Genomic DNA, 72,089 nt, shown 5'->3' with positions numbered 1-72,089 from the left:
AGGATATATTGAACTTTTCTGTCCATAAGATTACTGTTAGATCCTGATAGCAGCTAACAGCTGAATAAAGCCACTTACTAAATAATCTTGCATATGATGTGAGAAGGCAACCAAACTGTTTTTCAGAGGGAAAGTGATTTGAGCTTAATGTTAGCTTATATTAAGCTGTTGTTGCTTCGCCAGCTCTTGTTAGCTGTCTGGAGATGGGGAGTTTGCATGTGTGATCTGCTGACCAAAGGTAACTGTGACAATATCACGAATGAATGAGCATGTTTATGCAAGTTGTAGTGTGTCAGAGCCATAACTTCAGCTCAGAAGATGAGGCTTGATGTGAGGAGGGAGGGGATGTGATTTAGCCACTTCACATTAAAATTTTTTGGTGAAGGGGACTCCTTCTTCCACAATCCTTCATATACTGAGTCTGAAGGAGCCGACAGGAATTGAAATTTCCCTCTGTGACATCCGAAACCATATGGCTTCTGGCCAGTCTTTAGCCACATATGTAAAATGTGACTAGCTGGAAGGGAGATGTCCTTCCTGGCTACTGTACTCCAATATGGTGGACACGGCAGGTTTCACATCTGCAAATGTGCTCCTATGTATTTTTGATAAATTAATTTTAAGTTTAGAATGCATCAATTTTTTTGGAAGACATATTTACAAACTAAGGTTTATATATTTATGAGTACTCTACAATTTTTTTTTTTTCTGTTGAATAACCTCAAAATCTCACTGACTTTACTTTTAACATGCTAACTGAGGTCTGTAGTCTCTTTCACATGAGTAGCTCTTGGGTCAGCCAAAATTATGCCAGCTCATAGTTTAAAAGTATTTGTCATGGCATGGGGGACATCAGTGCAGCTCTGTGAAGGCACTATTAATGCTGAAGGATATAGACAGACATGCAAAAAGTAAATAATCATGAGGTGTACTTTCTTTTTCACATGACTGTGACTCGCAGGCCTCGCCTTATTTAATGAGATGCTCCAGTTTCAGCTGTTTTCCAAACACTGTTAAACAAAACAAAAGAAAAAGCCTTCAAGGCCTTAAAAAACTTTCTCTTAAACAGAGTGGAACACAAGGGTCGTCTTACAGCCACCGATGTGTAGTAGATGTTGAGCTAATGACCTTTAGTCGCTCACACAGAGGTTTCTAGTTATTTAAACTCAGACATTAAAACTTCAGCAGTGATATTCAAATCATGAAATTCTATATGTCAGGAAACCCGCTCGATAATGTCAAAGCAGCAATTTCCTGTAATTGACAGTCAAACTACTACAGAAAAAATGGCTGAGACAAAAGGCTATAAAACCATTGAGATGGCTACTTATTTTTTTCTTTACTTATTGTATATGTTTGATGTGAGAGTGTCGTGTTAATGCGCCAAAGTTTGAAGATGCAACCAGCTTAAAGGGATGTAACTGTGAAATGATTTCTTGTCTTGGTTTAATTCTGAACATGAGTAAGGTAGCCGCTGCAGAGGGGCTGACTCAGCAGTTGACAATGACAACGTTTTGAGTTCAGTATTGTGTCACTGTGGGGGTGGAAATCTCACTGTGGCTTCTGCTGATGGTCCAGATGTCTTTGTGGGAGTTTCCACTGACAGGTGAGGGGAGGGATCGTGACTCAGAGCTGCTTTCAGGTCGTTTTTTTCTTTAATCCTTCCATTAATTCAAATGAAATTCCAGCCTCGAAATCCAAATCCCGTTTTAACGTATTTCCCTTTAATTTCATTTATTTTTATGTATTCTTCTTGTATTTGGTTTATAAAGTTACCGATGGACCATAAAACAGGGATTATAAACTGTCAAACCTCATGTTTCTAGACAGGTTAGAAGGTGTTAGCTGCAACATAATAGTAGCTAAACTGGTCTACAGCCGTTATGCCGCCGAATAAGTGTGGTCAAATGTCACTAACTTTGGGTCTGAAAAGAAGTCATTAAAACATGTTTCAATTCCTGAATCTTGGCACCAAACAAAAGTGCCAAATGTGGGAAGCTGCTAACTCTCAGATGACCATCTTTCCAAAAGTATTGACTATGTGCACGAGAAAATGCTAACTTCCTGGTTTGAGACCGGATGTGGGGTTGTGCATTTCCGGTAGCTTTACTTTGCGGTCAATCACTACTGCGAAGATATACTCCAAAATCATGTCCAAAACTCAAAAACGGAAAGATCGCGTTAAGTTACAAAGAGCAGAAGGTGGGAACACTCGCCACTATTGTGTCATAAAAAATCTAATGATCAATTTTGACGTTTAAAGCGTTTAGATCGATCAGTTGTTTACATCACTCAACACAAGCAGAACTGCATCACTGCAGCAGAAGACACATCGTCCACATTCAGAAGCACATCTCTGTATAGTGACTGGTCTCATGATCTAAACAGGCAAATGTTCAGTATTCAAACTACAGGTGAAGAATAGTCAAACCAGATGTTTCCCCGTTACGTCTCTATCAGCTAGTCAAGTACACACCTACACAGCATGTTAACAAACCGTGAAAAAAGCCTCACAAAAAATGAATGATTGCTGGTAACGGTTTCTATACATTAGTATTTACCAAGGGTATGTTGTGACTTACCTTCAAAATTACAGCGGCCCCTAGCTATAACGCGGTTCACCTTTCACCTCGCTGTTTCGCGGACTTTTTAGTGCAAGTTTGCATGCTTTTTTTTTTTTACGTCACATTGTGTCCTGCGTCCTGATCGCTGCAGACGATCTCCTCCGTGACGTCTCTCCTGTACAGTACAGAATTGCTGCATCGATTGCTAGCAGTGTGACTCTGAAGTGCAGTACTGTATGTCCACGATGTCCACCAAACGTTTTGCACCTTCAAAAAATAAATTTGGCTACTTGATTTCACCTATCGCTGGTTATTTTTAGAACATAACACCCGCGATAAACGAGGGACAGCTGAGAAATATAACATTTGAATCCCTTTTCTCTTTTGCTCTGAGGCGCGGAGGAAAAATATCGGTCGATGAACATCATTTACAGATATATTGGGTAAATACCCAAGACATCTATAGAAATGTAAATCGCCGCTTGATTCATTCATTTGCTTAACTTGTTTTGGACCGTAAACCAGGCGCGAATAGGACACCGGAAACAAAGCTCCCAACAGGAGTTTCCGGACCGGAAGTAGCATATGCTAATGTGCACATAGTCAATTGACCCAGTTTTGTTGAAGCTGGACTAAATTAGCTGGGAAGGTATCGAATATGAATGCGAAGCTTGTGATAGTATCTCTTTTTGACCAGCTGACCTTCCTTGTAGCAGTAAAACTGCAGTAGGTGGCAGTAGCTCAGGAGGTCGAGCAGATCAGCTACTAATTGAAAGGTTGGTGGTTCGACCTGGCTGCTTCTGTCTGGATGCCAAGGTATCCTTAAGCATTGAATGTGACATGTTGTGAAAAGCACTGCATGCTTTAACATGTTTGTGTAGGTCCTCAGTCATTCACGCCATGGTGTTCTTAAGAGATTGAAAAAAAGCAACTGGAAGATATTCACCTCTAATTCAACCCTCTTCAGTTCTAAAACCAACTGCTGGAGAGCCCCAGGTGTTTAAACCCTGGTGGCAGTTGTGCTTTGAGAGGGTCGTTGATCCACTATTTATCATGTAACTCGTCACATGACTTTGTAAAACAAGGTGTGGGTCATTACCTCCAGAGGTTTCAAGTGAAACCACCATGAGACCTCGCCCAACCCTATCATGTAACCTACTGAGGTCACCTGACACGAGATGTGAGCAGGAGTGGAGGTGCCTGGGCAGGGATCTCAAAACTGCATTGTAGGTGGCTGAGTGTTGGTGTCATAAGCCAGCTCCTTTGTTCAGCAGCCAACCAGGCCGTACTCTTCCTCAACGAGGATTTGGATTTTGTCATTCCTGACACGACCCTCACATTTATCTAGGCTAGGCACTGACACTGAGTTTGTCTCCTCGCAGTCTCAAATGGGGTCTTTGGTGTGTTGGGTGAACATGCTAACCACCACCCACAACAGCCAATCAGCACGATCACTCCAAGTAGAATCTCTAACTCTGTCTTCAGGGGGAAATTTTCTGGACTCGCAGACATTATAGACGAAATCACAGGGGACAGGGTCTGTTTCCTGTCCACAGACCCACAATGTCTGGGTCAGTCATCATCAGACTGCACACAGGTGAGTGATCACTGAACTCTGAAACACACACAGAGGAGAGAGAGGCAGGTCAGCACAGGAGGATAAGGAGATCCTGACAGCTTTGGATTATTTTTTGTTCTCTGAAGCAGAGAAAGATCCATCATGCTGCTAAGCCCCTTCTTCCTGAAACCTTCCCAGTCCTCCTGTTCAAACCCACTCGCTGCAGACACTTGATTAACGGCAGCTGCCCTCTAACAGTCCTCACATGCTGGATGTTTGAATGTCGCTGTTAACAGAGTGTTAATCAGTTATTTGTTGAGTTTTGGTAAATGGACTGTTTCTTATATGGCACTTTTCTACATTCACACCAGTGTTGGTCAAGTTACTTGAAAAAAGTAATCAGTAACTAATTACTGATTACTTCCCCAAAAAAGTAATCCCGTTACTTTACTGATTACTTATTTTCAAAAGTAATTATTTACTTAGTTACTTAGTTACTTTTTAAAAACACGATTTACAACCTGAAGAGGTGATAAAGTGATAGATCTTTCAGCCCAATTCTACTTTTTCTGCATAATCTATCATATAAAATGTAATCAAATGGAAAAGTATCTTTTTTTAACTTGTTTTATCAGTTTTAATCTTTTAACTTTATGCATCAAGCAAAAATAAAATTATATGCACCATTCTCTGACTTGAATAAATTCGTTTAACATTTAAACCTATTTTCTGCACATTCCAGCACATAAAATAACATGTTTTTTGTGTTTACACTCACTCTTTCAAATAGATGCAAGTAAAACACAGCAGAAAATAAATAAAATCAAAAACTAGAGGTCCTGTTGCTCTATTTTCACCTGTAAAGCAGGACTCGGGTAGGCAGAGGTTTACCCTGGTGCAGGTGTGCTGCGGTCAGTTGAAGAATCCGCGAGTTTCTCTGTGAATTTCCCATTACGTCATTGCGCACTCGGTACTTGTTTAGGGGTTTTTTTCGCTGTAAAAATACGTTTTCTTCCCACGCACAGCGGACACTAATGTTTTTGTCACTTTTTATGGAATCAAACTCAAAGGTCAGTACTTCCACGCTTTAAACGCTGCACGCTCATACTCTCTCCCGCACTCGATATGTTATCCATTGTTGATCTGCACACAGCTGTTGTCACGAACATCGCACTCGCTTATGTCACTGTCATGAGACATTCTCGCAAAAAAATCACGGTTTTAGTAACGCAGTAACGCAGTGTTCCTACGGGGAAAGTAACGGTAATCTAATTACCGTTTTTGCAATAGTAATCCCTTACTTTACTAGTTACTTGAAAAAAGTAATCAGATTACAGTAACGCGTTACAAGTAACGCCTTACTGCCCATCTCTGATTCACACACATTCATACTCCCATGAACGCATCGGAGAGCAACTTGGGCGTAGTATCTTGCCCAAGGATATTTGGCATGCAGACTGGGGGAGCCAGGGATCGAACCACCAACCTTCCGATCAGCAGATCCTGAGCTACAGCCAGCCACTGATCTCCCAGTGAGTGGACTTTGAGTTTGTTTAAACTCTTTAAAATAATCATTTGAGAGATATTTGTGCCAGCTTTGTGCTTACAGGAGAGGGTGTAAAAACATTAGTGGGGCAGTTAACCTTTCTAATTAACCCTCTTCTTTCCTTCCATGTTTTCTTGTCTTCCTCCAGGTGTTTGATTGGTTCCCCTCCTTTATGATTGGCTCGCCCTCATTATTTTCACCTGTGTCTGTGCACAGTCGATTCGCCTCCCGTCTGGTTATTGCTGTGACATCCACTTCCTCTGGACTTTGTTACCTTCCTGATTTCTCTCAGTTGGAGAATCATGATGTGCGTTCAGTGATTTTAGGGGTTTGAGTTCGGGGTTGAAGTTCGTGTAGTTGCTTCCTCCTTGGTGGTGCAGCTCTGAGGTGTCCTGCTTTAGTGTTAGCTAAACGCTGACAACAAACACAGGCCGTTGATTCAGGATACGTCTTCTGTGCACCAATTTTTGCAGCAAACTGAAGACACTGAGCGAGAAGCTGAGCAGTAGCACTCTGTGCATTGTGGTACAGTTGTAGCCACAGCTGCCCTGATCGTGCCATCGACCCCTCTGGCCATCACCAATAGGCGGTAGGTGAAGTTCTTGCCCAAGGACACAACGGCCAAGATAGACAGAGCTGGGGATCGAACCGGCAACCTTGAGGTTACAAGATGAGCTTCCCAACACCCTGAACCACGGTCGCCCCAGTATAAGCTCATCTCTCAGATAATTCATAATGTTTTTCTCGAATTTTAGGCTGAAATCATTCATAAAGAGCAATTTTTCTATGAATGTCAACAAAGGAGAACAGTCTTCACTCCCAGGCTCTGCAGACTGTTGTTGTTTCAAATCCAGGCCAGCAGAGGGAGATAAAGCTCTGTGAACTCTCAGGAACTCTGAGAAACAGACTAGTCACCAGTGATTAAGATAAAAACTAATTTATTTCTCTAAAAATATAACAAATTCATATACATAAAGTTAAAATATAAAAATATCCTATTTTATTCTTCTGTCAGGTTGATATAATAAAGCTTCAAGTATTTTTAATCCTTCAGATTCTTCAGTAGGTCCTCAAATACAATAAATTATCCAAAATAACTTATATTGTACATAATGTTTCATCACACATGTAAAATATTCTCAATACTTTAAATTATTCACAATCTTTTAAGAGGCTCCCAGCAACACAGCTTATATTTTTACTAGTTTTACCTCATTTTCCTTGTTTTAAAAATCAAAATTTTCAAACATTTGTAAAGCAAATTTGAGGTTCTGCTGGACGTTCTTCTGTTAAAGAAGATCCACTTACACAAACCTTAGTCCATCACTTCAGTCCATCAGTGCGTCGGGTCAAAAAGAAAACTCAGAGCCGAGTTGCTGGTTCTTCTCAGTCGTACTTGTATTTGATTTTCTGGCGCGCTTGTGCCAGAAAATCAAATACATCCAAAACTTCAGTTTAAAAGAATAAATAAAAACATTAATAACAAGCTCTTTGCTACATAAAGTGATCCTCAAAAAATAATCCTCAGTGATGATGCTGATGATGGTGGTGGTGGAGGTTGGGGTGGTTGTAATAATACAAATACTGATGACGATGATGATGAAGCAGCTCTACGGCATGTGGTGGTGTGTCAGCTCATTGATCCACCTGAGGATGTAGGTGAACTCTCTGATGGCCTTCAGTGCTCCATCGTCTCCCTCATCTCCTTCGCCATTCCTCCTCTGCAGACAATCGGGCACATCCGGTTCAGTTAGAGTGAATATCTCAAGTGATATAAATACATTTATGAGTATGCTGCTGCTAGTTGCAGCAGAAGCAGCACAATACTTCAAAGCAAGGTTACTATGAAGGATTAGAAAAGACAGTAGTTGTAGTGGTAACAGCAGTAGTACTGGTGGGGCTGTAGGGTGTGTACATTTTTACCTTGTTAATTCTTTTCTCCAGCTTCTTCATGATCTTGGAATATTTTGAAGATTCAGAGGAGGAAACCTGAACAAGAAGCACACGGAATAAAGTGGTCATTTTTTGTGTGTTACAGGACCACATTGCGCTTGTATGTGTGTTACTGTTGTGTACTCACGCAGTGCCGCAGTGTGTGCTGCAGTCCGTACATCAGGTCGTTGTAATGTGGGTGGAGGAGCTTCTGGATCACCTCGCTGCTGAACACGCTCCTCTGGTAGATATTGATCAGCTCTCTGATCTCCAGCCAGCCAATCGCGTGCTGAGGAGACAAGAGCAGCACAATGACACACTGCGCATCATCAGGTACCAAACCATCGTCATACACCCGTGACAGAGAGGTGAAGACGTTACAGGATGACTGAAACTTTTACATTTGTACACATTCAGCTGCACTCGAAGATCTCATCTTCTGCTTCACTGAAGCTGTAACCCAGTTTTTATTTCACATAAACACTGAATTTTCACTTCATGTGATTTTTCAGAGTTTCAGCAACATCACGGCCTTTCTGTCCACCTCACAAAATTCCATATAACCACATGCTGCACCGTGACTTTCCCCCACATCTGTATGTGGAAGCTCACTCATGAAACTCTGTGGGGTAAGAATACGTCACTAATTCTGTCGAAGAAAATGCTCAACTGAACAGGAATGTCACCTGCGAGAAGTTTGGATGTGTGTGTGTGTGTGTGTGTGTGTGTGTGAGAGAGAGACAGAGCAGGTGGAGCGCAGACGTTATTGTTTCTGTGTGAACATAACAAGCAACACTCAGCTCAGGACTGGTGAAGTATTACAGAGGGGAGTGGAGGCTGTGGTTGAGGTAAACCAGGCGGACACCATGATGCCTGAAAGGTGAAACCTCAGAAAAAACCGCTACCAGGTCTACAGCACCAAACTCCATTCAGAAAACATCACATTCTCAGCTGTAGACGAGTTGAAACTACTGACCTCCTGACATTTGACACAGAAGTTGGGCAGAAGTCTGAACCTCCGGGAGAAATGGTTTTCTGTCTGTAAGTGAAAGTGTGAAATTCATTATTACATAACAAAAGGTTTTGGTAGTTTATTTTTAATTTACATGACACATTTTCTTCTTTCAAAATAAAGCATAAAAGCTTTAAACACGCAAAACCAAAACACCCAAGCTTGTTTCAAGTATGTGTTATAAGTTATTAAAAGCCTTGTCAGTGAGTCAAAGTAGTGCCTTAAACATTTAAAGCATTATCAGTGCGAGCTCCCGTTTCTTTCAGATGTGATTTCATGTCTTTGATCTGGTTTAAAAACAGCAGCTTTTCAGACTTTCACTTTGTGGAAACAAGGAGCTTCGTTTTTACTCATACGATTGACGACTCATACTACTCCTACTCATATCAGTGCTCACAGTCCTCTGTGAATAAGATCAGATTTATTTTTTTTTAACAAAGCATATCACTCAGTGACAGACTTTTACTTTGAAAACTCACCCCCATTGTTGGTCCCCATGTTTGGTTGATAGCACAAAACCTCACAAAATGCCAAAATTTAGAAGTTATTGATGATGCATGCATGTTAAATGAATGTTTGCTAATCAATAATTTGCATTTATGATTTGATTGAATAGAAATCGTGATTATAAATTGTAAATTTTAGAATGTTATTGACCCCTCAAAGTGTTTATACTCCCCTTACCCCAGTCATTATATTTATTCTTATTCCGACTCTTAACTATATTTATTGTTGTTCTTTTGCACTGAATGGAACTGGAGCCTCGTTGTCTCATCTCTGCTATATACTGTAATGTATATAGCAGAGATGACAATAAAGTTTACTTTGACTTTAAAAAGTGTAACGTTATGACTGAGAGACTAATCAATATATTGCAATTCTGACGTTAATAAAAGCCAATTAGTATGAAACAGACAATCAATATTTTAAAATAAGTAATTTTAAAAGAATTATGGTAAATGGACTGGTTCTTATATAGCGCTTTTCTACTCTTCTGAGCACTCAAAGCGCTTTACACAACTTGTACATTCACCCATTCACACAAGCACATTGTTCTAAGTGCTTTCTAAGTAACATTCACACACATTCATACTCTGATGGATGCATCGGAGAGCATTTTGGGGTTAATATCTTGCCCAAGGATATTTGGCATGCAGACTAGGGGAAGCCAGGAATCAAACCACCAACCTTCCGATCAGTAGATGACCTGCTCTACCGCCTGAGCTACAGCCACCCCAGTACTGATTACTGATCATTAATTCAGCTAAACTGATTTGCTGGGCAAATTCATGCTGCAGTCTTTATTGATAATAAATTCACATATTGATCGATAGAACATCGATCCTGTTACTGAAATGAAATTAAGTACTAATCAATAACTGTAATTAACCATAAATAATCTTAACTAATGTCTTGATGTTAAAAATGTATCAAGATTGGCTTCATCTGCAGACTCATCAGTAAATGAAAATTGATATTGATCAGCAAACAAATCAGTAAAAGTGTTACAAACTGAAATACTGAGTAGCTGTAGCTGATCAGACTGATGATGCACTGAATGACTGGTGGGAGCTTAACTCTAAAGCAGTATTAAGCAGTTATTGAACTTACCGGCAGCCTATTGATCAGCAGCCTGGTGTGCTTCCACAGGTCCCTCATCAGCCCCGTGTGGATGTCCTGGGGGCAGGTGAGGCGCTGCTGGGCGGAGACGAGGCTGACGAGGAGCACGACAGCAGAGAGTCTGATGAGCAGAAGAGGCATCTTTGACTGTGGCGGGTTCACTCGCCCCTGCTGTATTTATATCTCCTCCCCATCATCTTCCTCCCCCCTCTCTACCCCCTCGCTCTCGTCACCTCCCTCAATTTCAAAACATCACTGAGTCACACTGCAAATTTCCAAGGAGTCTCCCAGCCAATGGCTCCTCCCCTTTTCTCCTCGCTACTGCATTCTTTTCTTTCTCCCCCTTTCCCCCTTTACTCCACTGTCTCCTCACCATCACACTCTGCCCCCCCCCCCTTACTTTTTTCCTTTTTAGGTTTTCCAGCCTAGTTTTTTTTTTTTCCAATAACTCCACCTTTTTCCTCTTAACTTTTATTTCTCCTCATTTTAAAAACATTTGTTTACTTCACTCTCCTCCAAACCTTCCCTCCTTTTCATCATCGTGGGCTTTCCTATTTCTCCTTTTCTCCTCAATTTCCACCTATATCCTTCCCTCCTCTGTGCTCCCCTTATCCTCCTCTCTGTCTCTTTTTTCCTGCTGAGTCAGTTGATCCCACAGTGGTAATGATGATGATGTCACTTCCTTCCTGAGAAGATGGGCACTTTCATGGGGTAAAACCTGGGTTTTGATGTTCAGATGTACGGTCAGATAAAACTAGGTTGTGCCCTTGATCGAGGCAGCCAAAGAACCCTTGACTAGATGGGTTTCATAAATCGACCCAGTTTATCAAAAATGTCAGCGCGCCGGCACTGCAGGAGAAGAGTAGAAGAAAAGGAAAAAAAGCAGAAGACAAAGCTGAGTAGCTTCTGTGTCAGGAGAAAACACTGAGTTGTTCCTGGAAGTCAGAGCAGTAACCAGGTCAGGCTGCCACAAAGACAGCGAGGCTCAGTAAATCCACCTACTGTGGCGGTTTGAAGGTGCACGGCGGATTGAGAGCTTATGTCAAGTCATGATTCACACACACTTTGATATTTGATATGAATTATAATCATATGACTCATCAAAATTAACCAGAGCCTCCCCATAAGTAAATCAATGTTTGATTTGGTTTTGGCTTTAAAGTTGTTTGGGAAGGAATATGTGGGCGATTCATCATCGAGGAAGGATTTTCAGGATTTTCCTAGATTATTAAAAGTTTCAGTCATGACTAAAGTCTCTGCCCACGAGGCTGCAAACTAATGCTGAATGTTGGTGCTTTTAGGTTCCTCTCCTCAAGCCCAGAACTCAGAAACAGCCCTGAAAGTCATCAGAGAGCATGGATGTCTCTGCATCCAACAATAAAAGTTCAAATTCCAATTAAAGACCCGATCCAGAAAGACTCCCGGTGTCTCTGGAGCTCATTTAAGAAGGTTCAAGGTCGAGTGGAAGGACGAGTCTGTCCATGTGCACAAACAGGTCTGTGCACATAATGAAGAACTGTGGCCACAATGAGACCTCCAGCATCAGCATCTGTAGTCTACGGTTCAGTTTTCGCTACTGAGCCATGCCGGTTTCTATCATATTCAATGGATATATATAGCGAGGTTTGGTGGGACATGAAGTTTGGCTTATTTCAGCAAAATAATGCCAAACAAATAGGATGTAAAGTAGTAAAACTAAAAATGCAACCCAAACTGCTAAGCAGCTTAAATCTTGAGTTAGGGTGTTAAACAAAATGTATCCCTGTCACAGTTTTTTTTGTTTTCCTGAAGGCTCTGCCTCCCATTCTCCAAGTGTCTTTGGAACCACAAGAAAGCCCTCAGTCTATTGGAGGGAAAAGTGATCATTGTGTTCCTTTGAAAGGAAGAAGGAAGTAACACAAGCACTTTATCTCCCGGTGAAAATTGCCTAAGTTCCGCCCCTCTGTTGTACAGGCGTTGCTCCCGCTGCTGGGCCTGGAGCAAATTCTCCCGTGAGAGCCTCCCAGTGTGTGCAGCTTTGCTCACAGGTCCAGCACGTACTGAATTTCACTTTTCGCAGGGCTCGGACCTTCCTCCCAGTTTTCCTTAATCAGGTCGAGCACCCCCCCGTGGCTTCCTGCCGTATAACAGCTCGAAGGGAGAAAATCCCATGGAGGCCTGGGGCACCTCCCGCACTGCAAACAACAGAGGGTCTAACCAGCGATCCCAATTGCGTTCATCTTCGCGAATGAACTTACGAATCATGGATTTTAAAGTCTTATTCGGCCCCTCCACCAGCCCATCAGTCTGAGGGTGGTAGACGCTGGTCCGAATAGATTTAATACCCAGTAATTCGTACAGTTCCCGCAATGTGCGTGACATGAATGACGTGCCCTGGTCAGTCAGTATTTCTTTCGGAATACCGACTCGGGAGATGACCTGAAACAGTGCCTGCGCCACGCTCTTCGCTGAAATGGTGCGCAGCGGCACTGCTTCTGGGTACCGCGTTGCATAGTCCACCAGGACCAGCACAAAGCGATAGCCGTGTGCACTCCGGTGCAATGGCCCGATGAGATTCATGCCAATACGCTCAAACGGGATCTCCATCAGTGGTAATGGGCGCAACGGCGCCTTTGGCACGGCCGGCTGGTTAACCAGCTGGCATTCTGGGCACGACGCACACCAGCAGCGCACATCGGCCCAAATGCCCGGCCAATAGAATCGGGCCATTATGCGCTCCAGAGTTTTCTCACCACCCAAATGCCCTGCCATGGGGTTCGAATGAGCCGCCTGGAAAATCGTTTCCCGACGGCTTTGCGGCACCAACAACTGTGTGCGGATCTCATTAGTGTGAGTGTCGCGACTCACTCGATAAAGCCAATCGTTCCGCAATTGGAAATGAGGGTATTTTCGCGCAGCGTCAGGGCGCACCAAGTGACCATCAATATCCATCACTTGGTCATAGGCTGAGCGTAGGGTGTCGTCCCGAGACTGCTCTAGTGGAAAATCTTCCGTGGGGTGCACAACGGGTCGACCCCGCGTCACCGCTGAGCGCCGCGCAAACGTTACACAAATTTATAGACCGCGATCGCATCCCCGCGTACTGCCCCAGTAAGCTGTGGAACCCCACCAATTCGTACCCAAAATAAGGGGATGCGACAGGCGCGGGCTAACCGCCGCCTTCACTCTATGCGTTTTGCCCCTGAATTTCAGCAACAGTGACACTACCGGGTACTTGTGAATATCCCCGTGCACACATTTAACCTCCACCCAGTCAGCCTCCAACAATGCCCCGGGGCGAACCAAACTTTGGTGGACCAGAGTCTGCGTGCAGCCCGTGTCCATCAAAGCATGGCGAATATCCCCTTGACACCTTACCGGCACGCGGTACGTCCCTCCTGGACCGGGGGCGGCCGCTGAAGCACCGGCAACACGGAACACCTGCCCCACCTCCATGAGCGGACATTCTCGGCGCAGGTTCCCCCGGCCGCCCACACTTCCAACAGTCCGGCCCCGGCGTCTGTGCGGCTCCCCGTGGCTCCGGGGCAACCTCGGCGGCCACCGGGGTTCCGGCGGGTAGCAGTGGCCGGAACGGGTTCCTGGGGTTCCACCCCGCTGCCTGCTCTGTTCCCGCAGGGCCGCCGTCCCTCCGCTGTGACGCCGCCGCCGGTGGCCTGGGCGGCGGAACACGGGCGCTCCGCCGCGGCTCCTTGGACCCAAGAAACACTAGCCGGAGCGACTTTGACAATAGCAGAACTTTTATTAAACACTGTGGGTTTGTACAGGGACACAGACACTCCCGCTCGCTCGCTCGCTCTCTCTCTCTGCTGTCACGTCCGTCCTCCCCCTCCGACTGTCACTGCCAACATATAAAGAGACACAATCACTGTCAGATCCCAACACACCTGTTCACCCCGCCCCTGCGCCGCCCCAGGAGCTCACTGCGTCACCCCTCCTCTGCAGCTGGCCAGAGACCACACCCACGCCACATTCAGTTTTTGGTGATTGAAACGCCGTTTACATGTGGACAAAAGGTCCAAACACATAGAAACAGCTGCGTTTTCAAAAATACCCGTGTAGGTATGGACATAGCGTAAAAGAGTTAGTAGTTTATTTTCTTACTACCTGTAATTTATTTCAGATTACTTGTATCTAGTTAATTGTTTACTAAATGTTTGAGGTGTGAAATAAACCAAAATATGGGTGTGTGTGGTTAAAGGATGTGCTTGCACGTGCATGTGCTTGCACATGCGGGGGGCGGCATTTTTCTTGTAAAAAAAAAAAAAAGGGGGGCCTGGCAAAAAAAGTTTGGGAACCACTGCTTTACCTAATCACATGAGCCAAGGTGTGAAAACAGGTGTGGGTCACAATCAGCCAGGGTTTCGGGTGAGCTCATTGTGAAATCTTGCCCCACCCCACAATCATGACAGGGTGGGGCCAGGTTTCACAATGAGGCCTGTGATGTTCTCCTTTATCTTATAGTGGACAGAAATTATTTTTTGGAGTGGCACAAATAATTTCTGTGGCATCTTATTTGATGCAGACATCTGATTGTTCTGTAAATAGATTGAAATGGTTATATAAAAAAAATATAGCCTTGGCTGCATTTTAAGGTAAATAGCTACAAATAATTTGTTGTTTGCAAAACTTGTGCATAGGTTTTTAAAATGTACAAAATGTACAGTTTATACTATGGACATTTTGAAACCAAAGCGCTTTACACTACATGGGGGCGACCGTGGCTCAGGGGGTTTGAAAGCGCATCTGTAACCGGAAGGTCGCCGGTTTGATCACAACGACCTGGTCGTTGTGTCCTTGGGCAAGACACTTTACCCTACCACCTACTGGTGTTGGCCAGAGGGGCCAATGGTGCGATATGGCAGCCTCGCTTCTGTCAGTCTGCCCCAGGGCAGCTGTGGCTACAACCGTAGCTTGCCTCCACCAGTGTGTGAATGCGAGAGTGAATGAATAGTGGCATTGTAAAGCGCTTTGGGTGTCTTGAAAAGCGCTATATAAATCCAATCCATCATTATATTTGCATTTAAAAATGATTTTTTTAAACATGTTTGTGGTTGTTACAGTAAGCTCCTTAGACTATTTATCTTGCCTTGTTTGGTATCATGTTTTTCAGCACAACCTCACATGTCCGAATTTACAGTTAGTTTTTCGTGGGGGTGGCTGTAGCTCAGGTGGCAGAGCAGGTCAGCCACTAATCAGAAGGTCGGTGGTTCGATCACAGGCTGCCTCCTGGCTGCATGCCAAATATCCTTGGGCAAGATACTAACCCCATGTTTGCCTACTGGTGGTGGTCAGAGGGCCCGGTGGCGCCAGTGTCCGGCAGCCTCGCCTCTGTCAGTGTGCCCCAGGGTAGCTGTGGCTACAATGTAGCTTGCTATCGCCAGTGTGTGAATGACTGAATGTAGTGTAAAGCGCTTTGGGGTCCTTAAGGACTAGAAAAGTGCTATACAAATGCAGGCAATTTACCAGTTTTTCATTTTGGCATATTTTATTAACACAATTGATCTAAAATGAGACAAAAAACATAAAATCAGAGTAGGAAACAGTTATTTTTACTGTAACAAGTTTACAAAATCATTTTTGAAATGCAAATATAAATTGTACATTTTAAAAACCTGTGCACAAGTTTTGCAAACAACAAATTATTTGTAGCTATTTACCTAAAAATGCAACCAAGGCTATTTTTTTTATATAACCATTTCAATCTACAGGGTGGGCCATTTATATGGATACACCGTAATAACATGGGAATGGTTGGTGATATTAAAGTCCTGTTTATGGCACATATATGTGAGGGGGCAAACTCCTCAAGATGGGTGGTGACCATGGTGGCCATTTAGAAGTCGGCCATCTTGGATACAACTTTTGTTTTTTCAATAGGAATAGGGCCATGTGACACATCACACTTATTGGTAATGTCACAAGAAAAACAATGGTGTGCTTGGTTTCAACGTAACTTTATTCTTTCATGAGTTATTTACAAGTTTCTGACCACTTATAACATGTGTTCAATGTGCTGCCCATTGTGTTGGATTGTCAATGCAACCCTCTTCTCCCACTCTTCACACACTGATAGCAACACCGCAGGAGAAATGCCAGCACAGACATCCAGTATCCATAGTTTCAGGTGCTGCACATCTCGTATCTTGACACCATAGACAATTGCCTTCAGATGACCCCAAAGATAAAAGTCTAAGGGTGTCAGATCGGGAGACCTTGGGGCCATTCAATTGGCCCACGACGACCAATCCACTTTCCAGGAAACTGTACATCTAGGAATGCTCGGACCTGGCACCCAGAATGTGGTGGTGCACCATCTTGCTGGGAAAACTCAGGGAACGTGCCAGCTTCAGTGCATAAAGAGGGAAACACATCATCATGTAGCAATTTCAAATATCCAGTGGCCTTGAGGTTTCCATTGATGAAGAATGGACCCACTATCGTTGTAGCCCATATACCACACCAAACCATCACTTTTGTTGTTCCAACAGTCTTGGAAAACTTCACCATTCACATAAAAGTTTGCCTCATCACTGAACAAAATCTTCTTTGTGAACTGAGGGTCCTGTTCCAATTTTTGTTTTGCCCATTCTGCAAATTCTGTGTGCCGATCTGGGTCATCCTCGTTGAGATGCTGCAGTAGCTGGAGTTTGTAAGGGTGTCATTAGTGAGTAGCTAATATCCGCCGAAGGGATGTTCGACTAATGCCACTCTCCAGTGACATGCGGCGAGTGCTACGCTGTGGGCTCTTGCTGAATGAAGCTAGGACAGCCACTGATGTTTCTTCATTAGTGACAGTTTTCTTACAGCCACATTTTGGCAAATCCAACACTGAACCAGTTTCACGAAACTTAGCAAGCAGTTTGCTAACTGTAGCATGGGAGATGGGTGGTCTCGTAGGGTGTCTTGCATTGAAATCTGCTGCAATGACCCGGTTACTGCGTTCACCAGATATCAACACAATTTCAATCCGCTCCTCATGTGTTAACCTCTTCGACATGTCAATGGCTGTGAACAAAGAGAAACTTGTAAATAACTCATGAAAGAATAAAGTTACGTTGAAACCAAGCACACCATTGTTTTCTTGTGACATTACCAATAAGTTTGATGTGTCACATGGCCCTCTTCCTATTGAAAAAACAAAAGTTGTATCCAAGATGGCCGACTTCTAAATGGCCACCATGGTCACCACCCATCTTGAGGAGTTTGCCCCCCTCACATATACTAATGTGCCACAAACAGGACTTTAATATCACCAACCATTCCCATGTTATTACGGTGTATCAATATACAGTGGGGCAAAAAAGTATTTAGTCAGCCACCGATTGTGCAAGTTCCCCCACCTAAAATGATGACAGAGGTCAGTAATTTGCACCAGAGGTACACTTCAACTGTGAGAGACACAATGTGAAAAAAAAATCCATGAATCCACATGGTAGGATTTGTAAAGAATTTATTCGTAAATCAGGGTGGAAAATAAGTATTTGGTCAATAACAAAAATACAACTCAATACTTTGTAACATAACCTTTGTTGGCAATAACAGAGGTCAAACGTTTACTATAGGTCTTTACCAGGTTTGCACACACAGTAGCTGGTATTTTGGCCCATTCCTCCATGCAGATCTTCTCGAGAGCAGTGATGTTTTGGGGCTGTCGCCGAGCAACACGGACTTTCAACTCCCGCCACAGATTTTCTATGGGGTTGAGGTCTGGAGACTGGCTAGGCCACTCCAGGACTTTCAAATGCTTCTTACGGAGCCACTCCTTTGTTGCCCGGGCGGTGTGTTTTGGATCATTGTCATGTTGGAAGACCCAGCCTTGTTTCATCTTCAAAGTTCTCACTGATGGAAGGAGGTTTTGGCTCAAAATCTCACGATACATGGCCCCATTCATTCTGTCCTTAACACGGATCAGTCGTCCTGTCCCCTTGGCAGAAAAACAGCCCCATAGCATGATGTTTCCACCCCCATGCTTCACAGTAGGTATGGTGTTCTTGGGATGCAACTCAGTATTCTTCTTCCTCCAATCACGACGAGTTGAGTTTATACCAAAAAGTTCTACTTTGGTTTCATCCGACCACATGACATTCTCCCAATCCTCTGCTGTATCATCCATGTGCTCTCTGGCAAACTTCAGACGGGCCTGGACATGCACTGGCTTCAGCAGCGGAACACGTCTGGCACTGCGGGATTTGATTCCCTGCCGTTGTAGTGTGTTACTGATGGTGACCTTTGTTACTTTGGTCCCAGCTCTCTGCAGGTCATTCACCAGGTCCCCCCGTGTGGTTCTGGGATCTTTGCTCACCGTTCTCGTGATCATTTTGACCCCACGGGATGAGATCTTGCGTGGAGCCCCAGATCGAGGGAGATTATCAGTGGTCTTGTATGTCTTCCATTTTCTGATGATTGCTCCCACAGTTGATTTTTTCACACCAAGCTGCTTGCCTATTGTAGATTCACTCTTCCCAGTCTGGTGCAGGTCTACAATACTTTTCCTGGTATCCTTTGAAAGCTCTTTGGTCTTGGCCATGGCGGCGTTTGGAGTCTGACTGTTTGAGGCTGTGGACAGGTGTCTTTTATACAGATGATGAGTTCAAACAGGTGCCATTCATACAGGTAACGAGTGGGGGACAGAAAAGCTTCTTACAGAAGACGTTACAGGTCTGTGAGAGCCAGAGATTTTCCTTGTTTGAGGTGACCAAATACTTATTTTCCACCCTAATTTACGAATAAATTCTTTACAAATCCTACCATGTGAATTCATGGATTTTTTTTTCACATTCTGTCTCTCACAGTTGAAGTGTACCTCTGGTGCAAATTACTGACCTCTGTCATCATTTTAAGTGGGGGAACTTGCACAATCGGTGGCTGACTAAATACTTTTTTGCCCCACTGTATATCAGTACATTTGCCCGTAGTACATCTGTATATATGCTCTCTACATCTGTATATTTGCTTAACTTATCTGTATATAATCTGCTCTAATTGCACTTACTAAATTCAAATTTTATTTGTCATACACACAACCATACACAGTACGATATGTGGTGAAATGCTTATTGCTGTGCAATGCCCTCAACGCTCTCGTACTACACTTGCACTTCTGATTAGATGCAAACTGTATTTTGTTGCCCTGTATTTATATATATATGTAATGACAATAAAGTTGATTCCTATCCTAATCTCTTCTTTTTGTACTGAAAATCCTCCATACTCAGAATCAGAATTGTGTTTATTGGCCAAGTATATGCGCAAACATATACAAGGAATTTCGTTCCAGTAGAAGCTTGTCTCTCAAGCACAACAATGATGTATATCACAACAATATGTAAAGGACACATTGTATACACACACACACACACACATGGATAGATAGATAGATAGATAGATAGATAGATAGATAGATAGATAGATATCGCTAAATTCAGCGATTACTTTCCATTCTGCTCCCTCTGTTTGTTTGTTTGTTGTTCTTTGCTGATCATTTTGCAGTCAATGTTCAGTTTATACACTCTGCCCAGAAAGAAACTTTAATAATTCTCTCCTCTGTGTGACACCTCAGTAATTAGACACTTTTTTAAGCCATCAGTTAGGACAGAACCAGCTGAGATTAATTTGCACAAAGTGTCAGGATTGATTTCTAATAACTGATAGATTTCACCTGGTGCCATGGCTTTCCATGGCTTTTCCGCCTCCCTTTCTTCATGTGTTCAATACTTTTCCTTGTGTCCATCCATCCATCCATCTTCTTCTACTTATCCAGGGCCGGGTCGCAGGGGCAACAGCCCAAGCAGAGAAGCCGAGTCCTCCCTCTCCCCGGCCATCTCCTTCAGCTTGTCCAGGGGAACACCAAGGCGTTCCCAGGCAGCTGAGAGATATAATCTCTCCAGCGTGTCCTGGGTCTGCCCCAGGGCCTCCTCCCGGTGGGACAAGCCTGGAACTCCTCACCCATGAGGCGCCCAGGAGGCATCCTTGTCAGATGCCCGAACCACCTCAACTGGCTCCTTTTCTACTCTGAGCCCCTCCCAGATGGCTAAACTTCTTATCCTACCTCTAAAGGAGAGGCCAGCCACCCTTCAAAGGAATGCCGCTTGTATCTGCAATTTCTTTCTTTCGGTCACTACCCACAGCTTGTGACCATAGGTGAGGCTATGGATGTAGATCGACCAGTAAATTGAGAGCTTCACTTTTATACTCAGCTCTCTCTTCATCACAACAGACTGGTACAGCGTCCGCATCGCTGCCGCCGCAGCACCAATCCGTCTGTTGATCTCCCCCTCCCTTCTCCCGTCACTCGTGAACAAGACCCCGAGATACTTGAACTCCTCCACTTGGGGCAAGAACTTGTCCCTGACCCAGAGTGGGCACTCCACCTTTTTCTGGCTAGGGATCATGGCCTCAGACTTCGAGGTGCTGATTCTCATTCCCGCCACTTCACACTCAGCTGTGAACCGTTCCAAGGCAAGCTGAAGGCCACCACCTGACGAAGCCAACAGAACCACATCATCTGCGAAAAGCAGAGATGAGCTTCTGAGACCACCCAAGTGAAAGCCTACCGCCACTTGACTACACCTAGAAATTCTGTCCATAAAATTTGTAAACAGAATCGGTGGCAAAGGACAGCCCTGGCGGAGCACATCACCCACCAGGAATGAGTCAGACTTATTGCTGGCTTCCTCCCCCCCTCCGCGAATCGCTACATTAATGTGGTGGAGGGGTTTGTGTGTCCCAGGGATCCCAGGGGCTATGTCTTCTGGGGGCTGTTTTGCCAATAGGCAGGGTCTCCCATGGAAAATTGGTCCTAGGTGAGGGACCAGACAAAGAGCAATTCAGAAGACCCCTATGACAAGACCATCAAGGGAACAGTTTACCCTGCCCTGGATAGGGTTATCAGGGCTCCACCCTGGAGCCAGGCCCGGGGAGGGTGCCCAAGGGCGAGCATCTGGTGGCCAGGCCTTAGTCCATAGGAGCCAGCCAGGCACAGCCCAAAAAAGGGACGTGGGCCCATCTTCCTGCAGGCCCACCACCCGCAGGAGGCAGCGTAGGGGTCGGGTGCATTGTGAGCTGGGCGGTGGCCAGAAGCGGAGGTCCAGGAGGACTGATCGGCTACCAAGGCTTTTCCTTGTATCAGTTCTCAGTATTACACATAATTTATGGACATCTATGGTTTATTTCAGCTGATATATACTTGATGACTGGTACTTGCTTTGTGCTTTGACTAGTTTTTGAGTTGTATAAACTGATTTTAGATGATTTGGTTCTTTGGACCTTGGTTTGAAGTGATTTTTCGCAGATTGGTTTGAAGGGGTTTGACACCAGTTTCAAATTCATTTTGGTTTGGCTTTGGATCATTTTAGATTTGGTTTTGAATAATTGTGGACTGAGTTGACTTGCTTTTTCAGCTGAATTTTAGATGCAGTATTGGCTGATGTAGGGTCATTTTTGGACATTGCTTCAAATTTATCCTTTGTAAATCTGTTTGGACTAACTTTAAACTGGTTTAAACATTTGCTTAGTTGTTGGTTTTGGAGTAGTTTTAGACTGCTTTTGGACTGAGTTTCAGATTGGTCTTTCGGGTATTGTAATGTTTTAGACACTTTTCTGACGTGCTTTTTTTTCAATATACTTAATTCTGTCCTTCTTACATTGGTTTCGATTGACTTTTTTTCTAGTTTCACACTATTCTTGACTGGTTTTAAAGTGTTTTACCTTTGGCTTTAAAGAGGTTTTAGACTGATATCAGACTTGATTGAGGGCTGGCTGTATTCTGGTTTCAGACTTTGTTTCTGGTTGTTGTATTTAACCCAGTTAGAAATATTTTGGAGTGATGACTCTTCTGTGGATTTAAACTTTTCTGTTTTATCACGTAATCCCAGACCGAATGGTTGAAGCTAAACTGTTACTGTTGTAATTATGGATCAGAAGTTGTTCTTCTGGCCTTTGTACTTTTGTAACATCAGCTCCATTAATGCCTCCTTGTGGACTGAGCTTGCTTTGCATATGACGGTGAAACAGGTTCTTATCTGATTTCCGATCTGACTGAGACACATTTAAACAGGGGTCTGAGTGAAAATGAAAGTCTTATCTGCATTAAACCCAGACACATCAACAAAGCAGCAGTGTAGATGTAGATGAATGTGGCAGCAGAGCAAACGGTTAAATTCAGTTTTATTTATATAGCACTAAATCACAACAACCGTCGCCTCAAGTCATCACGCCCTTCTATTACTGGTCATTGAGACACTATGTGCACTATTTACCTTAGACATTTACCTCGAAGTTATATAAATAACCACAGCGCACTGAGTCATCATTGTTTGAAATCCATGGCTTTCTTTCAGCGTCTCTTTCAATGGCTAAATTCAGTTCTCACACACATTGGGGGGAAAGTTTGCTAAGTTTCCTGCATTACCTGGTGACATGTGTAGGAAATCCCCTGTGATGACATCACACAGGTAGAGCAATGCTGACCCCTCCCCCTCACTGAGAGGTAAATAACTGGGAAGAGTGTTTCTACCTTTGTGAGGATCAGCTGTAGCTCTCCAGTGTGAAGTAAGAACAGTCCTCATTTCTAATAAAGCTCAAGGTGCTCCTTTAATAGGGATGATTAATAGGTTATTTTAATTTTACGAACTTACACTAAGGACACTTTCAAAGGGAAAGATATTTGTTTTGAGATGCAGCCTAATAAGTGATGTTAAAGGAACTACGGGCTTTGATTTACGGCTGGTTTTCATGTAAAAAACAAAACAAAAGTTAAAAATTATAAGATGTTTATCTTTATCAGACCGAGATGCCTTTTTACTGCTTCAAGAAGAGATGACATGAAACCAAGAGTAACAGCAAATCCACGAGCTGGAGAACCTCCAACCAAGTTATATCTGCAGATTTGTTTTTCAGATCAACACACTGACCCCCCTCCCCCAACCCCCCGACACACACGCACAAACGCGCACACACACACGCACTCGCACACCTCATACCAAGTATCTGCATATACGAATTAGCAGAGAGCTGAAACTAAGCCTGCAGCTCTGATAGTAGGTTAGTAGGTCTGCAAGGTCTGTGTGCAGTCTCTGCACATGTTGCACCAGTTAAAGTGGCTGTGTCACCCTGAGAATAAGAGGCCATCATTTTATATTTAATCTAATCTCATAAAAAAAGTCAGTTATGAAACGAAATTTTGATTTCATGTAAAGTATGTCAAATTAGTAGACCTGCAGCTTGCAGTGTGTCGTAAAGAGCTTTGAAATAAGATCCAACCACAGGGCTTTTTTTTTTTTCAGCCCTAATGTCAGTTTTGGGTAATTTTTCAGGATTGTTCTCGTCACTCGTCACTGGTTGTTTTGGATTTTTTTCTGTGGTTTAATTTTTTTTGTGGCATTTTTATTCTCTGCAGTTTTTAGCACTGTGTATTGTTTTTTGTGTAGTTCTTTGGCACTATTACCTGTTGTGTAGCAGTTTAGCACTGTTTATTTGTTTTTTGGGGTAAGATTTATGTCATTTCTATTGGTTGTAGAGTAAAGGTCGTTGGTTTTCAGCGCTTTCTTATTCTTTCACTTCATCTTTTTTGTTTGTTTGTTTGTTTGTTCTTTTAAGTTTTGGGTGTATAATTAGCTCTGTGTATTAGTTTTGTCCCTCTTTTTTGGTCATTTAGGTGGTTTGTTTTTTGTGTGTTTCAGCATTGTTGTTTATTCATCGTCCACAGCTCTTTAGCTCTTTGTTTGGTGTTTAGCAGTAAATACTTACATTGTTACTGCTGGGTTTTGTTTATCAGTTGGTTGCTGTTTTTCTGGAATTGTTCTTTGGTAGTTTTGTGTTGTAGGCTTTTTTTTCTGGTCATGTGTTTGTTTGTTTTTAGGATTTTATTAAGAAATTGTCAATTTTCACCCATTTTAAGGCCCAAATCTTTTTGCCAGAAGGCCTGAGTCTGCTCAGGTGTTGCTGCTTTACCTGTGGTGGAGAAAGTACATGAATATCTAAATGTATTTCACCAGACAACCCACCAGTCTTTGATTTAATGTCAACATTTTGATGTTAAAGGGCTTTGTACATTGACACAGCGTATGAGTCAAGTCACAAACACCCACTCTTTTTGTTCGCTTAGGTCGCGGTGTTGCATGTTGGCAGCGCTTCGATGCACCAGAACACGTCAGAATTCTCCACTGTCCTATTTTCCAAGCGCCAATGCTACAATAAGCTTTAACCACTGCTCACCCTGCCTGTGACTGTTACCCGTAACCTCTCAACACTTAAGAGGCCAAATACGTGCCAAGAGAGTTGCGTAATTCTGTTCAAAATGGCGTTGATTCAGTCTGGGTCAGATTTGATTGGCTGTCGCAAAGATTCAGATCAGTGTGACGCATTTTAATATGCCTATACCATGAAAGCTAATAGACACACAGAGGTGATGTAGGTTTTAACATTTTATTAGCTTTTATTTTGTTTAATTTCATTTTCATTTCAGTGACTGTCAACGTCTGAGGTGACCCATAAACTCAATAAACCAATGTGCTAATGCGTGCCAAATGATTTTTCTGTTTTTGTGACTCTTTATGCTTGTTTTTTGGTTTTTTTTTGGTTTTTTTGGGGGGTTTTTTTGGGGGGGGGGGGGGGGTACTGTTGTTGTTTTAGCATTTGTTGGTTCTGCGTATTTTTAAAATAAATGGGTGTACACTGCATGACAGCGATGTTGTCCACACTACGGACAACATTGGAAAGTCCCTTGCGGCGCCTCCGTGATGTGCTGGATCTTCAAAAGAGTGTGACGAGCAGTAGACTCATTCCAACACGGGACATTTTTCCTACCTGCAGCTCTCAAACTTTAGACCTCCTCTCCGTGACACCTGGACAGTTTGTATCACTGCTGTTAACCTTTGGAATATTTACCTGAAGCTTGAATAGAGCACCTAACAAAACAATTAAGTATTCTGATTCTGACGGTCGGTTTCTCAACTTTGCATTCCTGTTATTTTCCTTTTACATTTGGTACTCTCATTGGCATATTTTTGGGCAGGTTGGAAGCTTACAAGGAGACCAGGGTTTTTTTTCTTATTTTCTGTCAAATATGTTTTTGGTTTTTCCCCAAAACGTGTAAAACTTGTGTAAAAGTGAACAGAAATCATGTAGCCATTGTATTATATGATTAAAAAATGAAATAAGGGGATAAAATCTTAAAAATGTTTATTTCAAAATCTTATACAGTTCATTACAGCCAACAGCAACAACATCAACATTTAAATACTGTAACAATCAGCCATAACATGGCAACGTGAGAGTCCAACGCCAGAGTCCTTTCATAGTCGGCATTAAAAAATTGTCAATAAATGTTATGATCATCAATAAATAAATCAACTCAGACCATTGACTAATCATACTTCAATCAATATAAATATTTTAACTGTATATTTATAAAATGTTAAATATGTCCTCAAATTAAATAAATGAATAAATAGAAGTATAAAAGCTGCTGGTATAAAACTTGGTGATAAATATGGCGGTGTTAGGCATCAGTGCTGTTCCTCGGCTCCACGCAATAGTCCTGCAGGTAGCTGAACAGGATGTCAAGCTCGCTGATTGCTTTGGTGATGCCTTTCATTTTCTCCATCTGAAGCAAACAGAAGCAAACACAGGGTGAGTTATAGGACATCCAAATATGCAGCAGAGCACCAAATCTGTATCAGTCCGCTGTTACAAATAGTCCCAAAAAGAAGCCAAAGGGAAGCCCTGCAGTTTTCAGGTATTTAGATCTGTATGTGGGCTCTTTGTCAGATTCATCAGGTTGAAGCTGACCGTTAAATTCCTGTACTATGATCATGCGGATTATCTTCTATCTTTAATCCACTTGCCATCTGGTGAATACCAAGTTGTACAAATCATCACATTACTCACTGTGTCCAACTAACAGTTTGGAATTAACTTATGAAAATGTAAATCCTCAAAGCTGATCATAAAATTTTGTCCCTTAAAACATGAATTCTGACTAATTTCTGTCATTTACGGATTAAAAAACACTGAAAACAACCTGAGAGATTGATAAAGTGTCAAAATTGTTGTCAGTTTAGTCTCTTTTGCAGTTCTGCATGATTTATTGGATTCAAATAACCCTGATTTATTTTACAGCGGCCCTTTGTTTCTGAAACAAGCTTTTTTTTATCTCCCTCCCCACATCTCTTTTACCCAGCTTTCTTCCTATTGGCTGCCCCTCTTGCGTCTGAGATGACCATGATAGTGTTTGGAGCAGTTTGAAACCACCCAGGGACTTCTTGACCTCGTTACAGAAAGCAGGTCAAAGCATGACGAGTCCACTCTTATTACTGAGCCCTCCTCCGAAGTTAATCGCCTCCTGATTTCATGATTTTTTTTTTATTCCTTCTGTGCTTCTTCTTTATAAAACAAACCTTCAGAATAAAGTTGCATTTTAAAAGAAAGTTCAATCTTACCTTCTCAAGCTTGGTGCGAAAATCCACTGCATTTTTGTGGTCGTGGTACTGAGTGACATTCTGCAGAGGTACATCGAGAAAGTTAGCAACTGTTATCAGTCCCATCTCTTCTATTTATGTGTGCACGAAACCACAGAAAGTCGTTATCGATTTTAGGATCAACCACAGCGCCGCCACACATGGCTGCAAAAAGTTTGTAGTAGCTCCATCCTCCAAATGAAGGAGGAGAACTTTAAAAGCATGCAGTGATGTGGGATTTTGTCCTTTTTACAGTGGAGTTTGTGCATGTCTCGTTTAACATTTCCAATAAATACCACCCCGGTTAAAACACCTACTTATAACTTGCTAATTTGTTACACATAGAAGGCGTTTGCTTCCTGCACTGTCTGCTAAAGTAATCCATCAAGTGGAACACTTACGCAGCCGTGGGCTTGCAGGTCGGTGCTGATGCGGTGGAGGTTGGTCTTTAGCCGGTGCATTTGGGCATGGTCGTTGTTGGTGTGGTGCAGGATGTTGGTCAGGTAATAGTCCAGGATGTTGGCGTGCAGGCAGCAGATCTCCAAGTGGTGCTAAAGACAATGAAGGGAGATGAGAGGTCAGGCTGTTTCATCGTCTTGAGTGGACATATTCAGAGTACTCTGTTACAAGTACTGCTTTCAAGTCAAAGTACTGATACAAAGAAGCTGCTTAAAGTTTAGATTACTCACATCTTTAGTATTAACTCTGGGTATCACTCTCATACTGGTGTCGTCCTCGTCGTCTTTCGGCTGGATCCTCTGATACTGCAGAGACACAGAGACGTTTATTTGGATTTTCTTCATTTCATGCATTCAAGTTGAGTCAAAACAGGATCCTAAACGCTGATGGTGATGGATAATCAGCCCAGTTTGTTTTTCTCAAATATTGAACTGAATCAACTTGATTTTTAATTGTGGTTCACTCAAATTTTTTTCCTCTGGTTGATAAAATCCCTTTTAAAATGTGAATCAATGCTTAAAACCCTACGGAGCAAGATTAGTGCCAAATTAGTAAAACATTTATATGTATCAGAGATGAAATAGGCTTCCATTTATATTTTTTTGTTTTAAAAGTGGTTAAGTTTGTGCAGCATGTGGGTTAAAGTGAACACATTTACAGATTTTAGCTCCTGATTGCAAACTGTGGAGTACAAATAGTGCCAAAACTATAACCCTTTTTTTATTTTATATTTTTTAAATAATTATATATACTTTAAAGTTCAGTGTGAGACTTAAAGCCAAAATTTCTGGATTAAAGTTGATGCGTCCCTTTATATTTTTTTACCGCAGTCATTCATAAGGCAGCAGTAAATTTGAAGAATATCACCACAATTTTTTTTTAAATGCAGAATTTCTCTAATGTAAAACTACATTCAAATGTAATTCAGAATTATGTTTCTGTAACATGTCTCAAATTTACAATCAAATTGACTACTCACATGTTCTGACACTTGCCCGACGTCCCGATAGGTCTGCGGATGTCTGAGCACCGGGCTGAATGGACGGTCCACAGGGTGTGCCCGAGCCTGCTCGTCCCAGCCGAAGAAAAGCAGAAGGAGAACTGCAGCTGCAGCGGGACGGAAGAAGGAGGCGACAGTGGCAGTGTTGCGCTTCATAGTACAGGTGGATAGGTGTATCTCAGTCGTTTTAGATTGCAGAGAGAGTCTGAGAGTTTCAACCTGCAACAGAGAAACATATGAAATTAGAACAAAGTCCTGAAGAAGCTTCACCTTAAAGCAATAATTTTGCTTCTCAGAGAGAGCCCTGACCTGTTAGCAGGTGCTGCTGTGGAGAGAAGGCAACTCTGAGACGTCTTTTATACACCTCAAACCTCCGCCCCCTCGTCAGAATGTAGGCCATCAAAAAAACCTCATCAAACACACACGCGCACGCACGCAGGTCAGTGTGTTTACTGTCACACAAAAAGGAAATTAACTCTCACTCAAGGTGTGCTTGCGCAGGATCAGCAAAGAGACATTAATTATAGTTATCCAGTGACATCATTTCCTTCTTTCAGTATTGGTGTGTGTGTGTGTGTGTGTGTGTGTGTGTGTGTGTGTGTGTGTGTGTGTGTGTGTGTTGTCGTCGTCCCTGGTGGATTAAGAACTGGAATTTACACAATTGCTTGGAAGAAAAAGAAGAAGAAAAAAAACACGTCTAACCGGTCTGTGACACCTGTTTAGATGTTGCTTTATTATCTTAGTATTATGCAACACTTACCAAAAAGCGCTGACATGCAGGCTGGGTAGTAAAATGTTTTAATAAATCAATTTAAATAAAGCTGTGGAGAGGCTTTGTTTTCTAATGTATGCATTAAGATGCAACAGACATAAGAACTCCAGGACAGAGCAAACGCAGCCTCTCACACTCTGTGACAGCATCATCCTAGCTTTTCATTAGCAACATGGACATTTTTCTAAGTTTATGCTTTAAACTTGCAGCATCTTCTTCAGCCGGATGGGCCGCCATAAACAAAAACTCGTTTATAGAATTCGTCATTCAACATTCACTTCAAATAGACCAGCTTCTACAGATATTACACACATTTAAAGCATGACTTTTCATCATAAATGGTAACATGGTTTCAGTCCTTGATAAAAAAATATATATATATTTGCACCTAAAATTACATTTAAGGAAAATGTGTATTGTATAGAAAATCTTCGACTTCAGCTCACATAACTCTTAATATTGTAGGAGTATCAGTATATGTTTAAGACATGGTTAAACACTCCCAGGCTGCACCGTCAGATATTAGACCTGTGATACATGGTGAAAAATTGTGTATATTTTAATTAACAAATTAAGAAAAAAAATACAAATTAATGCATCTTTCCATCCACTAGAATAGAATAGCCTTTTATTGCAACAAAATTGTGAGCACTCAAACTGCTGGAATAAAATATATTACACTAATAGATTCAAATGAGTTTATTAATATATATAACACAAACTGCATATAAAAAATAGCCATTTTGTAAGGAAGAAGACTCCCTACTACTATTTACATTATAATCTGTATAGCACTTTAGGAGCACCTTTAACATGATTAAAAAGCACCTTATCTAGCACTTTGTTTAGCATCGCACTTTAAGCATGGATTTGCACAGGAGAACATTTCCACACAAGAAGTTTAACTATTTATTGAATATTTTTTGGGTATTTTAAAATCAGTTGGTAGCCTTTGTTTCAAGTCCTGTACAGCTGCTCCTCATTAAGGACTGTGGTGGTTGTCTGTGAAAAGGTTGTGACTTAGAGAAAATAAGGTTTACCAGTAAGGAGAACTAATGGAGATGTGTGTGCGGAGGTCTAGAATTAAAGGGGGCGCAAAGAAGTGATTGTAAGATGTGATTACTCACCTGTGTTTCCTGTGTTCTCTCCAAGGTGTTTGGGCAAATGTTTCCCTGGGGGTCCAGACACCATTTAAAGGTTCTGGGAGAGACCGTGGGTTAAGTGAGTGTGGGGAATCTTTTGAGCTCATCCTCTGGAAAATATGAGATACATTTTAGTCTGGATTAAAACAGACTGATAACAGCTAGCCAAATAGCAAAGCATGGCTAAAACTTGATAAACTAGCTGAAATATATTAATCTTTTTGAAGAATATTAGCATATTTTAGACATAGCTGACAAAGCCAAAGCTAAAATATGCTCCTTTTTACACAAAACAAAAATGGATTTCGAGTTTTGAGCAAAAATCTAACTTTTGTTATCTATTGCTATGAAAATTTGCTTTTTTTTTTAATAATAGCTGTTTATCAATGCCCTATAATCTAAATGTAACTATTTATTTATTTGTTTTTAACAAAATCTGCATTTGTAGCTATTTTTTTAGTATTAGCTAATTTATTTTTTAACAAGATTTTGTAGCTGTTTTAGCTTTTATATATGTTTTAGCAGCAGCAAACCTTTTTCTTCTGCCTGTTTTGCACAAATTGAAAATTTATATAAAAGGTCAGAATGGAGACAATTTAAAAAAATAAAAATAAAGAAACTCTGGGGAAAAAAACACTAGTTTAAAAACTTGACTTTATTTGTCCTGCAATAGTATTTAGCCTTCTTCTAATTAATATACTTTGGTAACTGTCTAAAAGTATCTGAATGGAAATTGCACCACCAGCTTAAGTAGGCAATAAACATTTTTTTATTTTAAACATTTCCTTTGAAAAGTAGGTCACGTTTTGTGCTACATTTGTTGGAAATTTGATGACAGCATGCTTTAGACCATTATTATGCAACAGATTAACAACATCCTTTCTCAGGGTGTGAAAGAGAATATTACCTGCACATCCATGTTTGCAAACGATATCCCCAAGGGAAGCTTATAAATAAACAAGTAAATCGGAGAGAATAAAAAGGGCCCCTGAGTCTATCCCTGGGGGACTCCATGACACACTGGACCATTAACATTGGCTGTGTCTCTGTATCAGTGAGACACTGCTCCACAATCTAGCTCCAGATCAAGGATATTGTAATCATGCCTTCTTCCAGTGGTTGAATAATGACCTTGGGTCATGTGATAGATGCCAACACCCAGTTCCCCTCAGCGCTTACTGAATTCTGGGATGTTATATTTTCCGTCTTTGACATGAGGGATCAAGTGGCCTGCTCCTTTATCTGGTTTCTTTTATTTTGTTGGCCGTGGGTGTGAGAATGCCTCCAAAACCGATGATGGTATTAAGACTTGCAGCTAACACAAAGGTGCTGAGTGTATCAGTCATCTGTTGACAATTTAAGACTTTTATAACAGTAACAAAAGTAATATTTTTCTGTTTTTACCTTCAGCATTTTCCTCTGATAGCTGCTGAGTTTGTTGTGAAATAGAGGAGCTGTGCATCAGATGAGGCACTGCATCAGCCTTACATAACAATTTTGACCTGTTGCAACATGTTTTCTTTTTTTTTGCAAAACTGCAAACACAATCGCGTTCGAAGTGAATGACATCTCAGCAGAACTGCTGGGAGTTTTGATACAAGTCCAAGGATCCAAACAGGTTTTTTCTATGCATTTAAAAATAACCAAGGAAGCTGCTCCAGAAGCTGCATTTATTCTAAAAATCTGCATTTGCTGTTTGTCATCATTTGAAAAAAAAGCTTTCCTAACTACTCATATCAATTCATATCGTATCAAGCAATTTATAGCACAGAAAAGATGTATTTTGTTCTTAAAGGAATGGACCTACAGGGAGTGCAGAATTATTAGGCAAGTTGTATTTTTGAGGAATAATTTTATTATTGAACAACAACCATGTTCTCAATGAACCCAAAAAACTCATTAATATCAAAGCTGAATGTTTTTGGAAGTAGTTTTTAGTTTTAGCTATTTTAGGGGGATATCTGTGTGTGCAGGTGACTATTACTGTGCATAATTATTAGGCAACTTAACAAAAAACAAATATATACCCATTTCAATCATTTATTTTTACCAGTGAAACCAATATAACATCTACACATTCACAAATATACATTTCTGACATTCAAAAACAAAACAAAAACAAATCAGCGACCAATATAGCCACCTTTCTTTGCAAGGACACTCAAAAGCCTGCCATCCATGGATTCTGTCAGTGTTTTGATCTGTTCACCATCAACATTGCATGCAGCAGCAACCACAGCCTCCCAGACACTGTTCAGAGAGGTGTACTGTTTTCCCTCCTTGTAAATCTCACATTTGATGATGGACCACAGGTTCTCAATGGGGTCCAGATCAGGTGAACAAGGTGGCCATGTCATTAGTTTTTCTTCTTTTATACCCTTTCTTGCCAGCCACGCTGTGGAGTACTTGGACGCGTGTGATGGAGCATTGTCCTGCATGGAAATCATGCTTTTCTTGAAGGATGCAGACTTCTTCCTGTACCACTGCTTGAAGAAGGTGTCTTCCAGAAACTGGCAGTAGGACTGGGAGTTGAGCTTGACTCCATCCTCAACCCGAAAAGGCCCCACAAGCTCATCTTTGATGATACCAGCCCAAACCAGTACTCCACCTCCACCTTGCTGGCGTCTGAGTCGGACTGGAGCTCTCTGCCCTTTACCAATCCAGCCACGGGCCCATCCATCTGGCCCATCAAGACTCACTCTCATTTCATCAGTCCATAAAACCTTAGAAAAACCAGTCTTGAGATATTTCTTGGCCCAGTCTTGACGTTTCAGCTTGTGTGTCTTGTTCAGTGGTGGTCGTCTTTCAGCCTTTCTTACCTTGGCCATGTCTCTGAGTATTGCACACCTTGTGCTTTTGGGCACTCCAGTGATGTTGCAGCTCTGAAATATGGCCAAACTGGTGGCAAGTGGCATCTTGGCAGCTGCACGCTTGACTTTTCTCAGTTCATGGGCAGTTATTTTGCGCCTTGGTTTTTCCACACGCTTCTTGCGACCCTGTTGACTATTTTGAATGAAACGCTTGATTGTTCGATGATCACGCTTCAGAAGCTTTGCAATTTTGAGACTGCTGCATCCCTCTGCAAGATATCTCACTATTTTTGACTTTTCTGTGCCTGTCAAGTCCTTCTTTTGACCCATCTTGCCAAAGGAAAGGAAGTTGCCTAATAATTATGCACACCTGATATAGGGTGTTGATGTCATTAGACCACACCCCTTCTCATTACAGAGATGCACATCACCTAATATGCTTAATTGGTAGTAGGCTTTCGAGCCTATAAAGCTTGGAGTAAGACAACATGCATGAAGAGGATGATGTGGACAAAATACTCATTTGCCTAATAATTCTGCACTCCCTGTATATACAGCAGGATGTACTCACCCTTTCATGCTGTTCATGCCACACGTCTCAGTGTCGCAGCGTAACTTTTCACACACTGATGGATGCAGACGCCATGACATCAAATCTAATTTCAAGTTCCATGTTTGGAACTTCACAAATTAGAGGTTAAGCAACCAAAAGCCATGAGAGACGGCATGCTCCTACGGTATTGATTTGTCAGTGACAAGGGAGCCCTGCAGGGTGATCTTCGCCAACGGATGTGGTCTCTGCTGCTGCTTCTCTAATGACCTCTGACATCAGCAAGGCATTTTCTCCCAGGGAACTGCTGCTGATATTTTTCCCTTTTTCAGGCCTTACTCTGTAAGCACTACAGATGGTCATGTAGGAAAATCCCAGCAGATCACTGAGACCTGTGCGTATGACACCACCAACCAAGCCACTTTCTTCCTCATGCCAATGCTCAGTTTGAACTCATCTCTACATGCCTAAATGAGACAATTAAGATTTTTTTAGGTTCACCTAATAAAGTGGCTGGAAAATATATATTGTGTTTTTTTGGTTTTTTTTATTGGATCACTTTTTATTTAAATCTTACCCAGTGACCCAATGAGTAAAAAGGGAAAAATGCTCTAATCTGATCTAGAGGAAAAATTACCCACCATGCAGGTTATTTTTCCTCTGTGCAGGACTTTCACAAAGTATGATGACATCGCAGGAGAGCTAACGCCCACACGCTCCTTCAGCTTTACATTGTTTGCTCTGTGCTGTACATTGTTATGAGGGGAATTCAGTAGCTGCTATTCGCTTGTTTGATGTTTTGGTATATCCATTGTGTTTGTACAAAGCAAGCTGCTCGGTATTGTATCCTCTCTGACTGAAGGAAGTGATTTAAATATTTGCTTTTCCTCCCAGGGTGACATCACCTCAATGCTTACAGAGGAACAGACCATTAAAGAAGAGACACTAGGTGTGGAAAAAAAAAAAGGTTTTCAGGAATTTTTCTGTTCTTTCCTGGTTTAATGAAAGTGACTAATATAAAATCAGACATTTGACCTGTAGGAAACAAAGCAACATGATTGATTCATAGGAACCTTTTTCATGCCAACCTCAAAAGAAACTTCATGTTTTTAGCTTTATTATTAGTAACAAAACATGAAACAAAAAAATAAAATTCTCTGTGTTATTGTAGGTTTTTACCTTAAAATAAAAAGCACAACTTTTGTTTGTGATTTGGCGCTATGTAAATAAAATTGAACTCAATTATATTGAATCTATGTACAGTTGTGTTCATAAGGAACTAAAATAAGCTGTCGCTGTGTGTCCCTTCAAAGTGTGTCACTGTCACGACTTTGGTGGAAACTTTTGTCCGACTGACCGGTCTGACCTCATTCCCTCAAAACCTGAGGAAGAATTCATGCCTGTTTCACACCAACATGTCTACATTTTTTCAAAGGTTTTAAAGTCCTGGAGTTTTAAGGAAAGTCGAGTAAAAGGAAACAAAATTGAGTCAGTGTATTATCATTTTCATTTGTATTTCTCTCAAAGGTCAAAGGATTACAGTAAAATCAATAAAACACACGATTATCGCTCTTATTTAAATTAATCTATAAAAACCTCATCCTGACTACATTAAAAAACATGCTGGGTCATCTCTTCCCCCAGAAGTCCTCCCGTCTCTTCTGAGCGCGCTCCAGAACGGCAGACGCCATGGAGCAGGAGGCTCCAGAGCGCCATGACAGCACAGAGACCCTGTCGTCTGGGTAACAGATGCAAAAAGAAAAAAAAAGTCAAATAATTGTCATTTTAATTAGAAGGAGTTTATCTTAAAAGACATTTGGTTCACCTTCGTCTGAGCCACAGCCTCCGCCCGGACACGGACGCTCCCTGAACCTCAACCCCAGCTCACCTAAGAACATGCACAACAACCAGATTCATTGATCAGTCGCTAGCAAAGACACACACACACACACACACACACACACACACACACACACACACACACACACACACACACACACACACACACACACACGCACAGATTGCCTCCTGTGGTACACTATCTTTCCCTGTGTTCAGGTCTCTATATGAAATCCGAGCTGTTGAGAAAAATGAAATCTGAAAAGAAAATGAGAAGGAAGTGAGGAGCGGAGGGGAAGGCCAGGCCATCCGCCTGTCTGCAGCAGGAGGAGCTGCTTGTATAATAAGATAAGATAAGATAAGATAAGATAACCTTTATTAGTCCCACACGTGGGAAATTTGTTTTGTCACAGCAGGAAGTGGACAGTGCAAAAGTTATGACGCAAAAATTAGAATACAATAAGAATAAATACAGTACACAGCTGTACAGAATAGAATAAAATAATATACTATATACAGTAGAATAAAATAGAATAAAAATATACAATAAGATAAAAATAGAATACAAATGCTATATACAACTGAGTAAAAATACAACGATGCCAGGAAAGATTATTGCACTTAGTGTTATTGCACATGTGTGGATGTGTGTGTTTGTTCAGTTAAAGTCTTTGTTGTGGAGTCTGACAGCAGTGGGGAGGAAAGACCTGCGAAATCTCTCCGTCCCACACCGTGGGTGCCGCAGTCTCCCACTGAAGGAGCTGCTCAGTGCTGTCACAGTCTGCTGCATGGGGTGGGAGATGTTGTCCATCAGGGATGACAGCTTAGCCGCCATTCTCCTGTCACTCACCACCTCCACTGGGTCCAGAGGGCATCCTAGAACAGAGCTGGCCCTTCGGATCACCCTGTTCAGTCTCTTCCTGTCCCCAGCAGAGATGCTGCCGCCCCAGCAGACCACACCATAAAAGATAGCAGAAGCCACCACAGAGTCATAGAAGGTCTTCAGGAGTGGGCCCTCCACCCCAAACGACCTGAGTCTCCGCAGCAGGTACAACCTGCTCTGCCCTTTCCTGTAGAGGGCGTCTGAGTTATGAGTCCAGTCCAGTCTGTTGTTCAGATGAACACCAAGGTACCTGTAGCTGTCCACAGCCTCAATGTCCATACCCTGGATGTTCAGTGGTTGCAGTGGAGAATGCTTGTGCCTGCGGAAGTCTACCACCAGCTCCTTGGTTTTACTGGCGTTGATCTGGAGGTAGTTCAGCTGGCACCAGTCCACAAAGTCTTGAGTCAGTCCTCTGTACTCCTTGTCGTCCCCATCAGTGATGAGGCCGACTATTGCAGAGTCATCAGAGAACTTCTGCAGGAAGCACTGGGTGGAATTGTGGGAGAAGTCTGCAGTGTAGATGGTGAAGAGGAACGGAGCCAGAACCGTTCCCTGTGGGGCCCCCGTACTGCAGACGACCCTGTCCGACACACAGCCCTGAGTCCTCACATACTGTGGTCGGTCGGTGAGGTAGTCCAGGATCCAGGTAGTGAGGTGATGGTCCACTCCAGAGTTCTCCAGCTTGTCCTTCAGAACCGAGGGAAGAATAGTGTTGAAGGCACTGGAGAAATCAAAGAACATGATTCTCACAGTGCTTCCAGCGGTCTCCAGGTGAGCGAGGGAACGATGTAGGAGGTGAATGACGGCATCATCCGCTCCAATGCCAGGCTGGTAGGCAAACTGAAGTGGGTCCAGTGATGAGCTTGTTAGGCGCCGAAGCTGAGCCAGGACCAACCGCTCCATGGTCTTCATCAGGTGGGATGTCAGAGCCACCGGCCTGTAGCTGTTGAGGTCCTTGGGGCGTGAAGTCTTTGGCACTGGTACAACACAGGAGGTTTTCCAGAGCTGTGGGACTCTTCCCAACCTCAGGCTCAGGTTGAAGAGGTGCTCCATCACCCCACACAGTTGGTCCGCGCAGGACCTGACGACCCTCGAGCTGATGCCATCTGGGCCCGCTGCCTTCTTGCCATTAATCCTCCTCAGTTCCCTCCTAACCTGGGTGGTTGAGAGAGACAGGCTGGAGCCTTGTGTTGAGTGTGTATTGGATGCTGTTGTTGGGGGTGGGGAGGAGTGAGCAGGGTGAATAGAGGAGGTGTGAAGTGTCTGAGGTGGAACAGCAGCAGTGGGGGTGGGTGAGTCTGCAGCCGATGTTGTAGACTGTCTCATGGCTGAGTCAAATCTGTTGAAGAAATGATTCAGTTCATTTGCCCACCTCACATCCCTCCCAGGCAGAGAGTTCTGCTGTTTGTGGCCTGAGATGGTTCTGAGGCCTCTCCAGACTTCACCAACGTTGTTTTGCTGAAGCTGGTTCTCCATCTTCTGCCTGTAGCTGTCCTTCCCATTCCTTATCAGTCCCCTCAACTCTCTCTGCACCCTTTTCAACTCCTCTTTGTCTTTGGATTTGAAGGCCCTCCTCTTCTGCTTGAGGACAGCTTTAATTTCTGGGGTAATCCAAGGTTTGTTGTTGGAGAAACACCGTACAGTCCTGGTAGGTACGGTGTTATCCACACAGAAATTAATATAGTCAGTAATGCATGTAGTAAGGACTACATGCATACAAGTAATCAGGACTGAGGAGTAATTCATAAAAGTGTGCCAGTGTTACACCACGCTCTCCACATTAAATGTAACACTTTTCATGTTTACTCAAAAACTGCCAAAGCATGTAGTTCCTCCAACTCCTCTTGAGGCTCCAGCAGTCAGTCAGTCAGTCAACACAGGCTCACATGATAAAAATCTGTTTACAGCAGAAATAAACATGTTCACAGCCTGATACAAACACTGTTTTATCTCTGTAACTATTGTCTTCTTTCATAACAGATCCACAGGAGCTGAACCTTTATTTAGCTTACCCCGGTTGAATTGAAGGCCTACAGTCTGTATTATTATATATATATATATATATTTTATTTTTTTAATTATATTATTATTATTATTACTATTATATTGGCCTCTTTGACTGGCATGTATTTTATTGATTGAAAGGTGCTAGCTGTCTGCTAGACTTCACCTCATCTAACTGGAGTCACTGAACTCTACCTCTAGACCATGTTTGTGCTGTTGATGTTTTTTGTATTATTTTTAATACAATTATCTGACCAATAATATGACTGCTGTATTGTAACTGTGCCAAAAGATCGTCCAAGAACTCGGAGCTCCAGTTTTGATGAGTAAGTCTATGCTAACTAGCCAGCATTAATTATTGGCTTAGCACTCCAACCTGTTGCTCAAACACAGTCACTTGCAGCTACAGAGAACAACAACGTGGTAGCCAGAATGCTACATTTAAATCTCCAAAGTGGAGACTCCATCTTTAATTTACAGTCTCTAATGATTAACCTTATGTGTAATTTCATGAAGGAAGACCTGTAATCCCTCACCTCCCTGCTCACTTGGCTATTCAGCTGCTAGTCTATTCTTCTTTTTCCCATACTGCCAAACTTAATGGTGACATCATTGGTTTAGTCTAATCATTGTCTCCCTCACATTCTGTGAGCCAATGAGCCTTCATGCTTTCAATCTCAGCACTCTTCTATCAGTCTGCCTGTCAGACTGAGACCTCCCTCCCCATCTCTTCTTCACCCTGGTCTAACCACTGGAGAGTTTATTACTAAATTCTGTTGTGAGATAAATCAAGTTGAACTCTTCCAAATGATCACTCCTCACTGAACTATGAACAGTTTATGAATCGTATGTATGAAGGTCTGAGGTCTCATCCGCTTGCTGAGGGGATAAGAACATGGCAAGAGGTCTGAAGAAGACGATGATCTCTAATCCTAACACGGTTTTGGAGGCCACTTCCAACCCTTTAACACAACTTGATCCTGATAGGCTGCAGGAATACTAATAGACTGAGTGACCAATCAAAACTTAGAGGCAGTTTATATAAAATGACACCTTATTTAGAGCAATCCTGCCTGCTGATGAGCTTGTACTTTAAATCTGTTCTAACTGCTCAGTAACAGAACTGGTGGCTTTCTCCAGGTCTTTCCACACCACTGCACAGCCCAATCAAGTGCCTTAATTCCAGTTCTGATGCTCACCGTTGTGCTGAAAGTCCGGGTGTCTCAGGGTGCCCTGGAAACCATGCAGCGGGGCCGGGACAAGAGGCGGTGGCGCTGCAGCAGGTGAAAGTGTTTGCTTCATCCTGATTGGTCTAAACGAAGGGCTGGAGGCTGATTTGTGGTCATGGGCTGGGCTATAGGCGACAGCGATATTGTCTGACCACGCTTCCTTACGTTTGGCTGGTGTTTCTGACCCTGCTGCCATGGAAACAGCCAACCCACATCTCTGAACACAGAAAGAATCACATCAGTGTCACAAGCCGATATCATTTAAGTTCAGATGATCTATACTTTCATCACTACCTGATGTTTGAGTGGAGAAGAGCCATCAGTGCTCCTCAGTTTCCCAACCAATATAGCGCCTCCTGCAGGACAATCACAGGCATTAATGTATTTATGTGCTGGCAGTAACATCTGCTCATTTACACCAATTTATTTATGACTCTACCAGCGTGGCTTTGCATGATTCACAGATCACAATAATCCTTCTTTATCTTACACAGGGCCTTAGTGCGGACCCTCAGTTCATTCTCTGTCTGACAAATTCTGTTTTAGCTCCTCTCCCTTTAACACACTCTTCTGATTGGTAAGCCCTTCGTATATAGGCTCTTTGACATCACACAGCCCTAAAAGCAAAAAAAAAAAACTGTGATAAACTGAGCTTCTGGCTCACACTGACTACTTGACTTCATTACCTGAAACATTGGTCATGTTTAATAATAAAATCCATCAGTAGAACAAAAGATAAATGTCAAAGTAAGTAATGGGAATATGCATAAGTCTTTGGGATAAAAGAATGAGAATTACAGCTGACAGATATCAGAGGTTTTTTTTACGTGTTGGTCTTTCCTCATGGATTCCGATGAACTTCAATCCATTCAGAATGTGTAATTTCAGTTTAGTTAATATTCTTCTCCCAGGTCTTGGCAATCGGGAGACAAAACATGACCACTCTGCTTTTCTACAACTGGTAGGGTTGGTGTTGGATTCCTGACGACTTGGACCTCAAACACTTAAAAAGCAAATAAAAAGCTCAGATAGGAGCCAGTGGGTTTAAGATCTGGTAAAAAACCTTTTTAACCTGCATGCAGTTGATGCCAGATTAAATGTGATTAGGTCACAGAACTCGAACTCGACTCGAACCAGCTTAATGTTACAGGTTACACTGCATCTATTTACTTATTAAATATGAAATTTATCTATCTAATGTGAAGGAAAGATGTCTGCATACCAGCAGCAGGGGTGGTCAGGTCGTGATGAGTCCTCTGAACCGGCTTCATTTTTATCTCGGGAGTTGGCAGCCTTCCTTCCTCTCTATGCGCGCGCGCGCGCACACACACACACACACACACACACACACACACACACACACACACACACACACACACACACACACAGTTCCTGAGAATGAGCGAGGCTGCTTTGATCTGAGTGTCAAACTTTTGAGTCACTGTTTTCTTCAGCAGAAATGGAGCTGAATCGAGGCCCTTCTGTCTCCTCTCAGACGTCACGTCGGTTTCATGTGAAGTAACCAGCTAATGCTAACAGACGACTGAACCTTTAAACCAGCTGCAGCAGACCTCATCTAACCTGTGGGTCTGTCCTGGTCTTTATGATTGATGATGTCATTCCTTGGTGCTGCATTTGATTGGCTGTAGTGTGTTCTCATCTACAGAGAGGTGACAGATTGAAGGGAAAAAAAACAGACGAGTATCCAGGATCTCTGACAGTTTATCCTGGTTTTTCCTTTCATTTGTCACCAGCCTCATCAGGCTTATTTCCTTTATTTTTCTGGATAACTCAAACTTCAATCTGACCTTTTAAAATAATTTCTTCTTCTATTTTTTTCTCATTTTTTATCAATAAACTCCTGAGATTATCTGTCAAATCCAGTAGAGACAGTCCCTCCATTACTCCGCTATCCTTTCACAGAGAACAGTGAGAGAAAAGAGAGACTGTAAAGAGGAAACTCACTCATCTGTAGTTTCTTCTTCTTCCTGTTTTTCCTCTTCTTCTTCATCTTCTTTTTCTTCTTCCCCCCAGGCTGTACGGCGTTCAGCAGGAGGTCCCGGTACGGCTTGTTTTTTTATTCGTGTGTCCTTGCTCATTTGCTGTGTTTCTGAGCCTGCGATGGAGGATCTCTTACTGGAGTGACTGAACAGACGACAGAAATCAGCACAGAGCAGCGTTCAGTTCTTTCTTTTACTTCTAACCAGCTGCATCTCTCACCTAGCCAGGTCCAGGGGCTCCACACAGGAAGTGCTGTAGCTGTGGCGGTCAGGTGAGGAGTCGGGGGGAAAGCAAGGGGAGGCAGGGTCATTAGCTGAGACCGTAGTGTCCGTCGGCTCCCACAGAACATTGTGTTCGGATACCAGCTGGCTCAGATGGTCTCTGGAAAAGTTGGTCCCCCAGGCGCGATGACGATACAACAACGCCTTCTGCCTCAACTCCTTCACCTGGAAACAAATAAATGGATCATCCCACCTTCTAAGGAAGAAGTCTTTATTTCCAGACATTTTTTGCTGGCTGTAATAAGCAGCTCATGGAGGTTAAGACTGTAACTGAATTCCCGTAAGAACTTAGTTGGATAGCTGTTTTAAAGCATTATCTAAATGAACTTCAGATAACTGGCCACAGACGCCAGTCGGTCAGAAACTGTATGAGTATCAGAACTGTAAACACTGTGTGCGCGGTGAGTCTGACACCAGCATTATGAAGTTTGCGGATGACAATACAGTCATTGTGCAGAGATGAGGCAAGACTGGAGGCCAGGTGGAAAATAACCTTTCTCTAAGTGCAGATAAGATCAAGGCATGTACATGTGTGATCTCACCTGGTCTTGCAGCATCCAGCAGCTTCTAAAGAAATCACAGCACAGACTTAACTTTGCTGAAGAAATTTGGAATATCGGCCAAAGTCCTTAGCAACGTTTACAGATGTGCAGTCGCTACCTCAGTCACAGTGCAGCTTCAGAACAGGAAGACTTATCTCCTGCAGCTCAGTACATCTCAGGAGCAGCCTTGACGTCACTACAGGACATTTACACCTACAGGATTGTAGGGAGTGTCCATAACATCGCCTACCCAAACTTCTGCCCTTCAGTATATGCTACAGTGGTCTGAAATCAAGGGCAGACTCCTGAATAAGACAATCAGTACTGCCCCTCTCCTACCCTATCACTGCTGTAACTATTATTATCTGCTATTGCACTTTCTCATTTCTACTTCAATCTAGAAGTTTTCAGTAGAAAAATTTACATTATCTAATACTGAAAGCAGAAGATCAGGTGAGGAGCGAGACCAGGAAAATGGTTGTGATTGTTTCACTGGGATTCATCCTCCAGGTTGAGGCTGTCGGTGTGGAACTCTTCTGTAACGTCCTGAGAGGTCAGACACTCAGAGGAAACGACCAAACTGTGGTGCACTTTTCTTCCCATGACTTCATCCACTTTCAAAAATCAAAATAAAGATGATATAATCCAGACATGAATGGTAAATGGGCTGGTACTTACATAGTTCACCAGTGTGTGAATGTGAGAGTGAATGAATAGTGGAATTGTAAAGCGCTTTGAGGGTCTCGAAAAGCACTATATAAATGCAATCCATTATTAATATTATTATTATAGTGCCTTTCAACTCAATGCTCCGTGCTCAAAGCACTTTCTACCACAGATTATTTTTAGAGCCTAACTCCTGCGATAAACGAGGGACCACTGTATTAATATAGAGATCCTCCAGATTTAAACTGTATTACCCTTCCAGGACCTGAAGCTCAGGAAAGCACTCCACCAACAGCCAAATCCATCTGTTCTCTGATTGAATTGTTAAGTTTGTGATTGACATGACATTGACCAATCAGCTGAAAGGAAGAAAAATTGGGTCAAAATTTGTGCTTGCAAGTTGAAAGTCACACACAGCCAGGGAACTTGAGCGCAGAGTTTTACACATAGTATTTTGCTTTGTATCTGTAAGCAGACCTTAACGAAAAAAAAAAAATTGCAACTTGTGTAAATATTTTTTACAAACAAGTACAAAATATTTATGACCACAATTTGAGCCCATATTTCTATGCCACTGAAAAGTAAAAAACACCAGAGTGCAGTGGTTTCAACTTAACTTCCACACACATAGGTCACCGCCAACCTATCTAGGGTTAGGGTTCACTTCCAGCCATTTCTGCAAGGCTTTGAACACGCATATGGAAACGCTTTAAGCAGAAAACGTTAAAGTTGAAATAAATGTTAATATCTAGTTTTTAAAAATGTGCTAATTTAGCATGCAGCTAAAACAAAACTTAACTGTAACACTTGACAGGTTCCTGGTGACCTCAAGGATGTTAACTGGGTTAATTAATTTAACAAGATTAATTTGATGAACTTTTAACATTGCTGCCATTGTACATTGTTTTCTTTACTCTGAAGTTTGCATAGGAATGCTATGAAACCCCCTTATGGTCACAGAGGGGGATTTCTTTTTTCTGGATAATTTCTCTGTTTACTTGAAGTAAAGTTTCCATTGTCTGTGACCACATAAAAAGGCTGAGATACAGCATTGTGTGTTTAGCAGAAAACTGCAGCTGTTTGTGACCACAGCGCGTAGTTACTGTCTCAGCTGTGACTGTCAGGTAGTCAGGTAGTCTTCACTGACTGTAACGGTGTTTGGTGTTAATATCCTAACTGGAACACATCAGTTAAAGTCTTAGTGGAAGCTTCTGTATCCCTGAACTCCTGTGGTGTAGTGCTGACACACCACAGCTATCAAACAAGAACCACAGCTTTAAACAGCACGGACAGATACTTCCGTGACAGCATACAATCGACCACAAATGATCTTTAAGTCTGAGCAGTAACCGTAAGCAGCCAAAGCCTCGGCAGCTTTATCCTGCCTTCTAAAAAAGGCAATAAGCAAGAAATGCATCATGTCACATCATCAGTCCTTTCTATAGCATCTGCACAGTGGGATAAAGGCAGGGATAAAGCAAAAGGTTTTGAAGACGGATGCAAAAATTATGTCAAAAATATTCCCTGTTAGGAAAGAACTTTCTAATTGTCACTCTAAAGGAGCTCCAACAAAAGCAGCAGCTACAACAATATTTCTTAATACACTTTATACATTTACATTAAGACTGGCTGAAGATAATTTCAGTCCAGCAGTTACTCACCAGACTGCCTTTAGAGCGTCAGGGTTGCCTGAGGCAGCTTCCTAATGATTTAGCACCTCCTGACTTTTCTTGTTGATGTCAAATACACTGTTATCAAGGTGTTTCTACACAGGACGAGGTTAAAGCAACAAGACTGACCAGGAACCACTGGATCCCAAACAAATTCAACAACGTATAGAAATAACCATTAGTGACTTTGGTACCTCTCAAAGAGTCTTGAACTATTATACCTAAAGCTTGACAGTGTTACATTCTGAAGAGTTTTTTTCATGTAAAGGATCCTAAGACCATCCCCCTCTGCTGTCTTTGACTACCAACAACATTAGACCCTCAAAAAATTCTACAGTTTGCAATCTGAGTACAAAGAGGAGCTCAAACTACATAGGGTCATGCCATGCCTGAGTCCCTTTCATTCACTGCTAAACTTTACAGAGGCACATGTTCAGTGTGGTGTCCTCTTTTGTTGGCTCATACTGCATCCACTGATCCTGAGACCCTCCACATCTTTTGAGCCTTTTTAGAGACATGAAATCTGATAAATCTGCACTTCAGCTTCAGCTGATTGTTTCATATGTGCTCTGAGAGGTATAATAAAAACTCAGAAAACTCTGTCAGCAGTCCAAACATTTCCAGATCTGTATGTGCTCCAATGAACCCTTCTGTCCTAAAAGTTATACAAAGATGACAAATTTAAATACTTGCATGTTGACTATATTGTGCAGCCTGACAGATTCGACAGTGAATGCTGCAGTCCAATCATGCCCAAGTTACTTGGAACGCAGCAACATGATGAGGCAACAAGAGCATGTGTGAATAATCGGAATAGAGTGGATCAAAAGACAACACAAATTCGTAGAAAGTGTGTTGGTTGGTGCACGTGATTGGCACATTAGCAAATTAATGAGTGAGCAGGAGGGAAGTGCTGAACAACAAGTTTCCTGCAGATTTATGGGAAATGATTTAAAGGTTTGCGCAACCAAATGTGCATTTGCTCAAAAGTTCTTCCGCCTTTCTCAGATCATGCTGGGATCAAAAGTTAACAATGAAGCTGCTAATAAAGATGCTGATCTGCTCTGATTGTGTAATGTGTCACAGTAGATTCTTGTAAAAAGTCACCCAACCCTGACCCCAGCCCAACCCTGGATAACCCTGACCCTATTCTGAAACCTCAGAATGTTTCCAGTCTGAACCTAACCGAGCAACCCAGCACCAGTAAGCCTGACGCTGCACCTCTCTCTGACAACTGTCGCCCTGATGAATTCACAGCTTGTGACGCCAGCCGACAACTTCCCTGCACACACTGGAAGTTTTTGAAGGCCACCGCAGGCTTGGAAAGCTTAACCAGATGGTTACACCTCCCACAGATTCACTGATCTTATTTTCACTGAGCAGCTGTTTCTGTGTGAAAGAATCTGCAGCACAGGTAGCTTTAATCTTCTACTGACTTTATTAGACAAAACCCTCAAAAATATACTCCTGAATGCTACTTCACAAAGTTTCCTGTGAAGAGTGGAGGTCTGGTTTTAAGAGGGCGGAAATTCACAATCAAACCACATTAAAAGACTTTTGTAAATGCTTGCTGTTTACAGCCAGTTATGCAATACATATGTTAAAGAAAGGGACAGAAATATGTGCCCGACGCTGTAAGATCGGTGTACATTTTGACCTTGAAGCACCTCTGTAGTCGTGCGTGGGTTATTTCCATTTATAAATGGAACTGGTCTGACCCACTTTAGATCAAACTAGGCTGCATGCTGCCCACGAGCAAAGATCAGTCTGATGCCCCTGGAATCAAATATAAAGTCAATTCCGGTTGTTTTGGTCTTTTTAAGTGTCAGACAAACTTCTGACTGACAACTAGTTAGCCAGCAAGTGTGCAGAAAAGATGGTGATGGTGAAAACGCTTTATCACTGGACTCCACACCCATCCTTCAAACAGTTAGGCCTTTGTGCAGCGTGTTTTTGTAGATACTTGCCTGCAGAAAGGCCTTTTCTCCAGAAACCCACTTGCGCTGTGTAAGCTGAATGCTGATTGGTTGAGGAGTAGGAAAAGCCAAAATAGCTACCGCAAGGTTGAAGAGGAACAGGAGAAGCTCGAATGAAACGTCAAAGATTTAAAAAGACAGCATGAGACATAGAGACAGCGGTTGCAGTGGACACGTTCACTTTCACTTCAGATCTTTAAAGAACTTCACTCTTCTCTGTAGCTGATGGACCAGCAACACCCAAAGCTGGAGCGGCCCAAAAGCCAGCTGCACCACAGACTCTGGGCACTGCCTCCATCAGGCAGCAGATGCTCTCTGCAGGGGAAGCAGGAGCTCACTATAAGAGCAGCAAAGCAGCAGCATGGATGGAGCTGCAGGAACAGCTTCAGGAAATATTCAGTTGAAACAGGAGAGTTTAAAGTGTTTCATGTTGCTGTGACAACGCTTTCCATCCATCTGGTAGGAGCATACCTGTGTGTGTGTGTGTGTGTGTGTGTGTGTGTGTGTGTGTGTGTGTGTGTGTGTGTGTGTGTGTGTGTGTATGACTAAGTCTGACATGTTTCCCTGAAATGAAGCTCTGTGGTTTCACTGCTGACACTAGCACTCTGGTTTTCTATCAGCAACATACAAACACACACACACACACACACACACACACACACACACACACACACACACACACACGCAAACACGCACACAGAAACACACACACACGCACGCACACAGAAACACAAAACAGGAAAACACACACTCTGTTCAGGCAGCATTGAGGGTGATCAGTGATCAATGCTGATGACTGGGGCTTACAGTTAAACATGGTTAAATACTGTTTGAAACACTGAATGTTAAACACGTTATTTTAAATCCTCCGGTGTGTTTGTCCGCTGCTGGATGGTGGAAAATGTCAAATTCAGAGTGAGGGGAAGCTGTGTAACAGTGCAGAGCAAGCACCCAATCTGACCCTGACTCAGGAAATCAGTTAACAGGTTGTGTGAAAGATAAGGAGACAGAGATGAATGGGAACGGTTTCAGGCATCTCCAGACACTTTCAGACCTGTCACATGAGCTCTCCTCAGTGCAGAGAACAAGGCACCGTTGGAGGCCCGACAAGCTTTGGTGTTCTCTGTGAAGGAAGGTTGAGCTGCACTGTGAGCAGAGGGCCCACTGTTAGAGGATGGGCACTGTGATTGGGTCATTTTGTAGGCTTTATTTCTGTAAATTTGTGGTTTTGTCAGTTTTGGTCCTCCATATAACCAGGTAAGAAACAAACTTTGAACCTCTCTCTTCTGTGCTCTGCTATGACCTCTGGTCAGTGTCTGATAGCGTCTCCACCTGCATAACTATACATAAATTAATATGTGTGAAACAGGCTGAGCACTGTGAACGGCTTCGCCGGATCCTGACCTGTTGGGCAGCGCTGTCCATGGCTCCGCCTCCCTCTGGGATCCTGCAGAGGGGAGAACGAAAGCTAGACTCATACTCTGTTAACATCCTGCCAGACACAAACAAACGATTTAATGAATTAGTTTATGAGCACAAAAAATGAGCAACACACACACACACACCTGTATCCTCTCCGCACTTGGCGCGGAGGGGGCATATCTCTCTGAAGAGCATCCCGCTGGAGGCGGGGCTTCTTCTGTGACTCCTCCTTCCTCCTCCTGGTGGTCTGTAGGTTGAAACAGAACAGATGTGTGTGTGCAGCTCATCAGCAGCTGTGGCTGTTTGCTTAAAGAGGTGTTACACTTAAACCTACACCATCACTGATTAATGGCTTTAAAGATGAGTAATGGTATAAATGCCTCTGGGAACAAAGGCTTTAAAAAATATGAAAATAGAGTACACAGTCAAAATGCTCTGCTTGGTCCCTTCCTCAACTCAACCTCTGCTTTCTGCTTATTTACAGTGACTTTCTTAGTCTGACATACATCCATTACAAAGTGCCATTATACTCAAATCTTAAAAAAAATCACATTTACAGGTCTTTGTGCTTGAGTCACACGCAGAAATCATAAAATTTCACAGAGCCGACCTCACTGAATGCATTCAGGGTTGTTTTAACTGACCTGGAGTCTGCTCTGCATGACCACTCCTGCTCATTTATGGCCCGAGACTTCCTGGAAACTGACACTCACAGGTCTCATTTCTCCCGCTTCTGTTCTGAAAGCAGAGCTTTTAACTGTGACACACTGGTAATGGAGTCTTATCTGCCTATCTGACACTCTTCTTCACCTCGCCAGCAACTCTGTCTGTCATACTCCTCATCTCTTCTCTCTCTCCTAGTCTCCTGCACAAAACCAATAAAATCTAACCCAGTCAGCCCTGGAGGTTGACGCTTGGCGGGACACAAAGAAGAATCGTCTTGCCTGCAGAACAGCAAATGAATGTGGGGCAAAGTCTTCCTACTGCAGAATTACATATAAACTCAAAGATATAAGACAGAAAAAAAAGACATGAACTGGTTTGGTTTCCAAAAACACTCGAGGATCCAAACACACCATTAACCAAAGTATAAAGTGCAGAAATCAGCATCAGGATGCCTCGAGCTGAGCCTCTACCTTTCACACTGCCTGTGCCAAGCAGAGGTTTAGGTTGTTGACCTTCAGGCAGAGGACCATCAGGTTGGTGTGTGACCTTCAAAATACTATGTGACTTTTCAGGGCATAGTTCACTACACTAAGTAGGTCTTCACATCTGCACACATCTGTACCTTGTATGTTTGGAAGAGCGGGACTCTCTGACCCTCCAGGTGTTTCCGAAGCCGGGGGCCAGCAGGTGGCGCCAGACCCTGGAAGCTGCACTGATACTCTGTTTTCATGGAGACAGGGTTTATCTTGAAGGGCGGGACAGACCGGCTGCTGGAGTGCAGCACCTAGAGAGCAGAAGTGATAATCAATCAATGAAAAGATCCACAGCATCCACAGGTGTGATCATCTCGTTTCCACCTTTCACTCTGCGCCCCTGTATCTGTGTTTAAAGCTCGGTGCTGACCCCTGCTGTGCACAGCAGTACACAGTGTGCTATCAAACCACCCAGAAACTCTGAGTAAGCAGTGGCATATTCATCAAAGGGTAAAATCTGTGACAACCACATATGATTACCACAGTAAAAAACTATACAAAACAGTTGATTTACACAGTATCAGCACTTTGTGGCATTCATGTGCGACTGATCTGATCAGAAAATGTTACAGAAATGAATGTTTGTGACTTAATTTTATTTCAGTTCCGGTTGTGAAATAAAAAACTTTACGAATAGAAATTCATTTCATTTCTTTGATGTGAATATTTTACTTTTATGAATGCTTCCATTTATTTAGATACTGTTTCAAATGACTCACTAAAACTGTACGTTTATCATTAAATGCACCACAAAGAAACAAGCATAATTCCTAATATTATCTATTAACTTTTTTACTCTTTTTCTTTAATTTTTCTATTTATTTTATTTCTGTGTTTTATTTACAGTTGTACACAGATGATAAACTTTTGCAACTTTTAAAAATAAGATGCTTTCATAAATTTAACGACTAATAAAAACAAGACAAAAAATGCAGCATGTTAGAAACTCTACAAAATGACTCTGATTGGCTGAGACTTTTATGAAACTCACTGTCTTTGAAATTATGATCTCGAACTAATTTACTGGAAATATATTTACAGTTTTTATTTTTCTTGCACTCGGCAGTTTTTATTGATCGGAGTGTGCTGGACACAAGGCTCCTCAGGGTAACGTCCAGGTCACACCTGAGGAGCACCGCATGTTTGGTTTATGAGCCGTCGGTGGGCCTGCTCTGCAGCAGCACACCTGGATCTGTGGGAGCTCAAACCTAGGTGTGCATCTGGTCTCACCTGCTCTGCAGTCAGTATGGGCGAAGCAGCAGCGGCTGTTGGCTTCTTCCATCCAAATTGTCTGTGATACTCTGAGTGTTTCCCTCCTGACCTTTGACCTCCTGATCTCAGCCCCACCTTTTGTCTCAGCGCATAATCAATCTACAGGACAAGAACATGACATGCTGTTGGATAGTCTTCAAAGAAACAATGAGGATTTGTCAGTTTTTGCAGACTTCACCTCAGCCCCTGATGGCGCTGGCTGCCCGTTAGCTGCTGTTGTCACAGACTGGCTGGGCTGTGGTTGGCTGTCAGGCTGCAGGGGACGGGGCTTCACTGAGGAGAAAAAGAACATGAAACTGCGTGTTGAACATTCAGAACATTAAAGGTCTGTCGGTCATCTGGAGCTGGTTTAGTTTCTCTTTGCTTTATGATATTTGAATCAGTCATCACGTAGCTGCTGCTCCATGTATTTACTCACCAGGTTTTCCATCAGCTGCCGGTTCCTCAGCAGGTCGTGGTCCGGCTGGAGTTTCCGGCTCTGTGGGGGATCCGGGATTTGCTGTTGGTGGATTGGGCTCTGGGGAGGGCATCCTCCTGTGGGCTGAGTGGCTCCTAAAACCTGGCAGTTTGAGAATCATCAAAATTTCCGGCTCGTTCTTTCACTGATAAGACAAACACGATCAAATGAAACATCCTGGAGAGTCTGACCTTTTAGTTAAAGCTGTTTTAGCAAAATGAACTAAACTTCAGGCTTAATCTGTAGTCAGAGAACAGTGTGAACGACTTCTGCTTTCCTCCTGCTGTTCAAATTGGCCTCTTTGTGGAGGCTGTTAGAAAGAGCAATGAAGGTAAACAGGACTTTGTGACTGAATGCAGTCATCCTTGAACTCCAGTGTGACGCTCACATTAAAGACACGTGTGCCACAGCTGGATGTCAAAGCTGGATCTGCAGCCTCTTCTACTTCATATACACCTTCATTATGCAGCAGCAGCATGAGGTTCCTACCAGCAGAGGGCGCTGCTCTGTGAGCCAGAGAGTGCTGCTGCTCATCACCTGGAGGATGGAGCAGAGAGGTGGAGGACTGAGCTGGGCCTAGAGGCCTCCTCAGGCGCTGAAGACCCGGCTCCCTGCTGACACCTGACAGACGAACATCTCATGTGTTCAACCACTTCATGTCAGAGCTCAGGTGCAGCTTGTGTTTGTTTTATTGTGGTGGTTTCGTGTTTCTTACCCATCTCATCGGAGCGAAGACCGGCCAACGGCATGCAGCGCTGAGGAGACGCATTTCTGGAGCGGGAAACACCAAAGCTCTTCTGATACTCAGTCTGACTCTACAACAAAGACACAGAGGTGCAAAGGCTCACAGGATGGAAACAGGTACAAGGTATGATTGAAAAAACTGCTGATCAATTAATCATCAATAGATTAATTATTTTTTAATATAAATATTGGAACTTGTTGCTGTGCAGGTAGATTTAAGGTCCTTACATCCACCGGTTAGTTTCAAAATAAAACTCTGCAGTTTATAACAGTTCAGCGCCAGTTCTTCACGTCTTTATCTGAAAAATCATCTTTCAAAATAAAAGCAGTAATATGGTGCACTCTTAAGCGAAACAGCTTCAGGTCGACGTGTTTTCGGTGTTGCAGTGAGGTGTATATTGTGTTGAATGATTTGGATGGTCTGACTTCATCGGATTAAATCCAGATTAATCCCTCCTCTGCTATCACATGCAGACTGAGGGTCAGGATAACTCATTGTGCAGCATCTGCTGCTAATGCTAACACCTGTTGCGTTGTTTACCTTGAATCGGACGGTCATGGCGCGCTTGCTGCTCTCCAGACACCGCGAGAAGTCACCCCTCTGTCATCACGCGACAGGTTAACTCGTTAACTAGTCGGTTAATGTGCTATAACTAGCTAACTAGCCTGACCAACATGCTGCTAACGACCGGCTCCGCTTCTCTCTTCGGACTAAATCACGGAAACAAGCTACCCCGGTTGCCATGGCAGCTTAGTGTCGTGCGCAGGCGCGTCCACAGCGGGGCGGCGTAGGACGGTGCGTCACTGGACCGACATATTGCTCCGGGATATCTTATGAAGGCAGAGGTCCAAACAGGGTAAAACCACCATTAAAGCACTTGGATGTGTTACAAATGCTACAGCGCTGTCTACGAAACCGGAAGTTTACTTAAATAAAAAATGTTTTAACTTATTATATAATTATGTATAATAATATATTGCCTAATATTTATTTTACAATCCTGCAGCTTGTAAACATCAAATTAAAATAACGTAATTATTTCAACACGTGTACTGACCTGTCAATCACGTGGCTCAAAGTCGTCAAAACGGCTAAACAGAAAACTGGACAGCTGTAGCTCAGATGTGAAGGTCTAATAAATGGGTAACAGATTCAACAGACAAATATAATTCTCATGAATTTCCTGGTTACATTATTTTAATTATTTCGTTTACGTAAACCAAGATTTAAGTCAGTTTAGTCGGGTTAAAATGACTATTATTTATTGTGATATTTTAACAGTGAGATGTCCCACAGGAGGTACTCACCTGTGAAAAATCATACCATGGTGTTTAGTTTTCTCCTACTGGAAAAGTCGAAATGCAGCATAGACATCTGGTATTTTATATAGAAACAGAAACGGACACGTTAAATCCAGCTGAAGCAAGTGCTGAAGAGACAAAACCGGCAGTTCCTCCAACGTCCACCAGAGGCTCCCATTTAAAACCATCCACCCTACAGCCTGGTTAAAAAAAACATGCTGCCTCTATTAACATTTTTCTTTTTAACAACAGCTTTGCAGAGAATTATGTTTTACAATGATTTATGTTCACTTCAGGCTCCAAAAGTGAACAAGATGGTAATGTTTAGGCTTCATAATGCAGGAACAGTTGACAGCATTGACATCACTAATGATTCAGGTCATAATCTATTAAAGCATATATTATTTCATTCATTAATCTTCAAACAGAGATTCTGATCTCAGTACCACCAGATCTGATGGTTCTTCACGCTGAAGATGTTACGGATCAGTCGGTCTTCTGTGGGTGACGGTAATGTGGGGTTTACACAAACCACTTGTTCACCACTTTGGTGGTGATGTGATAGATGTGATAGAAGTATTAGATCTTATGAATTCTATGACACTAAGCTTCTAGTTCCCACAGCTGCCACCTTCCAATACCCATGTTTCCCATGTTTCACACTGATGCACACTCCCCAACTTCAGGCCATGACATATATGCTCTTGATGCAGATCCCCAACATCTGCCTCCACATCCGCACACAATGCGGCTCAGGTGGTAGACCAGTTGGAAGATTGGCGGATGGTTCCTGATGCTGAACTCAAGAGTTTCCCCTGGTGCATCCATCAGAGTGTGAGTGTGTGTGACTGGTTGAATATGTCCAGTAGTAGGAAGTGCTCTCTGAGTATTTAATGTCCATCTTAGTGGCTCCTTGGTTGTCATACCTGGCAGCTTCATCTCATCCTGTTTGTGCAAAGCGAGGTGTAGGCCAAAGTCCAGGTCGCTGAGGCCTTTCTAAACAGCTTCAGGGTGACAAAGAAGAGGAGCAGAGATAGGACACAGCCTTGTCTGTGATGCTGAAGAAGTCCCAGTGACCATTTCTTGGTTTTGCAGCTCAATCGTCGACACAGATCTTTGAAGATGGTAACTAGAGCTCGAGTGATTTGCGCCGTTTGATTTCTACGAGTGGCTGAAATTCAGAATGACTCCACATCACAGGTTGCTGTTACAAAATTGCACCACTTTTATTCATTTAAGGCTTTTTAGTTTTTAACTTTACATTTGGCTTCACTGCCCCCTCCCCTCCCCTCCCCCTGCCTCCCGCTGCCACTGTGGGTTTCCGTACTGGGAAGAAACCAGTTCAGACCATTTCAGCACCAGTGTTTAATCTCCCAGCAGCTTACTGGGTGGTTTTTTTTTTCCTTTATTTTTTCAAAGCTGATACATCACTGGTTGAACTGGTTTCTTTTACATTTCACTGGTCATCATGCCATACAGAGAAAAAGAAGCAGAATTATATCAGTACTGAGAAAAAAAAAATAAAAATAATTTCTTCGTATTGTGAACTGCTCATTCCAGTTTGCATTCGGCTGTGGCTGCCATGGTCACTTTGACCTCACATCAGATTGAGGACTGGAAAGCAGAGTGAAGTATGTAAATGTGCCTCACATGGTCTGTGACACACTGTAATGCAGCTGTAAGAGTGAACTTTAATGCTTAAACACATGAAATGTAGTCAGATTTTTCTTTTAGTCACATTTACATGTTCATATCTGCTTACAGCTGCCGTACAGCAATACCACTTCTATTAAATGTTTACATGCTGCTCTTAAATGCCAAATACGGGCACTTAAAGTGAAGTGTTACCATCTGCACCTATTTACTGTAGCTGTCAAGACCTCAGTGCGCTTTAAATGAAGTGTGTAAAGACTTTAACACACGTCTGTTTCTGTCCAAACACTCAGTCCTGGCTTCGCGTCTTCAAAGCAACAATTGCAGCTACTTTTCAGTCTGCAGCATCGTTGCAGATGTGTGAAAATAAGGCCTAGCTCCCTTTCTCGTGTTTTCACACAGCTGCTTCTGTTGATTCGCACACGATTAAGAGATCTAAAGAACTTTTTTCCAAAACATCAGACTTGTTTCTTCTTCTTCTTAAACCACACTGACGCCTTCAGAAGTCACAGGAAATGACAAATGGCACCACACCACAGCCACGGCTGGCCAGCGAAATGACTAAAAGTTGTTTCTGAGGATGAAACTCCCGCTTTAAAGCCAGAACCCTTAACAAACTCACTTTGAAGCAGTTCTAAACAGATTAAAGGACATTTCAAGCATTTATCACCTCATTTCCCCTCTTAATGAATTACTCATAACCATAATCAGCTATAATCACATAAATGAATACATAATATGAAGCGTCTCTATTGATACATGAAGAAATATTTTCCAACACTGAGAATACACTGCAATGCACAATGTATATGTGAATAAACAGTTAAAATAAACATAATCACACCATTATATGTAACTAAATATGCTTGCTAATCATCATTAATCATCAGTCATTAACTGCTAATACACCAGTTATGGATACTGTGTAGGAGAAGTGATAAAATATACTTAAAAATGGCCTCATATTGTTTTAAACTGTCATGAAAGTGGCTTATAAACATTATCAAGAGTACGATGGGGTGTATTTTTTATAATCCGTTTGTTTTTGGCTATAAAAGGTGCTGTGCGCTGCCCCTTGTGGCGTACACAGAAACACCTATTATACCTGCAGCTTTCAGAAATAACAGCAGTAGGTGTTTTCTGCTTTACGACCAACAGAGGCAGTAATGAGCCCCTCCTCTGTTGATATTACAAGAATAAAGCTGGAATCATCATAACGTGCTTGCAAGAAACAGTTGGCGATCGGCCTGCCGCAGCCACAAACGGCTCTCTGGCCCGGAAGCTTCTGCTCGTGTCATGCAAACTGTTGCAGCAGCACCTCCTGGAGGTCAGACCCGGTACTGGCAGAAACATCAACATGCTACATGACTGAAGACACTGGAGGAGACCCAGAATACTGACAGCAGTACCCTGCTGATAGTACAACACTGTGCACAGCAGCACTCACAGAGGTCACGGGTCCAGCAAGCGTTTCCCGTGAGCTGACCACGCCCACAAACACATATTCAAAGGATTTTTTCTGTGGGTTTAACCCCCTCCGGCTGGACTGCAGCCATGCTACTATTAAACTGAAACACTGAGACTTTAAGTTTGTTCTTCAACTGATAAGAAAACACCTCCATCTATCGATGCTAACAATTTAACATTTAAGTATTACTCAGCACGGTGCATGCTAAAGTGTTAGCACGACGTACCAAGAATACAAGAAACTCCGCCTTATCCTGATTGTATTTGGGAATCCATCCATCAGAAGCTTAAAGGGGACCGATTATGCTGTGTTAGTTTTTTGTTTATTCTTGAAATCTTGACTCTCATAAGCTTTACTTTGTTCCTCATAATTTTGACCTTATTTCCAAAATCTTGACTTTTTTAAAATTAAAATCTTATTTCAGTTTTATTCTCAAACTCTTGACTTTATTGTTGAAATACCTACATCATTCTGCAACTTTATTCTGACAATACAAACACATTTTTTCCCTAATATGTTCCTGGTACTCCTTTCTAAACTTTAATGCCAGATATTTATTTTAAACATGGCCATAGTTTTAAATAATGGGATGAAAACGTGTGAAAGTTGTACCTGTACACACAAAGCTCAGGCTTCAGTTTGTTTTTGGTGCTGCCCCTCTGCAGGCTCCCATCAGTGGACCGATAAGAAGAAGGCGGGCTTTCAGGGATGGGGATGTCCTTAAAGCGACGGGTTAAAATGGCTCATTTTAAGCAGATTAGCCCAGAAGCTCCAAAAAGGGCCGGGAAAGGACAGTAAGGGCATTAATTTACTTTTAAATCAGGTAAAACTGCTCTAGTGGAAATAATATAGAGCTGAAAAAGAGCATGACAGGCCCCCTTTAATATCTTATCAGTTAAAGTGACTAAAGGACCAATAATTCAGTGTTTCAACCGCGCAGGTCAAAAAACGATCATTACAGAAAGTGGCCTGCTTCACTGTTGTTACGTAGCTCACATACACTCACAAACACACACACAAACACACACACAGAGTTAAGGTACTGGACCAGTGTGAGTCTGCTGTCAAAAAGGCAACATGTCCGCCCTGAGCAGCAGATCAGGAGTCAGCTCGCCATGCTGCTATGGCAACAAGCCACCTAACATCTTCCCGTTATATCTATATTCTTCCTGATTCCGCCCAGTTTGTTAACTTTAGGCTAATTTTAATTACGGCACTGCTATCAGCACAGTAAGCTAACCTCTTGACCTGCTGCTACAACCCCCAACCCTGCCTCACCCCCACCCCCACCCCTCCCGCCCCAAAAATCAAAAACATAAAATGACTTAATTGTTTTCACAAAGAATCATAATAATAATCACTGTAATAATAACCGCTGTATGAATCCACAGGTTTCACCAAAGCCACACACACACACAGTCAGCCGTGTCGGCGTCATCGTCATCACCGCGGCGATGCCGACACAGCTGACGGTCACACTGCGTGTGATTGGCTCAGGGCTGCCGGAAAACAATAAGGCGAAAGAAACGGAAAAAAAAGTTTAAATTTTTTTAAAAAGAAAAGAAAAAAAAGCAAGAAGCCACTCCCCACTGCAAAGACAGCCTAGCAGAGAGCATGATGGGAACCGTAGTTTAAATCAAGCCCCTGCATTCCCGCAACAGCAGAATCATCATCATCATCGCCACCACCGTAGCAGTCCTTTGATGTTCTGTTTTAATGTTTCCAAGGCAACAGTCTCCTTTACATAGTGTGATGAAGGATGGGAGAAGAGATCGTCATGGTAACAGAGTGGCTGATGCTGATGATGACATGGTTGTGTTAAAGGGGCGTGGCCAGCTGGAAGATGTCCTGTGATTGGTTGGTTGGTTATCAGGTGAGCAGGAATCTGGACACAGAGAACCAGAGTGTGTGTGAACAACAACGTGTGTGATGAACTCAATGTGTGTGTGTGTGTGTGTGTGTGTGTGCGCGCGCGCATGGGACAATAGAAGCTACCTGCCATTAGAGAAGCTGACAAGTGGGCTTTTTGCGGGTTTTCCCTGGAACGGGACTCTTCCTGTTGATCTGTCGGACAAGGTCGTAGAAGATCTGCAAACGAACACGAAGAAATGAAACCTACACTGCCAAAAACTGCCAAACATTCCCCAAACTACTAATAAAATGCCAAAAACTACTTAAAAATGTGTCTGTGAAGGTTCTCAGTCATCCAGGTCATCGTAATCTAAGGAGCTTGGAAAGAAAAGTGTGTGGACTTCTTTAAGTGGCTTGAAGACGTTTCACCTCTGAGAAGCTTCTCATCCGAGAAGCTTCTTCAGTTCTAGGGTCAAATGGTGGAGACTCCCAGATTTAAGCTCTGTGGGAGTAACCCACCAAGAGGGACAAAGGACCCCCTAATGATCCTCTACCTAATCACACGAGCCAAGGTGTGAAAATGGGTGTAGGTCACAATCAGCCAAGGTTTTGGGTGAGCTCATTGTGAAACCTAGCCCCACCCTATCATGTGATTTCCTGAGGTCAGATGGCCCAGGATGTGAGTGGGCGTTAAGGCGTCTGGGAGGGATCTCAAAACTGGATTATAGATGCCAGACAGTTGGTGTTGTAAACCACTGCCTCTGTTCAAAGATGGTCGCTCACAGTGGACATAAATGGCCTCTTTTACTCCTCTTTCAAATGTACACATTTTGGACAGAGAGGATGGTTTGAAAGAGTCTAAATGCATATTTAGACTATAATAGTCCTAAAATGCTCATATCCCCAAAACCAACAGAGCAGCAGCTGAAACACAAATGCTAAGGCTTCAAAATGTCTGAAACTAACAATGAAATCCATTTTTTCTTTGTCTATGACAAAAACTCTGGAGGAATAGTCTGATGTTTGTATTATTACAGCTTCCAGCGTTTTTGAGCCAGGACCGCACACATCACAGTGATTCTCTCGTGTTGCACGCTGTAAGCTTTATTTCAGTTTTTTACAAACTCCAGATGATGTGTACATCATTTTGCCGAATCAATGGTGCTCAAAACTCAGAAGCCCAAAGATATTTAGGTTTAAATACAGCTCTGAGTAACTGTGTAAACTTTGCTGTGGGTGTGTTTTGTCACCTCGTTGACGTTAATCTTGCTCTTGGCCGAGGTCTCAAGGAAGGCGCAGGAGTTCCACTGGCGAGCGAGACCGATGCCTGACTCTTTGGCCACCACACGCTCCACCTCCAGATCGCATTTATTTCCAACCAGGATCATGGGAACCTAAAGTGGCGCGCCAAACACTCACATTCAGACAGCTGTTTGCAGCACATTCAAAGATGATCACTGGATTATTTTAACGGGAGAAAAATCATGTGAAAACCAGAAAAGAGGACATCAGTGTTTCATCTGGTTTTAAAAATCTGTAACGTTTGACGTGAAGTCAGAATGTATGTTTCCTTAATTTTTTTATTTATATTTATCCATTTTGTAAATCATCTGTTTCATAATAAAATCATCATGTTTGAAATTTTATTCAGTGATTTTATTGACTAAATCAATGCAGAATCTTAAATTCATGTTAATATAAATACATTTCTAACTTGAAACATATTAAAAATATTGGGTTTTTAAAAAATGTTGTACAAAACAATGTTTTCTTTTTATTAATACTTTCTTTTTTAATTCATTTTTTTTGTTTTATTCTCATTTTAAATGTAGATATTATAAATTAATTTGCTTGTTTTATTTTATTTGTTTAAAAGCTTGTTTAGAAGCATTTTCTATTTTTTTTAATTACAAATTTGCTTTTTTATTCTTTTACATTTAAATTGCAAATTTGCAGTTTTTTTATTTTCTTCTTTCTCCACTAGATGCTGATTAAAAATAAAACTTTTTGGAACCTATGTAATGTAACTCATGTCTGGCAGGGGGAGCAATGCTAAAGGCCTCCACACAGGCTGGCTGATGGTGGCGTGTTAAAACAAGTGACCTCTGTTTCATGAGAATAAATTACACATACACCCATCAGCAGTCAGTTAGCTAGCTTAGCATAAGCCTGACAGCAGGATTATGTGGAGGTGATAGAGTCCACTTCCTCTTAAACTCAGATTTAACTGCTTTATCTCAAATTACATTTTTATATCATTGTAAACTATTTTTGGCTGCCACCAGAAACTTCTCCCTTTCTCCACTGGTTTTCTAGGCAACTTCCTCTGAGCCAAGAAACAAGAGTTTTAAATACAAACATCAGCAACTGACTAACTACAACCGGACAAATTACTCAGGAGCTCCTTAACTATGCTACAGACTCCTTCATCTGACAAAGAAGGCTCCAGAAAACGTTAAGAGGAGCTTCAGTGCTTAACTTAACTGAAACCATGACTTAAAACTGCATGTTAGGGTGAGTTTAGGCAAAGTATAGGGTGCTGTGGTTTCTTACATCTTCCGTGTCCTTCACTCTGAGGATCTGCTCTCGGAGGTCTTGAAGGTCGTTGAAGGTGGACTGAGCCGTGATGGAGTAAACCAGAGCAAAGCCCTGGCCATTCTTCATGTACAGGTCTCTCATTGCTGTGAACTGCTCCTAAAGACAGACAGACAGGTGGTCAGGACTCAGTCAGGCACATCTCATGGTCAAAAGTATGTAGACAGAGCCAGGTCTTACTGTTCCTGCTGTGTCCAGGATCTCCAGCATACACTGCTGTCCATCGACCTCGACTTGCTGCAGAAACAAAAGAAATGAATCATAACTGTGGATTATAACTAAAACTAATTAAACTATAGATGCTTCTAAAAATGTGTGAGGATGAAGAGGTCCTACCTTCCTGTAGGAGTCCTCTATCGTGGGGTCGTATTTCTCCACAAAGATTCCCTGAACAAACTGGACAGTCTGGAGATGGACAGACGGACGGACATGAGTAGCGGGACAAAGAGAAGTAGGACAGCAGTGTTAATGGAGCTCTGTTCAGCTCCCCATTGGGAGTCATTAGAGCGGAATTAATGTGACACTGTGACACGTCTCCATTATATCATGGGGAGTAAAGCACTTCATTGTAGTGTGACTGACACCGCCGTGTTAGTGTGTCAGTGATGGCCGGCGCAAAAACGAAGCACAGTGACATCACTGTGCAGCCATTTACACAGGAATCTGCACTGGAGCACTCCAGCCATGCAAGTCCCAAAGCTGCAAACACAGTTTTACCTCAATGTACAAACGTGAATGCACAAAAATCAGTATATGAATAATACAAACACTAGTGCAAGAACAGGAAACGCAATTTCCCGCAACGTTACATCACCTCTTATTAATTTTTGACTCTTCTTATAAAGTTTTGTAAAACATAATGACTGAAAATTGTTTTTCTAGTCTTTCATACACACATTTTGAATATAATTATCTTTATATAAGTTTTATTATATCTTTATATAATTAGTTATATTATTTATTTGTCTATTTATATTGTATTTTTTATCTTTAATCTTTATCTTATTCAGTATTCATAAATATATTTTCTATCTTCCTATTCATTCTTTATCAATTTTTATTTATTTTAAATATTTAAAAAATAATAATTTATTTATTTTTCTTCTATTTTTCTTCTTTTCTTTCATATATTTTATATAAATATTTGTCACTATTTCAGTGGGGGGTTTTATATACATATTACAAGTATTTATTTTCAGTTTTTCTATTTCTTTATTAGTTTTTGGTGGGGACTATTTTCAGCAGCGGATTAATCGACATTGAATATTTGAGTTAAAATAAAGTGCAAGGTGTTGCCATGTGGCTCTGAGCTCATCAGCAGGATAATTTCAGTGTTGATTACATTTTATTTTTGGCACTCACTGACATTAAATAGAATAACATCAGACTCTCACTTTAATGCAAACAGCTGATTAACGTGGATTTTTTTTTTTTACTTACCAGAGCTGACTTGCCGACGCCTCCTGATCCTAAAACAACCAGTTTGTATTCACGCATCCTGACTGTCTGTCTGCTGGGTGAGAGACACAAACACAGAGGAGGAGACCGTTAACAGGTCGCTATTGGACATCCAGTCACAGCTACCAATCACACAGCAGGATTACAGTAAGCCCCACCTCCTCCTATGATGCACCTGGAGATGTAACACCATCAATTACAAACACACAAATGAAAACTTCCTGCCCCTCACTGGGAGATAATGATTACCCAGCATGCATGTGGTAAGTTACTGAAAACTGCGGAGTCACATGATCTCACAGCTGGTGGTGATGTCACTGCTATTGAATCCTTCCTGGTTACTGTTGCTATGCGTTCATGTCTCAGTGTGTGGATGCATACCAATCATTCCTCGCCATGTGTGTGCAAACCTTCACTGTCACGGCAACAAGAAGCAACACGATGCACAAACACACACACACCCAAATACACACACGTTTAAGATTGTTCATGAGGACCCCCGCTGACACGATGTGTTTACAGACCCTAAAACCATTTCAAATTTTACCATCACAGCCTGTAAACAACACAAATACAGCTACTAACTGACAGCCAGAAAAGACTCTATGAGTAACACCAGGTGTAATCTAATATTTAAAGTCGACCCTTATACCCTGCCACATATCTCCTGCTCCGATGGTGGATGTTCATATTAAGCATGGCCAAGTTTCTAATAAGGTCAGCATATGTAAAAATAAGCCCCATGAGCCAAAAGCTTGCACTCTAAACACTGTGATTCAGACAGTTTCCACTATTATCGGATCTCTGTGATGTCATAGAGTGCAGATATCCCTAATCTGATCATCTCAGGCTCCAGAGCTCAACCTGCCTGCTGTTAAAACCAGAAATGTATTGACCACCAGGGGGCGGCTCCTCGCCACAAACAGGCTTCTGTTTTTTCATTACCGAGTTTGAGGTTTCATTACGAGACTTCACTGATCAGCTGGTGATGTAACACTGGCTACACCCATCTCATATCCTGTCTGTGGTTCATACATTCTCTTTACGAGGGGCAGCCAATCAGAACAAAGGTGACTTAAAAGAAGGATAAAAGTCTTGCAACCTGGAAACCATGTTAGATCAGGTCTCCAGAAGTTGTTACTTTAATTTTAGAGGCTGCAGGGATATAAAAGAAGAATCGCATGCATGAAAGTTTGGTTTCTGTAACTGTGCAGTGTACAACAAAAACGTAAATACTGTGTCACAAATACTCTTAACTGACCTAAGACAAGACTAACTCAAGACAAAATGCTTCTTAAATTTAAAGCTTTTATTTTGGTAACCAATCTGAGAATAAACACTTATGATAAACAAGTTACCATCAAACATTCAGCTTAAGTTAAAGTTGCTTAATATTTTGGAGGCAACAAGTGTTTACAATTTTTAGGTAAATCCGTTATCTCAAATAATAGGACTATTAATGTCTTCATGTAGTTATATATTTAAGTCACTGCAAGACTCCTGTTGTGACTAATCACACTCAGTGAGTACTCTTGCTTGAAACTTTTGCCCAAATCCTATTTTCAGAGTTTATCTATTCTATTTTGGGGACAAGAAACAAGAAGAGAACGACTCCCAGTGGATTTTATTGTTCAGGGCTTTTGTTCATATTTTAAATAAAAACTAGTGTGGTGTATGGGTCACAGAAAACGCCCTAAAAAACCCTAAAAATGTTAAATGTCTCCATCTCCAGTCACGACAGCTGTATAAATGCGCTAAATGCACACAAGTGATCAGGTGGAGACTGGGAGGAGTTCAAATCTCAGGTTTTATCTACCCTATTGTCAGTGAAGGCATCAGCAGTAATGGATTTCATTGCCTGAGGGTCTGAACAGGCTTGCCTCACTACAACACTCTGCAGCAAGTCCAGACGGGTTCAACGCTTCGCAAGAAGTAACTCACTGGAGCAGCAGAGGTGAGGCCATCAAGGGGAAAGCTGGATGAGCCAAAACATCTAAAACCCTTCGATCACACCTGAAGCCCTATCTCTGGACATTTACAAGTCCGCCTGTCACAAACCTGCCTCTGCGGGAGAGCACCTGCATCGGGACTTTCCCCCTCATGCTTCACGATGCTGTGCTATGACGACGTTACAGAAACACGCACAGACACACAGCAACAGCAGGAAGAAAAAGATCATCACGTCTTCCAATAAATCAGAACTAAGGTTTAGAAAGTACTTTAATTTAAAAAGCTCTCATAACCCATCCATATACTTCCACTTATCCACTTTTGGGTCAGAGCAAAGTGAGCAAATTAAAATAGACACACTCTTCTCTTAAACTTCTTAAAGAATATCAGCTGATTTGCTCTTACCAACACTGCTGCTCATGAAATATTTGTCTTTACAGCTCAGGCTGCCTAAACCTGGTTTGGCACACCCACAGGCATCAAACCCAGAGGAAGTGCCAAACAGGAACCTCGGGACGTGGAAAATTAACCTGAAGTACCAAAAAAGCTGCAGTTTCCCTAATATCGAACAGACACTGTTTTTGCTATAGAAAGATGGAGAGGCAGGTGGCTTCAGCTAATTGGAGTCTGTGAACTGGACTCCAATAATATCTCCAAAACGACCACAAAACACAAACGATGGTGCCTTCACCATCTTTTATACACAGTCTGTGGAGAAAGCAACACACAGTCATGTCCCAACAATACACAGAAGAAGAAAGCTTCCATATCTCCTTATAGTCCAAATTTGTAACAATTCAAAAAAGAAATACTGCCCTTTCTGCACACTATGAGTGTATTTCCTTATAAATGAACCCTCACTGTGGGTCTGTTTAAGTTTAACTCCAGTTCAGACTTAATGCATGAACAACAACAATCAAACTACACAGCAAATTATTATATAACTGTAAAATGAGGCGTCACTGGGGCTTTTATGTTGTATTGTGATTGTACCACATAAACGCTGACTGAAAGGAAGACTTTAACCTGAAACTTCATACTTCACGTCAGTGCTTCCTGCTTGTTTTGTTTACATGTGAACAAAAAGAGGATCTGCTGCTATCAACATAGACTGCTGGCCTTAATTTATAGGCTATAAATACATTAATCTTTAGTTACCAGAGCATCACTGCACAGATACACACAGTTCAACCCAACCTGAAACCTGCATTTTATTCTTATATTTCAGTATTTTGCTCACTCGGTGGGCACTTCTGCTTTTTCCAGCAATCACCGAATAATGTTAATCTACTAAAGTGAAGTTGTCAGAGCAGAAATATGGACTCACAATACGCACAGATCCCTGAGTCAAGCAGAACTAGGTGGGGCCTGTCAATACTCAGTGTGTGTGTGTGTTGCTGACAGGCAGTACAACAGGAGAGGAATAAAACCAAGCAGTGTCTGTGCAACCAAACTGGCTTTGATTGCAGGTTCCCTCAAGCTCCCAAACTCTGCATCCTCTCATCAATCACTTCCACTCGTTTTTTCTTTTTTTTTGCCTCCGGGAGAGCAACGGGGCTTCCGCAGCTCTGTGGCCGCCTCACAATGCTCCCTACCCGGGAAGCTCTGCAAGCAGGCCCCGCTGCCTCAGAAGAGCGGAGACAAAACGCGAGCAGAAGCGGACTTCGGGCTCTACAGACCGGAAACAGACTCACAGACGGACAGACAGCCGCCGTGACGCCGTGAAGCAGTCAGCCCGTGTCTGATATAAACTATATTCTCATCAGGACAGCCGCCGTCCGTCTGTCTGCCTTTACGTCCATCCGTCTGTCTGTCCGCCGGTCGCTTGCTTCCGCAAACCCAGCCCAGCGCGGCTCCCGACCGGCCTGTCGCCCGTCCCTGCTAGCCGGGACATTTCCCGGTTCGACCCAGGCTAGCTCATATCTACATGAAAGAGGGAGGAAAAAGGAGGGGGAAGCGAGGAAAAAGAGGTAAAAGCGCGAAACGGGAGAGAAGAAGCAGTACTCACAGTCATCCACCCGTCCGCTCCGCTGCGCTCTCCGCCGCTCACTCTCTCTCCTGTTCGCAGTGAACGTCGCTCGACCAGAGCCGCTCCCTCCTGCTCCCGACGCGCTGACGTTAAGCTCGACGCGGCGAACGCAAGAGCCTCCTGTTCGACTTTTCAAAATAAAAGACGTTAAAAAACTGGTTCAAATATGAAATAAATTGTAGTTTTAAACATATAATTCTGCTTCATCTTGAGGTTTTTTTACATATTATTATATCATAAAGTCATAAAATAAATATAAATAACATATTATTCTTACTTTAATTTCTAATAATTTGGATTTCATTATACATTATTAAGATATCTCTGTTGTTATATTTTATTTTAGACAAGATAACATAAGATATATTTTATTTATAAAAACGATTTGGAAAAAATAGCATTAAATAAGTGGAAATTTATATACCTTAATAAATAAAGAAATATAATTTTGGAATTCTATTTGAATCAAACCTCTAATGACAAATAGTGACAGCTTATTTACAAGGTGTTGCTACCGCAGGTAGCTCTGTATACTTGAATTGGGCCATGATAGTGAGCTATGGCTGAAAGCTACAATTTTTTTTTTAAAAAGTGAGCCTTGAATTAAATGAACTAAAAATATGATTCAAGCATAAATAGCATGGCAATTATTTTCAGCATGAAACAAAAAACAGGCATTTCATGTCAGTATTTTCAATATAAAGCTTTCCTCTGAGCATTGAGTACAAAATGCTGAGAAAAAGTTGTATAAATTTTAGGGATGGACCGATCCGATATTACGTATCGGTATCGGTCCGATACTGACCTAAATTACTGGATCGGATATCGGAGAAAAATAAAAAAATGTAATCCGATCCATTAAATATCACGAAAGCACCTCACAAAACTTGCAACACACCGTAACTCACCTCAGAACGTTAGCACGTCGGAGCAGTATGCATCACGTGATAGAGCGGCTGTGGCATGCGGGACCTGTCGGTGGTCTGGATAGCATGTGGAGCTTCGCTAGCAACCCGGCATTTCATCTCTGACAAAGTTACCCCGAGAGAAGTAAAGCAAGTGTGTAAGTCCATCTCTGAATGTAAAGCATTCCTGCGTTAAGCTTAACAAGCGACTGCCTCTCCGGCTGCTACTTCAACCATGAAACTGCTTAACGATCAGCTGATCGGCTTTTCTGTGCAAGTCCGTGTCTCTTCTTTGTTTTTGGCCCACTTTGCACCAGAAAGAGGAAACCAGCGGCTGAACAACAGCAGCACATTTAAGCTCGATCAGCTGTTGTTAGAATGTATTTATTATTACTTTCTACTCAGGATCTTTTTCTACGTAGCTGACGCTGGTAACTGTGCAGGGGCGGATCTAGCAAAGTTTAGCCAGGGGGGCCGATAGGGCATTAACAGGGAAAAGGGGGCACAAAGACATACTTTTCTTTCTTATTCTCATTTAAAATGTCTAGCTTTTAATAAATAATTATCTGACACCCAAAGTTTTAATTTGATGTAAAATGAATAGAAGTCAATTACTGTATATAGTAACTATTAAGTCTAATATATATACCCTAGTAAGCTATAGTACTTTTTACTTTGGGAAGGTACCATCTGTGCAGTCTGCAATTTTGTTGAAGAAAGATGTTGAATCTATTTAATATTTCTTGAAAAATAATTGATTTCTGTGCATTTTTTTTCACACTGCATCAAATTAAGGTTGATTACGTCGATTAAGCATCATGAGGTGGAGCGTGAGGGGTGGTTCCCTATTTTTTATTTATTTATTTTTGTTGTTGCTGGGAGTTGGAACCCTATTAGTTAGGTTGCTTAATATTTATGCTAAGTACTCTTTAAAATACCAGAATAGGGAGGATGGTGTAGGTTTAAGTTTATTAGATTGATCAGTATTGCTGAACTATGAAATTTTTTTTTTTTGCATACAGGTATAACAGAATAGCTTTAGTGTAGTTGTTGTTTTAAACTTGAGTATGAACTTATACAAAATGCAGCAAGATATTTAAAAAACAGTTTTGTTGATTAAAAAACACTATATCGGATTCATATCGGTATCGGCAGATATCCAAATCTATGATATCGGTATCGGTATCGGACATAAAAAAGTGGTATCGTGCCATCTCTAATAAATTTACTGGTGTGAAAATAATTGAAAAAAACAAAACAAAATGACAATAAGCAGCCAGAATGAAATAAATATAATACAACACAGAACTGATGTTCTTCTTCAGAATTTCAAAGTAAAGACACCTTCATAAGCAAAAAAAAAAAAAAAAAAAAAATACAAAACACAAATAACTAATACCCGGTAACTAACTAGTAATAAATAGTTAAAAATATAGAACTAGTGAAGAAACCAGCTAAGAAGTCAAGAAGTCTTTATTGCTAATAAGCTAAGAAATAAAAACAAATTAATGTCTATAAATGCACTAGCACAAGAAGATAATTTAAATTCTGTTATGAACAGCTAGATTAACAACTAAACACAAACAAAAATGTTATGTTTACATTAACTAACTGTAACCATGAACCTGAAGATTAGTATGATTTGATGAGACTTTGTATTTTTGTATTTTACTCACTAGAAGCCATTCAAAACATGTTTATTTAATATCAAACCAAATTACTTTCTCCACTCTTGTCCTCGGCTTATATGTTTATTTTGAAGGTAGACTGCATTTACTTCCGGTTTCTCCTAGGCTTCGTCACAGCTTTGGTTCAAGACCCCTCTTCTTTTTTCTTGTGACGTTTCAGCCTCGCTCTCAGCTGCTTCCTGTTTCCTGTAAAACAGAACCTCTGTTTCTCTGTGGTTTCTGCTTTTATTTCAATAAAGTCACATTAAACACTTTCAGTTTTCTATTGTTGTTGTTGTCAATGTTGTCAGCATGTCATCATCAGTCCAATTAGGATCCATATACAGGTCAGGTTTTTAGATAAAATAAGATAAAATTGTGAAAACATTTCAGTGGGAATATATCCATCAATTGTTTCATTTAGAACAATCTTTGTATTTTTTTTTATATGTAAAAGGTCAGAAATGTTTACAAACATTTTTAACCAATTGAAGTCTACAAAAAACTTTTTTTCCTTTCATCTGATTGTTTGGCATCCATAATGGGTTTTGTTTAAGTATATTAACAACAACATTCTAAAAGTGACAGAAAATAATGAAACTGCCAAATATTCACTAGCTAAAAATGAACTGCCACGTCTCTGTTCTTGGGCCTTTACTGTTCAAATTTTATATAAATGTTATCAAATACAGCAACCGTAGAGCCCTAATATCCACTAATAACAACAAATAAAAAAGTCTACACTAATTATTAACATTTTCATAATCACCGTTCGTCTATAACATAATTTACTTCCTGTTTAATGTACAAATTGCACAGGAATAATGAAAAGGGGACATTTTTGTGCACTGTAATTCAAATACAGACTTCTATATTTTTTTCTAACCACTGGGTAAGATTTTGTATTTACAATCATGGAAAATGATGAAACTACCAAAAGTTTCCATGTGACCATGTGGTATCAGAGGCATTTGAGCTGTGGAGTACCCCAGGGCTGTGCTCTTGGTCCTTTGCTGGGGGTGCTCAAGCACCCTTAAATTTAATTACAGCATCCCTAAAAATAACTGTAGCAATAGTATGTTGTCTTCTAATGTTATATATCCCAACTCATCTACTGCAGACAGGATAGAGTGAAAACTATCCAGTGTTGCACATCGGGGTAACTTTGTGCTGAACTTTTTTTTCTTTTTTTGGGGGGGGGGGGGGCAAGATCTCTGTCCAAATAAATAAATAAATCTGGGTAAATTCCCATATGGTTAAACATGACCGGTATTGCGTAATATTGATAACAACTGAGTTTAACATTTAACTTTTGGATGACGGCACACAGTCTTAGAGAAGAGGATAGAGAGGGAGAGAAAAGGAGAGAGCAGAAATAAACAGATAACAGTGGACACGTAGGCAACATGTAACAGCAAAATATTCTAGAGTTTCAGCTTCTGTTTTTCCCACATTTATTGTTGATGACTCACATAACTAAATATTCTATTATACTGATATCAAAGTAGTTGTATACAATGTTTTTGTATGGAATGGAGGAGTGAGGAAGATGGAGAGAAAGAAGAAGAACCAGGTGACTAAATCTTAAGGACCTTGTAGTACCATATCAGCCTATTAGAGCACTTCACTCTTGCACTGCAGGCCTACTTATTGTTCCTACAGTATTTAACAGTAGAATGGGAGGGAGAGCCTTCAGTTTTCAGGCCCCTCTTCTGTGGAACCAGCTTCCAACTTGGATTCGGGAGACAGACACTATCTCTACTTTTAAGATTAGGCTTAAAACTTTCCTTTTTGCTAAAGCATATAGTTAGGGCTGGACCAGGTGACCCTGAATCCTCCCTTAGTTATGCTGCAATAGACATAGGCTGCCGGGGATTCCCATGATGCATTGAGTTTTTCCTTTCCAGTCACCTTTCTCACTCACTATGTGTTAACAGACCTCTCTGCATTGAATCATGCATGTTATTAATGTCTGTCTCTCTTCCACAGCATGTCTTTATCCTGTTTTGCTTCTCTCACCCCAACCGGTCGCAGCAGATGGCCGCCCCTCCCTGAGCCTGGATCTGCCGGAGGTTTCTTCCTGTTAAAAGGGAGTTTTTCCTTCCCACTGTCGCCACAGTGCTTGCTCATAGGGGGTCATATGATTGTTGGGTTTTTCTCTGTATCTACTGCACAATATAAAGTGCCTTGAGGCGACTGCTGTTGTGATTTGGTGCTATATAAATAAAATTGAATTGAAATTAAATGATTATTGTTTTTTTTTACCAAATATGTTGACATGCGTTTCATGGATGCTTTGTGTGCTTTCCAGCAGCACACTGAAAATGGTGCATGTTCGAAAGAACATATTTATTGACGTGAGTAGTAGAATTTGACAGGATCTATATCACTCTAAACATGGCATAAAACGATAGTTGAAACTACACTGATGTCACAGACTACAAATCTGTTCTCCACTCTTGAATTGGGGCTACATGCTGATGCTCTGTGCTGATTCTGCATAATAAAAGGAGGGTTTGTATGAATTTACAATCTTTAATGTAAAAGCAGCTGTCTTATCAGTTTACTTCATGTTGAGGTGTATGGAGTGGTAGTGTGATTTTCCACTTTCTTTGTTGAATTGTGCTGCTTTAAGTGCTTAATGATCTGGTCAGCTGCTTCTATGTGGTTAAGAGACTGAAAATACACAATGCATGTTTCTTCTTTCTCCTCACAAGTTGTTCTTTACTTTGGAAAATTCTGATCTATTGAGCCTTTGATTGAAGATTGATAACTAAAATTAAGTTGCTTTTAAATTTACTGCTTTTATTTATTGAAATAAGGTTTGCAAATGTGAAAAGAGCTGACTACATTTGAAAGTGGTATATTCCATTAATATTAACTGTAAGGTGCTATACGCATGACATTATGACTGGGGGCTGAGCCCCTCTAAAACTCTGAACCTACATTCACCTCTGTCCTTTACAATTCAAACGATATGGAAATAGCATCAAATCTGGAAACTAATATTAATAATACCCACCATAAATAACAATAGTAAAGTTTGTAGTTGGCATATTAAAAAGTTAAATTATTATTATGCCTCTATTAAACAATCTTCTTCCTGTTTAATCTATAAATTAATGATGAAAAAGGGACATTTAGATACCCTTAAGTCAAAATGGAGACTTTTATATGTCATCTTTTTCTAACCACGAATAACATTTTGTGTTTTTTTTTTATGAGTATGTCTCTATAGAACAACCTGCTGATATTCCTGAGCACACTACTGATATTTCAAACAGTTTTTGGCTGTAATATGACAACATTAATCAAAATTTCCATCAATTTAAAACTAAAGAAATTCATTTGGACTTCCCTTTGCTTTGACACAACAATCACCCCAATACCAACACATTGCTCCTCCCCCCGTGCTGCATCATCGTTGATGACTGAGCCGGATTACATTTGTGTGTGAAGAACTCTACATATTGCACCAGAGCTTTCAGGCTACTAAACACACACACACACACACACATTGAGGAAGTGTGTGTCAGTGAAAGGGAAGCTGTTTGGGTGGAGGGCAACTCTATTCTTGGTGACTCCTTCCTGTTTGGGTGTGGCT

General features: G+C 41.8%; 2 protein-coding genes across 4 annotated transcripts; both read right to left on the bottom strand.

The window, feature by feature from the left end:
• Positions 1–35,050: 35,050 nt before the first annotated feature.
• On the bottom strand, positions 35,051–52,166 carry saxo6 (stabilizer of axonemal microtubules 6). 2 transcript variants are annotated; one of them, XM_085375730.1, is made up of 16 exons: positions 52,149–52,166; positions 51,579–51,678; positions 51,353–51,484; positions 50,825–50,965; positions 50,585–50,679; positions 50,365–50,505; positions 49,224–49,385; positions 48,079–48,182; positions 47,918–48,005; positions 41,598–41,824; positions 41,343–41,522; positions 40,600–40,682; positions 39,672–39,733; positions 39,348–39,594; positions 35,248–35,310; positions 35,051–35,160 (listed from the first exon to the last, which is right to left on the bottom strand). In XM_085375730.1, exons 1-16 carry the CDS (start codon positions 52,164–52,166, stop codon positions 35,051–35,053), a joined length of 1,953 nt encoding a protein of 650 aa, XP_085231856.1. The 2 variants fall into 2 exon arrangements, with proteins under 2 accessions (XP_085231856.1, XP_085231857.1); XM_085375731.1 differs by lacking the exon at positions 51,353–51,484 and adding an exon at positions 43,866–43,886 and having other exon boundaries at positions 47,855–48,005.
• A 5,227-nt stretch (positions 52,167–57,393) lies between these two features.
• Positions 57,394–65,940, bottom strand: LOC146614945 (ras-related protein Rap-1b). Of its 2 annotated transcripts, none has more exons than XM_085375746.1 (8): positions 65,893–65,940; positions 61,917–61,986; positions 60,813–60,881; positions 60,657–60,713; positions 60,435–60,575; positions 59,132–59,275; positions 58,026–58,118; positions 57,394–57,915 (listed from the first exon to the last, which is right to left on the bottom strand). In XM_085375746.1, the coding sequence occupies exons 2-7, from the start codon at positions 61,971–61,973 to the stop codon at positions 58,032–58,034; spliced, it is 555 nt and encodes a 184-aa protein (XP_085231872.1). In that variant the 5' UTR covers positions 61,974–61,986; positions 65,893–65,940; the 3' UTR covers positions 57,394–57,915; positions 58,026–58,031. The 2 variants fall into 2 exon arrangements, with proteins under 2 accessions (XP_085231872.1, XP_085231871.1); XM_085375745.1 differs by having other exon boundaries at positions 61,917–61,989; positions 65,893–65,933.
• Between the last annotated feature and the right edge of the window lie 6,149 nt (positions 65,941–72,089).

This window comes from Diplotaxodon limnothrissa, linkage group LG17, assembly GCF_057381915.1.
Source record: "Diplotaxodon limnothrissa isolate DT_005_m linkage group LG17, D_limnothrissa_male_GT1.1, whole genome shotgun sequence".
NCBI classification, from domain to species: Eukaryota; Metazoa; Chordata; class Actinopteri; order Cichliformes; family Cichlidae; genus Diplotaxodon; species Diplotaxodon limnothrissa.
This window is presented reverse-complemented; position numbering and strand designations above follow the sequence as displayed.

Coding starts and splice junctions, on each gene's coding strand:
- saxo6 (XM_085375730.1), bottom strand. Junction 48,006..48,078: donor CAAGTGCGGAGAGGATACAG/GTGTGTGTGTGT, acceptor TGTGTCTGGCAG/GATGTTAACAGAGTATGAGT. Junction 35,161..35,247: donor AGGCTGTGGCTCAGACGAAG/GTGAACCAAATG, acceptor TCTGTTACCCAG/ACGACAGGGTCTCTGTGCTG.
- LOC146614945 (XM_085375746.1), bottom strand. CDS start 61,973: ATGCGTGAATACAAACTGGTTGTTTTAGGATCAGGAGGCGTCGGCAAG. Junction 60,882..61,916: donor GCGTCGGCAAGTCAGCTCTG/GTAAGTAAAAAA, acceptor GTCCATCTCCAG/ACTGTCCAGTTTGTTCAGGG. Junction 58,119..59,131: donor GCAAGATTAACGTCAACGAG/GTGACAAAACAC, acceptor GTTCGTTTGCAG/ATCTTCTACGACCTTGTCCG.